Source organism: Cryptomeria japonica, chromosome 5 (genome assembly GCF_030272615.1).
Source record: "Cryptomeria japonica chromosome 5, Sugi_1.0, whole genome shotgun sequence".
Classification (NCBI taxonomy): Eukaryota; Viridiplantae; Streptophyta; class Pinopsida; order Cupressales; family Cupressaceae; genus Cryptomeria; species Cryptomeria japonica.
In genome coordinates, this window is record NC_081409.1 from 162,426,823 (window position 1) to 162,498,911 (window position 72,089).

At 33.4% G+C, this 72,089-nt stretch overlaps 3 protein-coding genes and 1 non-coding gene across 4 annotated transcripts; all 4 read left to right on the forward strand.

Annotated features, from left to right (window-relative positions):
- Positions 1 to 24,074: 24,074 nt before the first annotated feature.
- Positions 24,075 to 24,222, forward strand: LOC131072766 (U4 spliceosomal RNA). The gene has a single exon (XR_009112751.2). It is a non-coding gene; the product is annotated as a U4 spliceosomal RNA (small nuclear RNA).
- A 6,783-nt stretch (positions 24,223 to 31,005) lies between these two features.
- Positions 31,006 to 31,377, forward strand: LOC131072743 (36.4 kDa proline-rich protein-like). The gene has a single exon (XM_058009007.2). The coding sequence runs from the start codon at positions 31,021 to 31,023 to the stop codon at positions 31,375 to 31,377; it is 357 nt and encodes a 118-aa protein (XP_057864990.2). The 5' UTR covers positions 31,006 to 31,020.
- A 17,056-nt stretch (positions 31,378 to 48,433) lies between these two features.
- LOC131072676 (36.4 kDa proline-rich protein) lies at positions 48,434 to 49,019 on the forward strand. Its single transcript, XM_058008907.2, has one exon. The coding sequence runs from the start codon at positions 48,487 to 48,489 to the stop codon at positions 48,859 to 48,861; it is 375 nt and encodes a 124-aa protein (XP_057864890.1). The 5' UTR covers positions 48,434 to 48,486; the 3' UTR covers positions 48,862 to 49,019.
- A 13,199-nt stretch (positions 49,020 to 62,218) lies between these two features.
- LOC131072744 (36.4 kDa proline-rich protein-like) lies at positions 62,219 to 62,536 on the forward strand. The gene has a single exon (XM_058009008.2). The coding sequence runs from the start codon at positions 62,219 to 62,221 to the stop codon at positions 62,534 to 62,536; it is 318 nt and encodes a 105-aa protein (XP_057864991.2).
- Positions 62,537 to 72,089: the final 9,553 nt, after the last annotated feature.

Below are 72,089 nucleotides of genomic sequence, written 5' to 3' on the forward strand. Positions count from 1 at the left end.
CTCTTGGATGATTTCTTGTCTTGCTACCATTGTTGTTGTCACCTCTCTGATTTCTTCAAATTGATCACTTGGATTGCTTGGAAATGATAAATCCATGACTAAAGTATTTTGTTGTGCTTCTTGTCGTGGGGATTCAATAGGAATGGAGGGAGATATGGAATGCATTCCATCATCGAATCTTGTGTCATCCAGAATTTCCACTGGAACTTGATCCTTTACTCAATTTGCAATAGAATTTTCTTCTATGTCTTTTGCTCTGGATTTCTTCCTCTTTTGTAGAGGTTCATCACCACATGTGTTTTGAAGATTGTTCCTCCTTGGAGGGTCTTCATCTCCATCACTTCCTTGAGTATTCTGGTAAGAAGGAGTATCCCTAGCTGGAGTATGGGAAGAATGCAGTGACGTAGAGCTCTCAAGCTGACTTCCTTTCCTTCTTGGAGTTTCCTTTGTTGGTCTAGTAGCAATCATTTGAGCAATCTTCTTCTTAATCCAGGCTTTAGAATTCTTGATTACAAAACTTGTTCTTTCTCTGACATCTCTCATTTCTAGATCTGCCCAATTCAAATTGGGAAGTGGCTGGGACTGGACTTGCTCAAAATAGATAGGATCAATGAAATCAGATCCATCATCTTCAATGCCTTCTATGGTCCAATCCATCTTGAAATCATTCATTTGCTTCAAAGTCAACCTTGTCCAATCTCTTTTTCTAACCTCAAACTCATCTTCACAATCCTCCCAAAAGTCTTCAAGATTAGGAAAATGAAAATAGCTAGGACCTAACTTTAAGCTATTCTTGACATAATCCTTACTATCAAAAGGAAATCTCATCTGATATGGATACAAGTTGACCTTGGATTAAGCTTTTCCTGTCTCATCTGCTCTTGAACTTGACTCACATCTATAGTGCCCGAGACAAATGGGAAAGGCTACCCCTTTATTCTTTCTATCTCTACATTTCTTTTGAACTGAAACCAATTGCCGACAAAGATCAATTAAAATGAGCTTATCATCAACATATCTGGGTAGCTTGTGTGGATAACCTTCAAATCCTCCTACTCGAAGATAGGTAAATCTCGGAAACTGGATGAAGAAACTTCCATATTTCTTTATCAATTTAGCGGCTTCCTTTGATATTCTGGTGGCAATGTCTCCTTGTAATAACATTACTGCCCACATTGTGAAAGCATCATTCACCCACCTGAAATACACAAAGCTTTCCTCAAGTTGCAATTGCTTGTAATAATGGTAAACTTGAGTTTCTTTATTTAGGACACCATTAGTACTTAACCGTGGCCATGACCTCAAATTAGCAATAGCATATATCAAGTAAGAGATCATATGGAAGCATTGACTTGTTTTGAAGTGCACTAACTGGTCATGTATGCAGTTGCTGATGAGATGGCCCCAGTCAATGAATTGCTTACCGGCAGATATGACTGTTATGAAGAGGTACATCCACATTTCGAACTTAGTGGAGTCAGGACTTCCTGTCACTCTATGGAGTAACAAAATCAAGTAACAAATTTCTTTGATGAAAAGAGAAAGATGGAATGTTTTTGGAAGCTAAGACTATCCTCCTCGTGGTGTGACCATCCATTCTTTAGCTAGATTGTTGAGGCATTTGCTTCTATTATCCCTGAAGTATTTGTAAGATTTTTGCTTATCGATGTGAGTGAACTTTTCCTTATATGGCAAATGAAGAATAATATCTATTGAAATTCCATCAAGTTTGGCCATTAAGGATCCGTCTGCAGCTCTTATCTCTCTCGCATCTGGATTATATCTTTTTGAGCATTCTAGTACCAAATCTGTACATTGAATTGATATGGGAAAACATGCTGCTTCAATCAAGCCACTTCCTGCCACTCTACAAGACAATTTTGATCTGTCACCTTCCATGAAGAACTTTTTGATCTCCTGCAAATTTATGTCCCCAATCTTGGTATCATGAACCTCTGGAATCATGGTGGTGATCATCGGGGCATACTCATACTCTTGAGCCTTGTATTTCATGATGATGTGTTTTGCAGATTCTTATACTAAGAAGTTCTAAAGCATCTTTTTATTACCAATTGCAGCAAATTGGAAATTTGTAAACAATGTTTAAAAATATCTCTTGACTCCCTCTTATCCCATAGGGGTGAAAGCTTGAAAGATCATTTAAAACAACACCGTGCTACTGTTAGAATCATTGCATTACGTTTCTTTGGGATTGTTTATTAAACAAATCATATCTCTCATTCTCCATATTTCATGATATCTGACGCAACTCCTCCTTCAATCTGTATTTGGAAAGAATACTTATAACATATTTAAAGTTCCTTGTGATAGCGGGCATAGGCTTTGAAGTAAATCAACCCAGAATTCTTCAATGCATGAATGATATCGATTTGAACTGAAACTTACATAAGTTCCTCTTTAATCACAAGGAAGTCTTTAAAGCTCTTTTATAACACATTACTCTGCCAGTGCAGAAAGTAATCATGCATATCCATTCTTTACGTTTGGAGAAACCTCTGCCTATAGAAGGTATCTATAAGATGACATCTTCTCTGAAATGCTGCAAGTCGAAGGATATTTCAAACTAAAACAAATCTGACAGAAACCTTGCCTTGCGATGTGAGCCAAACGGCATCACCAAAATACAAACAGAAGCAATATCATCGATGGCTAAGGAGAAACAATATCACCTAAGGTGGCGGAATACACATTGCACTTTCCTAAACCCTTATCAACATATTTACATTGCTCAGCAATAACAATCATGTGCTGAGAATGACATCTCCTCAAGGCATGCTGTGGGAGCAAGGAGATTACTGGCAGAAAATCATGGAATTCACTTGTAGGCTGGTGGAATACTTAGTTCATTTGCTTGAGTATTTCTAACGTCTTATCAACATACCCAACATCTTTAATACCTGCGAGTGGAGTTAGAGAGCACGATAGCATGCATATCTATCGGCATGCAAAGCAAATTGTAGAAGTAGTTAGAAAACCGATTTTCGCCTTCCTTCCTTGCGATGTGGTGTATTCAGTCTGCCAAATGGACATCCGAGGGGAAGGCATTGTCTTTCAAAACACTCTCATATCGCCACTAAAAACTAAGAAGTTGAAGTATATCGGTATCTTGCTAATGTTGGCTAACTCACCGAAAGCATGAAACCATTACATGACTTTGAGTTTCCTCATATTGTGCATAAGAACGTATTGGTAACTTGATGATTTTTACCAACTTGATGATAATTTCTAATTCGCGACCCGAAGTTGGTGTTCATTGGTCCCTTTAATCATTTTACCATGTTGCCGCTAACACTTGGTCAACTGCCAGCTTAGACCGCTGATGGTGTACATTTCCCAAGTGAGTAGTTTCTAGTGTAAGAACCTTATTATCATTTAAACCATTCTTTGAAGTGCCTTATCTCCATGCCATGAAAACCCGCAATCTATATTTCAAATTTGATTATATAATACAGTTACCACATTACATATCACAATGATGGATAAGGGTGTGTTCGGCAATGAAGTCTGCCTGAGTCATTTTACTCTCTTTCAAAGCCAAAAATTAGCAGTCAACCATGGAAAGAGAAGACAATCCCTATCATAGGCATATTCACCTCTTGTGTCCTTGGTACATTTACAAGGCATTGTTGATAGTAGGTTTTTTTTTTTCGTCAAGGGGTTTCTAAATTCCTTGAATGACACGAACATTAAAACAACTTCAAGATTCTTTTCTTATGACCCATGACATAGGTTAAAATGGCTTTTAATTAATGTGTGAAAATAATTGATCGGTTAAACCTCTTGACTTTGTCAAATGAAAAGAAATCACACATATTCATGCTTTGCATATATTTATTTTTCTTTGAAAATCATTATTGACTCAAATTGTCTAACACAAGAATTCCAACAATTTTTAATTCTCAAAAAGTAGGGTTAACAACTGGCTCTGATTGGGGACAAGGATCGAAAGAGATGATGAAGGAACCTAGAATCTCTAGTTATTATTCATTGGGCAATAGAGTCAAAAAGATTAGTGCACTACATCACGTGGAACAAAGAGGGAGAAACAAGCCAAAAAGGAGAGAGAACAACACACACACATAAACTAAAGGGAACAAAGCCAAAACTCCTAGCTAAGCTATATACAAGATGAAAGGCAAATGAGCTTATGGATTATATAATTTTAAGTGTTGCCCACCATAAGGAAGCGGCATATGTGTGCCATCTAAGTATGCCAGATAGAATGAATTTGTACCAAAGACTTGCCTTATCTGGAAAGGTCCTCTCCAAAGTGAATCAAATTTGCCATGTAATCCCTTTGGTTCTCTTCGTTTATCCCATAATAGGACAAGATTGCCAACTTGAAAAGACCTTTCCCTTTCTTTCCAATCAAACAATTCTTTCACTCGCATTTGATGTTCTCTAATCCTATCCACCACTGTTTCTCTCTATTCTTCCATCTTAGTTAAGTACAATATCTGTTTTTCCAGTGCATCTCTAAACTCATGATTTTCGACTACTTCTTGCAACTTAAGAGAAGCTAACTCCAATGGAATAGGTAGTCTAGCTTCTGCACCAAAAACTAATTCGAATGGAGACATCTTGATAGCCTACTTCTTCGTTGTATGATCAGCCCATAGTGCTTCATATAGATACTTATGCCACGTTCTCTGATTTTTATCAACTAACTTGTGGAGAATAGTGATGTAATTCTTATTGCTCACTTCAGCTTGACCATTTCCCTGAGGATAATAGTCAGATGCATGTGAAATTATAACTCCATACTTGTAACAGAAAGCCGATATTTCATAAGAGGAGAAATTGGTAGCATTATCGGTGATGATTTTTTGCAGAACTCCATATCTTACAAGAATGTTTTGTTTGATGAAGTCACAAACTACATCTGATGTTGTTTGTCTAACTGGAGCTACTTCAATCCACTTGGTGAAATAGTCAGTGGCTACCAAGATGTGAGTATGACCCGCACTGGAATGAGGATGAATTGGACCGATAAAATCTAGTCCCCATTGCTGAAATGGTTCTTCAATAATCACAGGTTTCAAAGGTAGGGCAGCAAGTTGTACTCTTCCCTTAAAGTTTTGACATGAATCGCATCTCTTTACCTACTCATCTGCATCTTTGAACATTCCAGGCCAATAATAGCAATTTCTCAATATTTTGAAAGCCCTTACTGAGGAAGAAAAGTGCCCTCCACAAGCTTCATTATGAAAGAATTGAAGGAGCTTCTTTCTTTGTTCTTTGTCTACACACCTGAGAAATGTACCATCTATTCCTTTTTTATAAAGAACATCACCCCAAACAATATATTTAGTAGCCTTTAACTTGATAGTCCATTTCTCCCTAGGGGTGAGATGAGTAGGACATTCTCCGTATGTGAGAAAGTGTGCTATGTTAGAAAACCACTCATCCGTGGTGCTGACAAATAAAACCAAAGGTAGTTCAGACTCTTGAGCAACATTCTCGTTATAATTATTCTTAGCTATTAGCTTACACAACCCACGCTCGTGAACAAGCTTGGCTGGTTTGATATCGATATCATACTCTTGAACCTTTGCAATCCAAGAGGCTCACTTGCTAATACCAATTTCTTGTTGTGAGAGTATGGTCTTCAGTGCAGTATCTGGGACACACACTATAGAATGAGAATTTAGAACATAAAAGAGAAATTGGTTCATAGCCTTGACCACTGCATAAGCTTTCTTTTCAACTGAAGAATACTTCAATTCACGCTTTTTCAGTGGAATACTCATAAAAGAAATTGGTTCTTCAATGTTTTCATTATGATGTTGGGTCAATATTGCGGATAATGTAGTGTCAGAAGCATAACAATATACATTGAAATCTTTGGAGAAATCTGTATAAACCAATGTAGGTGCATTCGCAATAGCTGACTTGATCTGATTGAAAGCCCTTTTTCCTTCATCTGACCACTTGAATGTGGCATCTCCTCTCATCATCTCAACAATGGAATTTGTAATTTTTGAGAAATCAGGAATGAACCTTCTTATAAAATTAATCTGGCCAAAGAAAGAGTGAACACCAGGATTACCAGAAGGTAACGGTAACTGCTAAATCGCTTTGACTCACTTTGGATCAATATGAATACCTTCTTTCGAAACAATGTGACCTAACAATTTCCCTTCTGTCAGTCCAAAAATGGATTTCTTTGGATTCAATGAAATACCTTGTTGCCTGCAACGTTGTAGCACACACTCCAAATGATAAGCATGTTCTTCTCGTTTCTTGGAAAAGATGGTTAAATCATCTAGATATACAACAATAATTTTATTTCTTAAGTCACCAAAAGAAAGATCCATTGCACGTTGAAAGGTGGCACCAGCATTAATCAAACCGAAAGGCATATGGTTATAGGCAAAGGTTCCCCACAGAGTAGTGAAAGCTGTCTTATGTTGATCATCTTGTTCTACACCGATTTGATTATATCCAGAAAAACCATCAAGCATCGACATCATCTCAAAACCAGAGACAGTTTGAAGGAGATGGTCCATTACTGGTAAGGGATAGTTGTCTTTAAGAGATGCTTGATTGAGATTGCGAAAATCAAAACAAATTCTTATCTCACCATTCTTCTTTCTGACAGGCACTATGTTTGCAACCCATGTAGAATGATGGATTGGGTAAATGATTTTAGCCTTTAACATTTTATCTATTTCCGCAAAGATTGCATCTGCTATCTTTGGATTGAATTGCCTTTGTTTTTGCCTGAATGGGGGTGAATCAGGCTCAAGAGGAATATGATGCTTAAATTCACCATTCATAAACACTTTGAGATCATCATAGCACCATGCAAATACATCAATATAGCTATTCGACAAATCAATGATGACTTTTCTTCCCTTGTGGGACAAGCATTTTCCAATTAAAACAATCTTGGGATCATTTTCAAAACCAATATTTACTTTTTCTGTATCTGGAGAACTTGAGGGCTTCTTTACATCATTCTTTTCAAACTGATCATTCTTATCAAAGAGGCTCTCAAGAGTGACTAATCCCTTAGGAATAGTATTTCCCTTTAGTTGCAAAATCTCTAATTCTTTATCTTCTTCTTTTATATTTTGTTGGCTTATCAAAGAATGATTACCATCAAAGAACAAATTTGAGAAGGTTCTGGTGCCCTCTAAAAATGAGATGATGTGCTTATCATCATCAAAAACTTGCCAATTTTGATTATTATCTTGTACACTGAGTTGGTAGATCATTTCCACTATATACACATCTTTTTCAAACTCAGGATGAGGAAGTAACAAGGAGGCTGAAACAGCAAGAGAATCTGCCTTTGTATTTTGTTCTCTTGGGATGGCTTGTATGGAGAAAGCATCAAAACTTTCGATCTCATCCCATACTTTGTTTCGATAAGACTTGAGCCTTTTATTCTTAGTCTGATATTGACTTCTCACCTGGTTGACAACTAGTTCAGCATCTCCCATAGCTTGTAACTTCTTGATTCCTTTTTCTTTGGCAAATTCTAAGCCTAGAAGAAGAGCTTCATATTTTGCCGTATTATTGGTAGTGTCAAATGCGAGCTTGTAGGCTTTAGGAAACTTTTCCCCTTGAGGAGATATCAACACCACACCAGCACCTGAACCGGAAGATGAAGAACTTCCATCAAATTGCATTACCCAAAGTTCTGAGGATATGTTAGGAGCCAAAATTTTAGGAACATTTTCCTTCTTTGATGAGATCATATATGTACTTGGGCCAGTCTCAACATATAATATTTCAGCTCTTGGATCATCAGATTTGACAACTGTGTATTTGGCTTTAGGTTCTGGGTCTAATCCGACTTTATTGTTGCCAAGAGGTATCAAGGCATGTGACCAATCTAATTGAATCTCTCCACTAAAATCTTTACAGAAACTATGGCTTAAGAGCATACCATAGCTGGCTGGAATATCGGCAACCAAGATGTTAAGTTTCAACTTCTTTTGAGGGTGAGCAGCTAAAACAACTTGAGCATCCTTAATTTGTCCGACCAAGGGTACTTACTTTGATTCCATTGAGAACACTTTACCAGTAGGTTTATTTAAAGATAGGCCTAGTGCATGAGCAACTTTGGAAGGCGTTATGTTATCAGATGCACCAAAATCTATAATACAGTTACTCAACTTACAACCTGCAATGTATAAGGAAATATAGAAAGGATCTGGCTTATTAGAAAAGGAAGTAGCAACAAAAGATGATTCCTTTGAAATGAACCCCTCTTGCTCATCCTCATCAAAATTCTCTCCTGATTCTTGATGTACGTCTGAGTGAGGTTGCTTGAAATCCTTTTTGATACAATGCACCAATTTATCCAATTGCTGCAGATTCTTCTTAAGATACTCAAATTGAGAAATTTGCACCTTAGTCTTTTTACAATATTCAATGAAATCAAAAGAATCTTCAAAAGAGGAATCACCATGTTCAACTTCTTTTTCAGCTTTTCTTGATGATCTCAGTTCTTCTTTACCTTGTTTCCTGGAAAGAATTTGCTTAGGAACCTCATCCACCTCTTTATCTTTCGTAGCTAACTTAGCTTTCTCCCCGAGCTTTTGGCGCCAATTCTTTGTAAACACATTACATGAATGATTATTTATGTCACTATCTTTCTCGTTTTCCTCGCCAGACTCATATTCTAAAAAGTTGACTGTAGGTGGACCAAACTATTGATTAGTTTCATCTTCAACATATTCTTCAATCTTTTCACTGGTCTGGTTCATCTGCATAAACCTAGTCATCTCGGGACATGAGGCTCCATCATGGTCTGTTGTGAGATGAAAATCACACATTGCAGCAATTTGACGATTACTTGTAGATGGATGCTCAATCGCCAACCTTGGTGTTGGAGTTGGTAGCTTTGGTTGCCGGTTTTGTTGATATGGAATATAATTTCTTCTAGGAATATCTTGGTACAGAGGTGGTGGATTCAGTGTTAATTGCTTCTTCAACTAAAGTAAATCATTAGCTAGCTTTTGAATCATTGGATCGATAGGTGCAGGATTGGCTTGTTGAATTTTTCCTTTCTGTAATTCTTTATTCCACTTTCCAGCACTCAATAGGTCATCTTCAAATTCAATGGCTAACCTTTGTGCTGCAGCGAGAACAACTACTCGTCCTCTTCTTATTTGGAAACTAATGTCAGGAGGTTGTGCATTAATGAAGAAACATTTTGGATTTTCCTCCGTAGGCCTCTTATCAGCTGCTAATTTATTGACTATTTTGTTGAAACGAGCCAAAAAATCTCTCATAGGTTAATGCACTTCTTTCTTCATTTGGGTTAATTGAGCAAGAAGTAAATGACCATCATCTATAGTTTTAAATCTTTCTTTAAATTTTTGTAACAGAGTCGCCCAATTGGTAATGGAACCGGATGGTAACTGATTAAACCATTCAGCTACGGCATCAATTAGAGTTTCAACAAAAAGTCATACAGAAACATCCTCATACTGAACTCCGAGGATTGCGCATGTAGTAAAGAAAGCACTAATATGATCTTCTACAGTGACTCTTCCATCTCCTAAGAACTTCGGAAGATGCTTGCTTGAACCTATTGGCAAATCATGCAATTGATTTCCTAAAGCTAGAGGGCCTATGGTAGCACCCCATGGAACTGGTTGTGGATGAGCCATGATTGGTTGTGTAAAGTTAATAACAAGAGGAGGAAGTAAAGTTAAGGCTTGGAAAAATGAGGAATGAGCACTTGCTTTCTTTGGCGAAGAAGGTCTACTAGTAGACTTAACTTTCTTTTTATAAGTGGTAGAAGGTGTGGAAAAATCAACCTTGTATAGTTCAGCAAAATCAGGGTCAATGATACCCTTGCTTCTATCACCTCTAGTATACCTTTTTCTTGCCAACGTGCTTACTAATTACCTTGCTTGTACTGGACTTGCATACATCAAATATTTTGTCTTTTTCACCTAGGAAGCACAAAAATTCTCTTAATGACAATAAGTTCTTGTATAGGATGTACTCGCCTAAGAAAGTAATAATTCAACTTCTTCCACCAACACTTGATGCACTTGTTAGTATTTTGGATCAACTTGTCATATTCTAGGTTGTCTTTGATTTGGTTGCTGATTTAATGCAATCAAGAACACACGAGGAAATCTTTCCACTATTCTTTCATGGACCGCCACTGGATTCTGAGCTTGTCTTTCTTCTTCTACCAATATAGCACTTACTCTTTGATATTCAGCCCTACTTCTTCTATTCCTCCAAGCTAAAGTATCCAATTGCGAAATTATATCTTCTTTCTCTGCATGAATCCAATCAAGATTCGGTTGTAGCACAAGGAAGAGGTTCTCATGTGGAAGAACCATCTTGTTTCATGATAGGCAAGTAAAAACAATATCAAAGCAAGTGTCTTCTTGTTTCGATTTCAAATCCCCAGCAGAGTCACCAAAAATCTGTTGGTAAATGATTTTCTTGCTTTAAGAAACTTTCTTGAAAAACTCTGTTTTGCCTTCTATTTAGCAACAAATCGTTCACAACAGTTGAAGAATCACAAAGAAATGGTAATTCTTCTCTGCATTTGAGAGGGGCAGCTCCCTCGTATAATGAGGGTATTTGGATTTTAAAATTTTTTAAAGAACGAACAATAAAGAAAGATTGAACACCGTACAAGCTATGAATCTAGATTAAAATAAATTCCATATAATCAAGTTTGAGATACCACAAGTTGAAATAAAACTTCTTCACATTCAATGTTAAAGGGAAAGCATCAAGTAATCATCAATTAAACATAAGATCATTGATAATAACCCATGAGAATAAGTTGAACACACATCCAAATTGATCTCTATTGCTTAATTGCTTGAATAACACTATCCAAGTTTCTTATACAAAGCTTGTGAAAAGGTGGAATCTCCCACATTGAATAATAATGAGGTATATATAGGTGAAGTGGTAACCACCTGAGGTAACTACCCTAACCACCTTTATAACTACTTTATAACTTCCTCAACTACTTGAAATAACTTCCTCAACTTTGGGAAAAATAACTACTTAGAATAACTACCCAAAATGAGAACTTAGGATAACTACCTCATATGAAAAGAGCCAAGATTATCTTTTATTACAATACAGAAATAGAGATGAGAGAAAGGAAACTCGATAATGAGAGTTATTTACAAAGAAAGACAAAAACATGATGCAAGTAACACAACAAAAATGAAGACTATACAAAATGCATCTCTCCAGTTATTTTAAGCTAACTCCTTGCGCTGACGATGAGGTTGTCGCTTCTGTAGGCACATTATGTTGTCCAGGTCCTTTGTCTCTGAAGATTTTGAAAAGTCGGATGGCTGAAGTGACAGATTTTCCTTTGTGAATTAGGATGTTGGCTATTATCATTTTCCATGTCTTCAAGTTTCTATGAATGCCACTTAGTTCTGTCACCATGCTGAGTGTCTGAGGCATAGAAGTTCTCAAAGAATAGTAAATATCAATCAACCTTTCGATGGTATTCTCACTTAATTTTGTCCTATGAAAAAGTTGTTGATCTACCATGTTCTGGAAGCTATTCTTTAACACCTGCAAGTCTTCCATCATTGTCACATTTGGGAGAAGAGCAGTGAGTTTTCCTTGGAGTTTGACACACACTTGATCACATGAAAGCATGAGCTTTTCTAACTCTGATGAAACTTGATCTATGATCACTAGTTTCCAGTTAATGCTTTCTGTCCATGTCTCTGGGTAATCTTTTTCATTACTAGGCAAGATTTTCTCGGTTGCAAGGGTGTCCATTCCAATTTCTATCATTTGTTTAAAATCATTCACAATTTCTTTCCAAGCTGCCTCCTCTTTCTTGACATTCTTCAAGTCTTTCTTAATAGTATTTTTCTTTATTAAGGCCTCATCATGGATAGATTTTGCTTGGACTAGGAATTCACATGCGAGAGTTTTGACCTTTTCTACCCAACCTTCAGTTACCTTTCCATAGGCTTGATATTTTTGAAGATTATCCATAACATTCTTTTCAATTTCTCCTTTTGGTATCAATATAGTTGGCTAGCGATCTACACTGAGTGGCATAGTGGAGGTATCAACTACGGATCTCAAGTAAGAAGACAAAGTGTGCACTTGTTGTTTCAATTGATCTTTGGATTGCTTATCCTTTTCACCTCTCTCCACCATTCTGGCTGCCATCACATTAAAGTTCTGTATATCAGACTCATGAGAAGAAGGTCCCATATCAATCTTCGTCATGACAAAGTCCGCAGAGGTGGCCTCATTTGTATCCTTCTTAGATATGGGTTGAGCAATCTCTAAGCACATATTCTTTGAATTTGGATCAGTCTTTATTCTTGAGGATACTTTGAGTTTCTCTGGTTTTTCAGCTCTTTCAAAGAGATCAGATATGCTACTAAATTCAGGTACCACTAGCTTTTCTACCTTCCTCTTCTTCAATAGACTTTGTTCTAACCATGGGAAAGAAGAATTTTCTGTAGACTCTTGGATGATTTCTTGTCTTGCTACCATTGTTGTTGTCACCTCTCTGATTTCTTCAAATTGATCACTTGGATTGCTTGGAAATGATAAATCCATGACTAAAGTATTTTGTTGTGCTTCTTGCCGTGAGGATTCAATAGGAATGGAGGGAGATATGGAATGCATTCCATCATCGAATCTTGTGTCATCCAGAATTTCCACTGGAACTTGATCCTTTACTCAATTTGCAATAGAATTTTCTTCTATGTCTTTTGCTCTGGATTTCTTCCTCTTTTGTAGAGGTTCATCACCACATGTGTTCTGAAGATTGTTCCTCCTTGGAGGGTCTTCATCTCCATCACTTCCTTGAGTATTCTAGTAAGAAGGAGTATCCCTACCTGGAGTATGGGAAGAATGCAGTGACGTAGAGCTCTCAAGCTGACTTCCTTTCCTTCTTGGAGTTTCCTTTGTTGGTCTAGTAGCAATCATTTGAGCAATCTTCTTCTTAATCCAGGCTTCAGAATTCTTGATTACAAAACTTGTTCTTTCTCTGACATCTCTCATTTCTAGATCTGCCCAATTCAAATTGGGAAGTGGCTAGGACTGGACTTGCTCAAAATAGATAGGATCAATCAAATCAGATCCATCATCTTCAATTCCTTCTATGGTCCAATCCATCTTGAAATCATTCATTTGCTTCAAAGTCAACCTTGTCCAATCTCTTTTTCTAACCTCAAACTCATCTTCACAATCCTCCCAAAAGTCTTCAAGATTAGGAAAATGAAAATAGCCAGGACCTAACTTTAAGCTATTCTTGACATAATCCTTACTATCAAAAGGAAATCTCATCTGATATGGATACAAGTTGACCTTGGATTAAGCTTTTCCTGTCTCATCTGCTCTTGAACTTGACTCACATCTATAGTGCCCGAGACAAATGGGAAAGGCTACCCCTTTATTCTTTCTATCTCTACATTTCTTTTGAACTGAAACCAATTGCCAACAAAGCTCAACTAAAATGAGCTTATCATCAACATATCTGGGTAGCTTGTGTGGATAACCTTCAAATCCTCCTACTCGAAGATAGGTAAATCTCGGAAACTGGATGAAGAAACTTCCATATTTCTTTATCAATTTAGCGGCTTCCTTTGATATTCTGGTGGCAATGTCTCCTTGTAATAAACTTACTACCCACATTGTGAAAGCATCATTCACCCGCCTGAAATACACAAAGCTTTCCTCAAGTTGCAATTGCTTTTAATAATGGTAAACTTGAGTTTCTTGATTTAGGACACCATTACTACTTAACCCTGGCCATGACCTCAAATTAGCAATAGCATATATCAAGTAAGAGATCATATGGAAGCGTTGACTTGTTTTGAAGTGCACTAACTGGTCATGTATGCAGTTGCTGATGAGATGGCCCTAGTCAATGAATTGCTTACCGGCAGATATGACTATTACGAATAGGTACATCCACATTTCGAACTCAGTGGAGTCAGGACTTCCTGTCACTCTATGGAGTAACAAAATCAAGTAACAAATTTCTTTGATGAAAAGAGAAAGATGGAGTGTTTTTGGAAGCTGAGACTGTCCTCCTCATGGTGTGACCATCCATTCTTTAGCCAGATTGTTGAGGCATTTGCTTCTATTATCCCTGAAGTATTTGTAAGCTTTTTGCTTATCGATGTGAGTGAACTTTTCCTTATATGGCAAACGAAGAATAATAGCTATTGAAATTCCATCAAGTTTGGCCATTAAGGATCCGTCTGCAGCTCTTATCTCTTTCGCATCTGGATTATATCTTTTTGAGCATTCTAGTACCAAATCTGTACATTGAATTGATATGGGAAAACATGCTGCTTCAATCAAGCCACTTCCTGCTACTCTACAAGACAATTTTGATCTGTCACCTTCCATGAAGAACTTTTTGATCTCCTGCAAATTTATGTGCCCAATCTTGGTATCATGAACCTCTGGAATCATGGTGGTGATCATCGAGGCATACTCATACTCTTGAGCCTTGTATTTCATGATGATGTGTTTTGCAGATTCTTATACTAAGAAGTTCTAAAGCATCTTTTTATTACCAATTGCAGCAAATTGGAAATTTGTAAACAATGTTTAAAAATATCTCTTGACTCCCTCTTATCCCATAGGGTTGAAAGCTTGAAAGATCATTTAAAACAACACCGTGCTACTGTTAGAATCATTGCATTACGTTTCTTTGGGATAGTTTATTAAACAAATCATATCTCTCATTCTCCATATTTCATGATATCTGACACAACTCCTCCTTCAATCTGTATTTGGAAAGAATACTTATAACATATTTAAAGTTCCTTGTGATAGCGAGCATAGGTTTTGAAGTAAACCAACCCAGTATTCTTCAATGCATGAACGATATCGATTTGAATTGAAACTTACATAAGTTCCTCTTTAATCACAAGGAAGTCTTTAAAGCTCTTTTATTACACATTACTCTGCTAGTGCAGAAAGTAATCATGCATATCCATTCTTTACGTTTGGAGAACCCTCTTCCTATAGCAGGTATCTATAAGATGACATCTTATCAGAAATGCTGCAAGTCGAAGTTTATTTCAAACTAAAACAAATCTGACAGAAACCTTGCCTTGCGATGTGAGACAAATGGCATCACCAAAATACAAACAAAAGCAATATCATCGATGGCTAAGGGGAAACAATATCGCCTAAGGTGGCAGAATACACATTGCACTTTCTGAAACCTTTATCAACATATTCACATTGTGCAGCAATAACAATCATGTGCTGAGAATGACATCTCCTCAAGGCATGCTATGGGAGCAAGGAGATTACTGGCAGAAAATCATGGAATTCGCTTGTAGGCTGGCGGAATACTTAGTTCATTTGCTTGAGTATTTCTAACGACTTATCAACATACCCAACATCTTCAATACCTGCGAGTGGTCTTCAATACCTATGAGTGGAGTTAGAGAGCACGATAGGATGCATATCTATCGGCATGCAAAGCAAATGGCGGAAGTACTTAGAAAACTGATTTTTGCCTTCCTTCCTGGCCACGTGGTGTATTCAGTCCGCCAGATGGACATTCAAGGGGAAGGCGTTGTCTTTCAAAACACTCTCATATCGCCGCTGAAAACTAAGAAGTTGAGGTGTATCGGCATCTTGCTAATGTTGGCTAACTCACCCAAAGCATGAAACCATTACATGACTTTGAGTTTCCTCATATTATGCGTAAGAACGTATTGGTAACTTGATGATTTTTACCAACTTGATGATAATTTCTAATTCGTGACCCGAAGTTGGTGTTCATTGGTCCCTTTAATCATTTTACCATGTTGCCGCTAACACTTGGTCAACTGCCAGTTTAGACCGCCGATGGTGTACATTTCCCAAGTGAGTAGTTTCTAGTGTAAGAACCTTATTATCATTTAAACCATTCTTTGAAGTGCCTTATCTCCATGCCATGAAAACCCACAATCTATATTTCAAATTCGATTATATAATACAGTTACCACATTACATATCACAAGGATGGATAAGGGTGCGTCGGCAATGAAGTCTGCCCGAGTCATTTTACTCTCTTTCAAAGCCAAAAATTAGTAGTCAACCATGGAATGAGAAGACCATCCCTATCATAGGCATATTCACCTCTTGTGTCCTTGGTACATTTACAAGGCATTGTTGATAGTAGGTTTTTTGTTTTCCTCAAGGGGTTTCTAAATTCCTTGAATGACACGAACATTAAAACAACTTCAAGTTTCTTTTCTTATGACCCATGACATAGGCTAAAATGGCTTTTAATTAATGTGTGAAAATAATTGATCGGTTAAACCTCTTGACTTCGTCAAATGAGAAGAAATCACACATATTCATGGTTTGCATATATTTATTTTTCTTTGAAAATCGTTATTGACTCAAATTGTCTAACACAAGAATTCCAACAATTTTCAATTCTCAAGAAGTAGGGTTAATACACCTATATTTTGCAAGCCTGTTCTATTGAATTTATGAATTTGTAGGTTTGATTTGGGTTGTGATTTTGAGTGACACATACTGCTCGTTTCCCAATATTTTGAGGCCCATTTTGTTGAAATAAAAAAAAATTCCAAAAAGAAATTATTGGGTGTGTCAATTATGTATCCATTACGAAGATTTGTAGACCCATTTAAGTGAAATGATTTTTTTTGTTTTCTTTTTTTTGAGTTTTGGGTGTGTGGTAGTTCACCTATTTCAAAGGTTTAAAGATCTCTTTTGTTGAATTTTGGACTAGCAGTGATTCAAACCTTGGACCTGTTGAACTTTAGGGCATGAAGTGGTTGGTTTTAGGGATTTTAATTGCCTTCGTCTCCTTTCTCAAAAATTTCATTGAAATTATTGTAGTGATTCTCCAAATTTTTTCTTATAACAAAAAGATTCTTGGTGGATAAGTCGAGTGGTGGGATTCAATCTAATGGCAATAAAAGTGCCTTCCATAGAACTTAGACTAACAGTAAGTTGGCAAGGAAGAATAGGGATAGTCCACCCTCCACTAGTGCTAACACTATTGATCAACATATGATTTAGATGACAATGGATACAACCAAGACAACTCGCTCCCCTAAGGTATGTGTTATTTTATCTTTTAACATTGATTTAGGGCTTATGCATCATTTTGGTTAGATCTATGTCAGATTCACAAACATCATATCATGAAAATTTGATTTTTAGGTCAAGTCCTTTCATGTATAAAGGATCTTGAATCTCTCACTATTATTCAATAGGATGTCTTTTTCTATAACTTCCAAGATGGTCAAATTTGAGGCTAGGGAAGATAGGGTACCAAATTTATAACAACTTAATGTGGATGATTTTCATTTTCATAAAATACGTTGTGGTCTTTATTTGCTAAGTAAATCTCTCCAACTTTTATAGTTTTTCTGTCAAAAATTTGCCATTAGCATTTGCTTGGAAGTTTCTACGGTGTTCAGAAAAACCATTTTGTGAAAACCTAAAATCATTGCACGTCATGATACTCTATTTCTCTGAGGAATTCTGTTAAACAGTTCACATGCCTTGTCTACGCTTGCACATTTTGCATACATATCAACCAGATCATTTTAAACCATAACATTTAAGCCCTGAAATGAGGGTTATCAAAGCTACTTACAGAGCCATGGTCGAATGGATAACTTAAGGGGCCAAATCCTCACCATAGAAAGAAACAAGGCAAGAAAGTTGCAGAGTTTGTAGCTACTCTTGCAAAACAAGAAAGAGACAACGATCAACGTGACAATGATCAACGCGACTCCTTTGTAAAAAAGGAAAGAGACAACGATAAAAAATGGTGAATATATATATATATATATCCGTATATCCGTGTATGTGTGTGTGTGAGAATTTGTAAAATACATTCCAACTACAAGTCTACATTAAATCATCTACAAATGTTCTTTAGTAAATTATAATCTTCCTTACAATCATTTCATAAGAAAATTAAAACATTTTATATAGAAATATTTATTTCTGAAATAACTTATACTATGTAAATTACTTTCTAAATTAGTTTAAAAAATAAATAAATTATAGTATCTTTCTACTAAAAATAACTTGTAGAATTTATTTCATAATCTCTGAATTAATTTTACAAAAAAACTAAAAAAAAATTCAAACTCCCAACTCCCAACTCTAGTGAATATTTAAAACGTTACAAAATCCACACTATTTGGTGAATATTTAAAAAACTTATTAAAAAAGAGTTCAAAAATACACATTATGCAGAAATTTTAGGTGGATATTTAATTTTTTTTTTAAATTCTATAATTCCTAGCACCACTCAGAAACTAGTTTCTCCGGCATTGAAATGGTTTTGTTCATCGAAATGGGAAATGGTAGGGTGCCATCCCATTTCTTAATAGAGGTATGCATGGATTAATGTGTTTTTCATTAATCTTGTGTTTATAACATTAATTATTATTTTTTATTTGTTAAGAATGGGAAGGGCATGGACTTGTTACAAGCTAGTCATAAAGGCAAGTGAATCAAATCTCACAAGATGTGAAATTGAACAAAACCACCAAAAAAGGTGCCCTAGGAACTAAACAAAAAAAAAAAATCTAGTAAAGGGCCAACCAACAACTAGTTGTTAAGGAACATTAGGTTCTTAATAGCCTTTCATTATTTTTGGAGAAACTTTAGTGATATATTAGTCTATGTATTAGTGATTTGTTGATTATAAGTTACCCTTTCTATTAGTCTAAGCAATTTTCATTCACAATGTGGAAATGTCTGAATTTATCTATGCTAAAAAATAGGTGTCAAATGAAGATTACTTTCAAAACTAAAGAGGGTTTAAGTCCCTTAGCTTAATATTACTTTCAAATCATCCACCAACAAATTCAAGTTTAAAATCCAAAAAAATAATGAATCCTTAGAAGTTACAATCTATTAATTCCTTCATCTATCGTAATCCCACAAACTTAATAGTTCCCAAAATTCACATGCAATCTAACCTAAATTTCTATCCATTTCAATTTATAACACGTCCTTAATATTGTTGAACAAGCACTCAAATCTGACAACTGACACTGCTCATCCACTAATATCTATAGGTTGATACCAGGTTGATCCCTAAAATGGATAGTGAAAAATCTAAAATCTTGCTTCAGCGTCACTATAATTATCAGACCCATGTAAGTTTCATCACTTACAAGCCAATGCAAGAAAAATAAAGAGCAAAAAGAACTATCAAAAACATGAGCAAGAAAATCAATATCAAGAAAAGAAAAATGCAAAGAAATGCAATATCAAAATGCTTGGCTATGGGAACATGCAAGTAACTCCATCAGGGCTATGGATGCCCGGCTGGCAATAGAGCAATATTTGTGAGATTACAACGATAACCTTGCCGGGGCTATGGGTGCTCACTGGTAGCGAGGCTCTATCCAAGATTCTTTTGAAGTCAAGGTAACTCATGTAGATAGCCATGCTGGATTCTGAGGACTACAATGATCATATGAGCCAGAATGAACACAATTGCACACACATGGGTAATCAAAAACTAAATACCTTGATCCAGTTTGGGATTCTTCTTCCCTTTTGAGTCTACTTCCTAGTTTCTAGGTATGTTCAGTTGAATTTTTCAGAGGTTCTAAGTGTGGGTTGGGTCTCTATCTTTGAAAAGTTTTGGAACACTTATTCAAGTGGTGCTAAATACTGTGACAATCTTACATATCACCTTTTTGCAAATGGAAACCTCAATGCTTGGGGGCAAAGTTCATCCACTCTATTCTTCCTACCATATCTCCCATTATCATTCCTCTAATATCAATTACCCTTTCTAAATTCATCCAGTTCTTTCTACAATTTTTCTTCACTTTATCCATACCATCTATGCTATCTATTCATTGCTTCTATCATCTAGTGCTATCTACAATATTTCTACACCTTATCCATATCCTCTAACCCATATCCCTTATCCTATCTATTCATTGCTTCTATCATCCAGTGCTATCTACATTCTTTCTACACCTTATCCATATCCCTTATCCTATCTATTCATTGCTTCTATCATCTAGTGCTATCTATAATCTTTCTACACCTTATCCATACCCTCTAACCCATATCCCTTATCCTATCTATTCATTTCTTCTATCATCCAGTGCTATCTAAAATCTTTCTAAACCTTATCCATATCCTCTAATCTATATCCCTTATCCTATCTATTCATTACTTCCATCATCCAGTGCTATCCATATCCTATCTCTATCCATATCCCCTTTTACATCCTTGATCTTGATCAAAACTATGGACAAAAAATCCATTTCCACTTCAATGGTTTAGTCATCCATTCATAATATTCCTTGTCTTGCTATACATTGGGGAAATCAAATACACCTTTCTTCTAATCCAAATATTCAAAAATTGAAATATCCAAAAACTCAAAAAAATCGAAATATCCAAAAAAATCAAAATATCCGAAAACTAAATATCGACAAATTCAAATAAAAATTGAAACTAAAAAAACATGAAAGCATGGACCATTCATTCATTACTTGAAATTGGAATTGAACAAAATATCTACTTGCAAGATGTTTTATTGACAAGAATACATTCCAAATAGCATGCATGCTTACTTATGGTTCTTAATTTTGGCTTATCATATCTCTTGAGCACCTCCAGAATGTATTATGACTAAGAAGCAAGGAAGGAATGTGATGTTTTATTTGTCTGCTATCTGTGAGTGAAGTCTTTTATCATGCAAATTTGTCCTACAAAGCAATCAGGTGGCATATCGCTGAGGGCATTTCGGATTTGTATGGGACAAAGGTTAACTCTTGTCTGTTTACGCAAGAAACACTTAGGTCGTCTTGGTTCAATTATACCTCAACGCTTGTATCATCTTGCAATATCAAAATCCATGTAAGTTATAATCAGGTCATTATGGTTCAATTATACCATGATGCTTGTATCAACTTTCAACAAATCCAGGCTCGATGATGAAAACAAAGGACGCACCGACACTTTGATCACAATAAATGGCAACATTGAGAACGAGAATGCATATTAAGATTTGCATTAGCTGCACATCATTATCATCTTAATCTTGCATTAGGTTGCACATCATTTTTATTGCATTTAGTTTTACATCATTATCATTATCATACATCGCATTTTCAAGATACATCTCATAATCATCATCTAGTCACATTCATCATTGCATCCCTCACATGCATATCCATCACATCATCATGGAATCTTTCTTCACTTTAATATCTTCATCATTCTTCCAAACTATCTATCATGTCTTATATAGGTTGACGCTTTCTTGAAACCAGATGTTTTGATCAGCTCTTACATAGGATATATCGTTCCTGAAACCAGATGTTTTGATCAGCTCTTAAACAGGATATATCGTTCTTGAAACCAGACGTTTTGATCAGCTCTTATACAGGATATATCATTCCTGAAACCAGACACTCGATCATCCTTGTCTTATATAGGCGATATCATTTCTGAAACCAGACGCTTCGATCATCTTTGTCTTATACAAGCAGTATCATTCCTGAAACCAAACGCTCAATCATCCATGTCTTATATAGGAGGTTTCATACCTGAAACCAAACTTGATCTCAATCCAATCAATCTAATCAATCTTATCAAACCCATGCATGTCATCACTATCCACTCTTCTATCTTTCAAACAACATTCTTCTTCTTTCAAGAGACCATTCATGCCTTTTGTGCACAAACGATCTCCCGAGGGGGCATCATCATATCAAATCTTGACATCAATTTCATATTAGTTTCATATCAATTTTTCATATCAAATCAATTCTTCATATCTGGGGCATCATCAATACCCGTTCATCAAATCTGGGGCATCATATTGACTTTTCATATCAAATCAATTTTTCATATCCATGGCATCATATCGGTCAAATTTTGACATCATTTCTGACAAATTTTCTTTGAATCAACATGTGCACACACATCACTTCAAAGAGGGGGAAAATGTAGACGTATAAAAATGGCCACTTTCTTAAGTGAATATTTAATATTCATTTTAACTTCATTCCACCATTTAATTAAATTAAATTTAATTAAATTATTCACATTCATCTATTTGATTAAATAAGTTATTCAATTTATTTAATTAAATTCACCTAAGCCTTTTCTACCCCTTTAATTAAATAAATCACTTTATTTAATTAATTTCCCTTTGTCCCCTTTTAATTAAATTTACATTTAATTAAATTATTCCTTGCAAGTAAATAAATTTAATTTATTTATTTTAATCCCCCACTTGCATTTATGAAAATTGCATCTATTTTAGTTGAAACAAAAGTAATTTATTTTAATTAAAATTACCCTCCATCCACTTGCAAAATCTTACATCTCCCACTTGCCTCTCTAAACCCCCTTCTAGATTCTTCTAATCACTTCTAAATTAGCCTAACCCATCTCCTAAATATTGTCGCATCCCTAAACAAAGGGAAGTCACTTCTCAAACCCTCAAAGTCTTTGAAAACCATTAAAGGTTTTATGTCTTCAACAAGTTAACCTTGAAAGTCTTCCAAACCATTAATGGTTAACTCAACCTTCTTGCATGATTAGAGACTTTCTCTCTAACTCAACCTTCATCTAACCCAAGGGTCTCATCAAGCATTCATTGCTTTGACCATGGTTATTCCTTTAACCCTTGCACAAGAGTTTATCCTTTTGGTAAAATTTTTGTCTAATGGATAACCCTAACCTAACCTTAACCTTACCTCCTAAGGTAACCTACATGTCCTCTAAAGAATTTAAGGCTTCTTACATCTCCTCTCAATCAGTCTCTTGTTGACAATTGTCACCATTTCATTGGTGAGAATTGTAAACATGGATTGATTAACTTTCAATCCTAGCCCTTGATAAGATTATTTAATCTTGACCATCCATTGCCCTGTTTTCCCTATAAATAGAGCCCATTCCTTCTTCAAAATGATCAAGTCTTTGTGCATCAAACTTATAATCTCATAACATTAAGCATATTATCTCTCTTTGGCAGAATAGCATTTTAGATCATTTTGATAGCATTATAATCTTAGATATATCATGTTAATCTCATATCATGTTAGCTTCATCTTAGTATCATTTTCATACTAGTTTAAGCTTCATATCAATATCTTGCATCCTATCATCATCTAGTTTCATATCTAATTCATCACTAGGGTCTTGGTTGCATTCCATTTAGATCTTAGAATCATTTAAATCTCATTCTTTAGGTTGTTATCTTAAAGAATCAAATGCTCTTCCAGGCTAAGAGCCACCTTGAATCTTGAAGATCCTTGGATATAGAGGAACATGGAATGATTTTAAAGAGTTTAGATTCATTTAACTTGTTTTGTTTGGATTTCTAACCTCTAATGCAATGTTTCATGTGTGTGTTTGAATTGTTTTCTCCTCTTGTAGGTTGATACCACATTCCAGGCATACAATATCTATAATAAGAATTTTGATACTCAAATATTATTTATTTATATTGAATGATACATTTATACTCTCTATTCTATAAAACACATATACATATCCATATACATATACATCTAAGAATTTAAAATAATTATATGTTTTTAATTATGTATATTTCAAATATAATTATTTAAATATATTAATTTAAAAATATCAATGTCTAAAATTTTGCAGCTAAATCTTCTTATCATGACAATGAATTGGGATATATTTGTTCCTTGAAATTGAGGATTTATTCCTTCCACCACTCCAACATATCCTACAAATAATAGATAAACATTCATATTTAAAAAAGGAAATTTAGAAAGCAGCTGTTGGTTAGGAACAGTTCTTTCTTAACAGCCACCAGCAACAACTTAGTAACGCGGATGATAGCTCTGTGCCATTTAACAAGTTAGCAAATGCACCTGTATTAAGTTAGTAAATAGGAGGCATGTAAAGAATCCATGATTATGTAACTAAGATTGCTGAAAATGCAATGTTCCTTCATATTGCTCTTATATCAGGCACCGCCTGCTATGGTTGCGTGACAATATTACACCACATGAAAGTCTTAATACCACATTCATTGTGAAAGAATTACGCGAGTATGAATCAATATAAAGCAAAAGTGGAAGGAGTTAGCAAGTATCTTTGCGCTTGGGGCAATGACGCAGCTAGTGAGGTTATAACCAAGGCGCGTCAATTGCTGGTTGAAAACTATTTCCAAACCCCCTCTTTGGCCTTCTTCCATGGGAGGCCATTGAGAAGTTTTGGAGGGCTATCTTTGAGATGGGCCACACAAATCAAAAAATAAAATGATATGTTTTACTTTTGCAATATCAATCAAATTTAGAACTTAACACAGCTTAGATGGCTGCAGATGATTTTCACGATGGGTTATCCATTAACCGACAGTTCATTTTATTGTCTCCCATCCTTAGGTATCTATACAATGAGTGCGTATGCTTCCAGACATTATTCATAGAGCTTACAATTCTAATATTGAGTGCGTACTCTTCGAAATCTTATTCATAGAGCCAACAATTCTAACGTAGGCTGAGTTCAAGCTTAAATTCAAATTTGACAATGAAGACCAGGAGTCTTTTCTAAGTAGTTATTGCTTGCCAATGAAGATAGGAGACTTTTCTTTTCTAAGTAATTATTGCTCTATTCCCTTCAAGCTTGTCCATCAATACCAACAGACTTTTTTCTGATTAGTTATTGCTTCTATTTCCTTTATGCTTGTCAATCAAGATCAAGCAACTTTTCTAACCAGTTATTGCTTCTATTCTCTTCAAATACTATATAAATATGGGGTTTGATCTTCTGAACCTTAGTAAAATGTTTGGAAATGGTACTTACATACCCCTTTTTAGATTTATAAGCCTTGTAAAGGCTATTTGTAGCTCTCTCCACATTTGTCTATAGTTGAAGATATTAACTATCATATTGGCAAAAGTCTTGTCTTAGAGCTTGGCCTCAATGATTTCAATGCATTTGGACTAGTGTGCTGAACCTAAATGGGCTCATTTTATATGGTTCATTCTCTATCAATGTCTTTCAATCGAAAACTAGCTCCAACACATGAGCATTGTTGTCTTGTTGTCCTTTTCATGGCCATCTAGGAAGCCTCAAAAATCTTTTGTAGTTGTGCTTTTGGGTATAATGATCTTGGACTTGGATCAATAACCTTTGAAAACCATTTTGTTTTTCCTCATTAGCATATGGCTTTTATAGGGGATTTCCCTTGTTCTCTAGTCTAATTATAATGTGAGAAAAAATTATGTACACATTTAGATTAGAAAACTTTCACAAGGTAATCTTTAGAACTTCAATATTGTCTAGTAAAACAACTAATGTGGTTGAATGGAGTAATTGATAAATATGAATGTGGAGATTAAAACAAAATATAAATCAAGAATGAAAATAAATATTACACAAAATATTTATATTTAGTTTATATACTAGAAATTCATTGATATGGGTGAACCTAAATGTTAAGCATGATGTTATAAACTAGAAATTTCTAATTAGAAACATATTCAATGACCCCTTTTAATATAATTGATGACCACAAATCTCCCTCCAACTCGACCCAAACATCTCTACCTTCAATTTTCCCATTTTGTGATTAGATCCATTAAATGAATATACATCACACATAAATATTTCCATGACAATATATATATATATATATATATATATATATATATATATATATATATATATATATATATATATATATATATATATATATATATATATATATATATATATATATATTTTCATAATGTTACATTATTACCATTAATGTCTTCCTAAGAGGAAGAAAGATAAAATGAATACGTAGACATAGATCTCATGTTATTCATGTATAAATATCAACTTAAGAAAATTGATATTATAGATCTAACAACTTAAACATAAATTCCATCTACATAAACAACCTAGAACTTGAAATTAGCAATATCTAAAATTCTAACATCTATTGAATTTTACATGGCTACAAATGCATCATTTAGTCAAGATGGGGAATTATTTGTCTGATTTTTTGTGTTTGGGCATAATGCAAGGGTTGTAGATGGCATGCAAACAATTTTATATGAAATAAATTAACCACCAAAGTCTACACATTGGTCATAATGACTATCCAAAGGTAAAACATATCAGAGAGCAATTGTGCATGAGGTTGTCGGGTTGGGAAAGATGACATCCACAATAGAAGATTGTATAAGGATAGGATGTTTTTTCATTCAAACAAGGTAGCATTGGTCTAACAAAATGGCCTTGAGAAACTAAAACAAGGCATGCATAAATTAATTCTGTACACCACAGTAGAATTTTTTTAAATATCTACCTTTTATGAAACTAGAATGCATTGTGTCAATGATGCCCCTACATCAATGTAATTACGAATAATAAATAAGTGGCAAGATAACACGATAAGGTCAAGTTTATTGTAAATGAGAGCTAATTTAAATAGAAAAAGATAAAGGAGATTGTGAAAGTCAATAAATATTTAAACAATTTAAATATATATAAAGATGTATTTTATGCTAATCACAATGAGAATTTATTTACAAATAATAAAGAAATGATACTTCAATGATGTGTTAATTTAATATTTTATAATCAATCTATTATAAGTAATTAATAATTTAAGTGGTTATTATATATATATAGTTAGTTGATTAGTTTTTTAGCTCATATTTTATGATACCATTTTTTCTCCTAATATTACAAAAAATTTCTTTTCTCAAACTATAAATCAACGAATTTAATAGTTCGCATAGTTTTTTTATTATGTTAAATGGGGAAGGGCCCCATATCATTATAGTTAGACTTTGATATATTTTGACAACCATAACCCTACTAAAATTTTTTTGAAAGAGGAAGTAAAATTTGTTGTCCTCTCCTATGGAGCCAAGCACCTAGTCTTGATGGATTCCCCCCCATATTTCTTTCAAGAATATTGTGATATTGTTAAGGGAGATGTTATAGATGCTACAAAGGACTTCTTCCACTTCAAAAAAATCCTTAAATAGATAAACAACATATTCTTTAATTTGATTTCTAAAGAGAACAAGTTGCCAACTTTCTTGAATTCGGGCCGATTAACTTATATAACTCCTTTTATAAAATCCTCACTAAGTTGATAGTTAATTACCTCCAACCTATTCTCTACCATTTCATTTCCATCAATAACAAAATATTTTTAAGGAAGACATAATTAGGATGTTGTTTCAAGTACTCATGAGATCCTCCAATCAATGGAGACCAAGAAACAAATAGGTATGATTTTTGAACTTTATTTGAAAGCCTATGATAAGAACTCATAGAACTTCCCTTTAATTGCTCTCCAAAGGTTTAGACTTTATAATAAATCTATCCAAATTATTAAGGAATATGTTATTACTCTAATGTCCTTCATCCTAATGAATGGAATTGATAAAGGTTTCTTTCATAATGAAACAAGACTCCCACAAGGTGATCCCCCTATACGAGGGCTTCACTTAATGAACCTCGGTTATAGCACGCGTGTTCATGGCATACTAAAGAATCCCCCTATTTTAAAAAAAATATTGCCCTAAAATCCTTTTTTGTCACCCCCTCTTAATACATAGGCTGAATTCAAAGCCCCTTATTTTCACCAAATATTTCCTTTTCTCATAGCCCGAATTAAAAACCTCTCTTATTTTCATCAATAGGAAATACATTGTACCCTCATTTTTAGGACATTAAACCCCCCAATATAAATGCATGCGATATAATATTGCCTAGCCAGTGAAGCCTGTATGTCCCCCTTCTCCCTATCTTTTCATCCTTTATGCTGAGGTTCTTGGAAAAAACGCTACTAGATTAGTTTCTTAGAATAAGTTTTAAGGTGTGACGCCAACTTACTTCCTCCCTCCTTCCTCACCCCAACAACTTGTGCATGACACTATCCATTTTGGATTATCTTCTATTTATAAAGCTCAACAATTGAATGTGATGCTCAAAAGACACCCAAATATGAACTGAAAATATTAATTATAATAAGTTTCTTATATTTATTTAATACTAAGGAGAGGTCTAGGGAAAAATTGTTAAAACACTTGGCATAATTTTTTTTATTAAAGTAAGTGGGGAAGGCCTCAACCCATTACAAAATAGATTTAAACCCTCAAAACAATAAGCTATTGTGGGACCAAACAAAAATATTACAATGAGGTAACCTAGGATTAACATTGCAAAGTTGAATCAGACCAAAACCACTAATTAATTAAAATCAAAGTTAGAACCAAGGAGTGGGACCAACAGAAGAATATAAAGTTTTATGCATTGAAAATTAGTGACCCTTTTTCTACAGATGTCCAAGATGAAACATTATTCTCTAGAGAAACAAGGAGAGTTGTGCTAGAAAATCCATCTAAACTAGTAGATGCGTTAGATAAGAAAGCCACCAAACCTAGAAGAGGAACCTAGCAGTTCAAAGAGAGGGAGTCATGAACCATGGATGGGACAAGGCTAGTGCTCAAAAGAGCACCAAAAGGATCCAAAGGAGCTCAAGAAGAACAATTTGAAGTAGAGGGAGCTCTAGGAGCATGGACCTCTCTAATAGAAATAACACTAGCTAATGAGATAGGGGTCATGGGAGAAAAAATGATGTGAGCCATCGAAGCAAGAAGATAGTTGGAGATGGGCAAGTGAAAAGTTCATAAATGAATTATAAGTAGAGTTTGACTCCACAGGTAAGACATTAAGATGAAACTATTCAATACCTTTTTGCTAGGCAGGAGAACAGTGAAGTCAAGAACCACGAGGACAAGAAGGGAGAAATGCTCAGTTGCAAAAAAACATATATACCTAAATGAGATCCCTTTAGATTCCAGGATTTGTCTCCAATGAAACTCACTAACCTTAAGAGTGATCAAAATAGGAAGTGGTTTTGAGAGGTCTAAATCCACTAAAATCTTCAAGTAGGAGATGTGAGAAAAAATTCTAGTATGGTCAACTTTGAAGTGACCTGTCTTGTTATCAATAGATTTGTAGGAAGCAAAACACCAAAAGTGGAGGGGGGGGGGGGCAAGGGAAGGCGTTGAGGGAGCTTGATCTAGGTTACAAGAAAATCAATAGGATCCACCAAAGGGATTGAAGGAGGGTGTCCAAGGGTCAAGGGATAGTGCATGTCAACCCAATTTCTAGACACCCAACAATAGAACATCATCCCTATCATCCTTAGTGTCAAATAAAATCACAAAGAAACCATGAGCATAATGATAAATTTTTACTCTACCTAACACCAATGGGTTTTAGTGCTCAGAGATCCAAGAATGCATTGTTGGAAGATATGGCCATAAACAATCAAATCTACCAATAAGCACTAGCTTCTCAAAATATAAAATGTAGTCCAACACCTCCTTGCCTAGCACTACCTCTAAAATAGAAGAGGTACAAGGGAGACATTTCTTCATCAAGGCAGAACATCTCTTTAAGGGTTTACAGAGTAGGTCAATAAAGGAAATTTTAATGCGATAATTAAAAGAGGCATTTGTTATAGAAGGGGCAAGCTATTGTTTTTATGAAGGGGACAATTCCAAGTTTGAAATGTCAACAATCGGTTTATAGACATGAGAGCCATCAGTAGGAGATCTGTGTTGCTCCTGGTCACCATGGGTGGAAGACGGAGTTTTGAATTTAGGGAGCGGGAGGCTGAGTCAGAGGCCATTGAGCTATAATGACATACTTCTCATAATGTTAAATTAATTAATTTAAGACATTTAAAATTTCTTTTTAGATTAATGAGGTATGAATAAACTAAGATAACATTAGAATGACGTATTATAAAATAGTCATATTTGAGTTATGAGCAATAAAAGGAATATCTATCCATTCAATAATATGATTAAAAAAATTAATTACGGTTATACAAAATAAATGTCCGTGTGCAAACTACTATAGATTCATAATAAATTTTATTTGATTAGAAATAGTATTTATATGCATTACCCCCCCCCAAAAAAATATCCAAACTTCATCTCTATACATATCACTGAAAATAATATAAAACATTAAAACAAACTCGAAACTATACAGCCCAAAACCCATAATAACATCATATCAATCTACAGCCCGCTCAATCTATAAGACATATGGACAGGGAATCGTCCCTTAATATTCTTTAATTCTTTGGGTATTTGCATTTGCTGTACAACATTAGACTTGTCTAAAACGTAAGCTCAAGAAACTAGGGATCAAATGCGAGGAAACAACGTACAGAGGCTAAGATTGCCGTACACAGTTTTCAAATAATGTTTTAAATCCAGCAGTTGTAAAGGCAAATTGTATTACACTAAAACAGTCAATAGCGCTGTATTAATAGAATCAGTGTCAATAATCCATTACATGGACATACTAACTATCTGGTTTTATTCTTTGTAAGCCTTTCTTCCTAGACTGGTCAGGGTCCCATTTGTAAATGACAACTCGTTTTCAATTCAAACTTGTTGACGATGGCAATTTCTTCCCCACATAACCTAATAAAAAAATATTATTTTATGTCTTATCAGTAAACGATATCTCATTTTCAATTCAACCATGTTGACAATGGCATTTTCTTTCCCACAGAACCCAATAACAAAGATTATTTTATAACTTAAAAAAGCCTTCTCTATCCTACAATGATGAGTTCCATAGCTAGTGGATAGGAATTTTTAATATCTCAAATTCAATTCTCTTCAGAATGTGGACATAAGCTGTCAATAATTCCAATATTTGAACATGGTATTTTGAATCAATTGCAAATAATTAAAACATAAATCAAATTTTATCATTCTTGGATGAACTTTTCTATCAACTTGTTCTTAGATGTGGACTTCATTACCGACGAGAACATGAAACAGATGCATATGATTTAACAGGTACTTTATAAGGTTCACATGCATCTCTAACTATGAAACTTCTGCACGTCTCTCAATTGGCCCACTGAAAATCAAGTGGCGTCTCATGGCTATAAGTACTCACCAGATCATCCATGGTTCTGCAACTATAAAATTGTAGAGTACATTTTTACTATATAGCATTGGTTTCACACACTCTGCTTAGCAAACCACCATGAAGAGAGCTGTAGCAGTGCTTCTTATTGTTATGATTCAGGTGGCACCCACCATGCCAGTTTTAATGGCATGGAATCACCACCCTACTACAGGAAAATGCCCACTTGATGCTCTGAAGCTGGGAGCCTGTGTTGATGTGCTTAGTGGCCTTGTGCACATAGGCATTGGAGACCCAATTGTAAACCAGTGCTGCCCAGTGATTGAAGGAGTTTTGGCATTGGAGGCAGCGTTGTGTTTGTGTACAACAATCAGGGCTAAGCTTCTCAACCTTAATATACTTGTTCCACTAGCACTGCAGCTTATTGCTGCTTGTGGAATGACTCCTCCTCCGGGCTTCAAATGCCCTGCTCACTAAGCCGCTTCTTAGTGTCTGAACTATTCGATTATTTGCTCTATAAGTTGCTGCTAGGATTGAGTGTACTTAGAATAACCAGAAGTCAATGGCTGTTGCCTAGATCTGCCACAGAATGTCGAGTTCAAATAGTGTAGATCAGTCCCTGCTCTCCATCTTATATGAAGTGAGTGGATAAATATTATATGTTTTCTTAGAATTAAATAAACATGGTATCTCTATTCTAGTTCTACTAAATCTGTTGGGTATAGCCTCCATTAAAGAAGTTTTGTACAACTATAGCCTAAAGAAACCGAAATAGTGTATTGTATTCTGATTTTTTTGTTCGATGAAATTTTGTGATAGAATTTTATGTGCTGTAGTGTTTCACAAGCATTCAACATTTGTACTTATATTGAAAATACTTTCTTATCATGATTATTTGATATTTGATTCTGGATTAAGGTGCTAGGCTTGGTGAATCCACTATTGGCATAGTCAATGTTTTAACTCTATTATACTTCTCATTTTTGGAGGTTGGAGTTATAGTATACAGATCGGCATATTTATATTTAATCGAAAAAAATATATAAGAGATACTAAGAAATGTCAAATTTTAAAATATTAACATCTCTTTGTCAAATTTTAAAATACTAAGAAAAAAATATATACACATCTCTCTTACATATGAAATGTTAATTGTATATTGATCCTTCACGATCTCTTTGTCAATGACCTTGATTGTCACATCTTGATATGTCTTATCTTGATATGTCTTTGCACTTTTTGCATAATAGGCATTCCCAAATGTACCCCGTCTCAATAGTTTCCCTCATTCATACTTTCCCATCATGCAAGTTTTACAAATCTACATTTTTGCCATGACCTTAATTTTGTAGGATAAAGGCCTTAAAGATGACTTAAGAGATTATATTTAATTGCACAGAATAACTATTCCTTAGTATTTATATATGTCATAATAATAATGATATATCAATATTGTTGTATTTATAAATCTATCAAATTTATATAGATGTCTATGTTTCATGTGATTAATAATTTTTTATTATTATATATAAACAAAGAAATTAATTATAAATTTTTATAATGTAAAAAAATATTCTTTATTTTTTAATAAAATTAATATTTAGTAATAATTTTAATTAATCATTATTAATTACAATTAATAACATATTTATAATTTATAATTTTTTATCTTTATTCTTTAACTTATTTTTTTATTTCACATTTAATTTTTATGTACTTAGCTAATTTGTCTTTTTCTTTCTAAGTCCTTATTTTATTAAAGCAAGTAAACTAAAATACCTCTACATTTTCACATTAATTTAATGTTTTTGCAATGTAAACAATTGAAATTTCATTAATAAAATGGTTGATTTATTTGCATAGTGTATTCCTATAAAATAATTCCTTGGCTCACAATTGGAAAACCCAATTAAAACTAGTAATTCATGCCCATAAATTTTTAAAATAAATTAACACACCCTCTTAACCTTCTTCTTTGCCTTAAGTTGGGAAGAGTTATAATGTAGCCAACACTGTCATGGGCATGACCAATAACCTACAACTTATTTGCTCCATTTGTAGACCTACCCAATGATGGAACTATCAACACTATTGTACATGTTTTTGTTAGAATTTAAGTAAAATTGAATTTTACATGTATTGTTTATGTGTCAATAGAGTTTTAGTGGGAAGAAATAAAAAATTGGAGTGTTGTCTAGCAGTTCCAGTTTATTCTCAAGTTATATAGTTTGTTCTCAATCTTGAATAATTAGTTGTTAGTCTGTTTAATGGATTTGTAGGGAAGTGGTTCGTATTCACTACTATTAAAACATGTATCTTTTGATCAATAAGATGTATCTTCAAATTCCTCAATTTCCTCTATTTTTATTCTTTGCAATATATTTTATTTTAATTTGGTATTCGAGCCTTCATTGGAGGTACCATTTTTGTATTTTGAATAGTTTGCCTTCAATATATAACATTGTTAAATTTTCTCTCAGTTAGATTTCATCACAAAATTTAGAAGATGTGAATTTGGTGCTCTTATCTAAAGAAAAGAGTGTAGTTAAAGAAGATTTAAGAGAATATGCTTAGCTTGAACCTACATTATACTCAAATAAAAGAATGAGAAAGAGAATGTTAGGTAAAAATGAGATTGAATGCTGCTATTGCAAGAAATTAGGTCATATTGCAATTAATTATAAAATTCATGTGCATGAAAAACTTTAAGTTAAAGTTAAAGAATCTGCAAATATAGCTAGTCTTGGGAAACCACTAGATGTTGTTAGTGATGATGACATCATTGAAGATAAAGTACTTGTGCTTCTTTGAATAGGTCAATTCTTTGAAGATATGAAAAGATGTAATAGGGACTAGATGGATGCTCAATATTTTGAGGTGTGAACACATTAGAGAAACTATACCTCATTGGGATTATGCTACATGCATGTGAGGATTGATGTCCAATAGTTTAGGGGAGATCCAAAGTTGTGGAGGTTTAGAATCATACCTTTAGGAGGGTGACCAGAAACTTCATGTGCAAATGGTGTCCAATGATGTTGGGAACATGGATGATAGCTTCATGATTATACCAATAGTTGGGACAAATATTGAAAAAGTCTTACTGGTCTATTAACTATTTTCAAAGAATAGCTTCTATATAATGTACTACTTTTTTGTGTTTTGCTAGTTAGTTTAATTCCTAGTTTATAGTATGCAAATATGTTAGAAGTCCATCAAAATTCAGTTATTCCTTAAGGAGGAATGTTAGAATAAGTAAAAATAAATTTTAGCAGTTAGTTGTAAGTCAATTTAATAGATTTGTAGGGAAGTAGTTTGAATTCACTTATATTTGAAAAAGCATCACTTGATTAATAAGATATATCATCAAACTCTTCCATGTCCTCTATTTTTATTCTCTGCGGTATTTTATTTTAACTCTTGGAACTATAATTTCTCCTCATGAAACCAATTGTAGTGTTAACTAAATCTACCTTGATCCAAATAGTAACAATGTAATGGAGACAACTTGTACATGATGGAGGAGTTGTCAACTAGGTTTAGTGTTCAAAATTTGAATTCCCTAGACAAGGCAAAAAGTAAAGTTATTGAAAGTAGCAAACTTTTGGAAAACTTGTTTAACATGCATAAAGCTCACTCAAACAAGACTGAACTAGGATTTCAGCTTGATAAATGTTCAAATCAAAATCATAAAAAAGGAAAGAAAATCAAAGTTGAAGCATACAAGAAACTTGAAGATGTAAGCAAAACCTTTAATCAAATATCTACTGCAAGGAAACTACCAGTTTGTCAATTGAATGCACAAGGGTACCCATCATTTAATGGTTATTATTTTCAATGCAATAAATTTGGTTATGTTGGTTGATAGATTTGTCACCTAACTATATATTCTCACGCTCATGGTGATGACAAATGTAACCAAAGTTGAATCGGTCTAAAAAATTATCAACTGACTGATTTTCTGCTTATTTTACAAGGTGGCAAATACCTCCTAATGATTTTGAATGAATGAATAAACAACTCATATGCTTTTAACTAGAAAGCAAATAAAGAAAGAGATTTTAACCATAAAGATTTGTAAAGTCATTCACAATTCTAACTACTATTTTTAGGATTTTTTAGATTAAAAAAAATAAAGCTACTATGAAACACCACTCACAAATAATATTCAACAGCAACTAAAATTTCAATTCACCCACCATTTCAATATAAATTAACCAACTGACATCCATTTCAAAGAACAAAAAAACATGCACACACCATAATTCAAAGATTATGAATATATGAAAGCCACCAGTAGTTCTTCTCTATTAAAATAGAAGATAACCACATGCATACAAGTTTTCTCTTATGAGAAAAACAAAGTTTTCCCAAAAGATCCTTTGAAATTAACTAATCTACCTATTTATAGCTACTATCCTCCCATCTTTTTCGTTTCCAAGAAATGGTTACTAAGGTAACGGTCTTGAACATGAGCATTTCTATAGAGAAACATCAAAATATAAACCACCTCACACTAGATAAGACCGCAAGATCTCCAGGCTCAGGCTCCATTCTCAGGTACCGGGTTCATCTGTGTGATCTGTTTGTCGGTCTCATCTACCTTTTCTTCTTCTTCGATCAGCGTCAACAAGATATCCTCAAAATATTCCCAATAAAAAATAGTAGCTTGGAAAAAGTCAGACATTCTCAAAAGAATATGCCATTGCACTGGGTTGGCATCGGGCTGCATTATAGGACGTCTTCCACTAGGAGTACCATTTCACCAAAGCTAATTAACTAGATTTTGTTCTGTCAGTAGATCATCTCACAGATGTTGTTCATGATTCTTGACTTGTTCTGCAATCTTATCTAGTATGGTAGTGGTCCTCCTATATTCACTAAAGTCAGCTAGAGCTTTCCATGCAAAAGACTGTAACTGCCAGACTATATCCTCCTGCTCTTTCTTTGGCCAATTTAAATCTGGGTTATGAAAAGGCATTTCATCATGATAAGGCAAGACCATTCTAATACATGCAAGAAATGATGACAATTTTCCTCTTTAGCTATCTTAAATGTTTTCTACAAGAATGACAACAACCAATGAAGTAACGCATGCTGCCACCCTTTTTTGTAATCAGATTGCTTAAAGGCCATTAATGACGGTACTTCACAAATATTCCCTTGATTTGTTCCCTGAATATAATGCATAATATGGCAATCGATGAGGAGGAAGAAGAAATATCAAGAAGTCATTATTCTCAACAATCTGATAGTCTCATTTAATTTTGTCGGTGCTCAAGTGAGACCTATCTGTACCATCACTTGTGCTGCCACCCAAGGTACCAAACCACTTGAAATTATTTCACCAAATGTCCTTACTTAGAACCAATAGTGTCCTTTAAATTTCCTAGAGGGTTGGACATTCACCACAACACAAATAGTTTTGGAAAGTCAGAAGGTCGGGCAACTTCACAACCATCGAACTCCTTTTGAAAGAAAGCATGAGTCTGACTTTCGAAGGTGCCAACATTATGCAGATCTTCCTAAGTTGGTCAAATGATCGAGTGGTTTTAAAAGCTAAGAACCTCGCGATAGAAGTTAGGAAATTCGAAAAGGCTGCGATAAGAGTGAAAGAGAGAAAAAGAGGAGGGGAGCATCTTTTCAAAGTTTAAAATTTTTATAGGTAACATATAGGTTATGAATGGGGACAAGGACTAGCAAGAAATAGAGAACTCCATAATCCAGACTGGTGCATATAAAATGGGCAATAGAGTTAGGCATGACAGAAAGAAATGGAGCTACTTAGTAGAAGGGTGGAGGGATGACTGGGTAAAACGTAACGCCAACAAGCCAAAAATCAAGAGCAAGACAAACTACGCCTACAACAAACCAAAAAGAACCTAGATATGTACACGACCATAAGGGCCTTATGATGAAGGGGAATAATATTAGTCAAGGGAAACCATTTATAGGTTGGGAGAAATATATACCTGTTCAGAAAAGAGAGTTTGAGATGAATGACATGACATGAGACGAAAAAAGTTGGATGATGATTTCTAGACTTGAATTCTAGTTACGGCTACACAAAAGTTGGTAGATGTATCCATACCAAAATATCCATTCTTCATGATAGGCTTCTAGGACCGGAAGTTTCACCTTCTCATGACTTTATTAAGATAACTGATAATAATCCTTTTGAGAAGATCTAACCAGTGCATCCTATCCCTGATCATAGATTTCATAACTTGGTAAAATAGCATAGCCATCATGGATTTATATTTGGACTTAACATGATGATAATTAAAAGCCTTCAATAGTTGAGGATTTATCCATTCCATCATAAAAAAAATATTCAAGGACAATTTTCTCAGGCTCATCGGGGATACAGAAGAAAGGCAACTGTTCTGTCGACTGAGGGTTCAACACTTCAAAAAAGGGATTATCTCTTGTCTTGGAACCCTTAAAGGATTCTATGGGGTAATATAGGTGATTCAAAGGGTTCCATTTAATCTCCATCCCTTCTGTAAGGGACTGCTTTCTTGAAAGAGAAAGGGCATTTTATTTGAATGCTTCATTTCATATAGAGCTGATTAGGTTGATAGAAGGAGTTTTAGACAGAGGATCCTTTCCTAGCCTATCAACAAGCATAATATGACTCATACGAGCAGTACATGATGACATCTTATTATCATATTTCACAAGCATAGCATCAAACTTGGGAAGGATTTCATCCTCTCATGCATATAGGAGCCCATCTGGGAGAGTAACTTGAGGCAATTCTTCCTTCTTTCTAGTCCTACCAAAAATACTTATGAACCTTTCCACTTCAATCTTAGTGATGTGACCCTTATCATCAACTACACCACATTGGAAATCATTCTCAAAACTTTGACAAAACCAACTTGAAACATAAGCCCTTTTAAATTCTCATAACACCACTTCTTTTTCATAGGAATCTGATAATAGTTCTTTAAGTTTTACTTTACACTTTCCCTCAGATGTACTTTTCTTTGGGTTTGCCTTTGCCAGTCCCATAACATGGGCATTTCATGCGACAACATTTCAGCAACTCTTCCTTCTTTTCAAAGATTGACCATGTGTTGAATTGAAAACCTTTCTCTGGGTGGGGGACCAATAGAGTCATCAACCTTCTTATCAATTTAGATATATAAAATATTTTCCAAGACACACTAAAAATTTCCCCAATAGAGTCACCAAAAGGTCATAAGGCTACAAATTGTAGAAGCATTCAATGTTACAATTGCAAGAAGTTTGATCACAAAGAAAATCATTGTAGAAATCATGCTATGAGTGAGAATCATAATCCAGTTGGAATGAATAAGATAGATAGTAACTTTCATGGATATTGTCATATATGCAGTGGTTATGGTCACAAAGATAATTAGTGCAGATCTAGAACACATTCATCAAATTCACTTCAAAGGAACATCAATTATTACAAGTGCAAGAAATTCAAACATTGTGCTAATAAGTGCAGAAATGAAATTGGTATGGAGAAGTCTACAAAGAAGAATGCGGTGAAGTCTAATGAATCAAAGAAAAAGGAAGTCATTATTTGAAGAAAGAAGGAGGTGAATAATGAGAGCAAGCCTAATGTACTAGACTATGGTGTAGGCACTTCTTCCTTCGGTAACTAAGCTTATTGCTTTGTCTAAGGGGGAGTTTATTAGGGAAAATATTTTGGTCCCCTCTTCTGAGTTAGTTGATGTTATCAATCTACCATGACTATGTTTGAGATGTAATCTAGTAACTCAATATTTGTGCTGACATCATTGACAAGACACTTTTTGGCAGCAAAACACTAAGAGAAATTGGTAAGATAAATTTGGGAATTTGAGACTATTTTCATCATTATGTAAAAGAATGGTTTGAAGAGTAGAGCAACAATTACAGAGCGAAGAGAAAAGAAGCAGAGAAAGCATGAAATAAAAAATGATTGTTGGAGAATCAAGCAATAGAAGTTTTTATAATTTGGGAAAGGTAAGGTTAGATGAGTTTGTCACAAAGAAGATCAAAAAAATGGAAATGAGTCTAAGTGAAGTAGATTTGAAAAAGGTCAAAGAGTTAAGTCATAAATAAATGGATTTCTTGAGTGAGTTACCTTTGTTTGACAATAAGAATGTGATCAGGTTAATCTTGAGTCGTGTACAGAATGACTCTATGATGTTGGATAAACCCTATTTGATCATGAAGGACATTATTTTCACTATGTAACAGTGAGAGTGACTGGTTAAAAAGATGGTAAAGAAAAAGGAGGGTGAAACCCTAACCAGTGTGATGGAAGATCAGAGAGCATTGTTGATCGATAAACTCATTAATCCCTTTGTGAGGTATGTTGCATATTGTATATCCTATAAGATTTATTTCAAAAAAAGGGAAGGTTCCACCTCGACTATTCTTGTGTATGTTGAACACATGATTTCTATGAAAGATTTTGTGTTGAATACATGATTGCTATGAAAGATCAAGGTTATCCCTAAGTTCGGTTTGGATCATTACTTATATGTTTGGCTATGTATTGTTTGAGATCTTTATTGGTGAAGGAGAATGTGTTGTTGGAATCTCATGTCCTGGTTGCTAGATAAATCTTTCAATATATTAATGGATTGGATAAGGGAGAAGATGCATGTGATTCTTATTTCAAATCATTACAGGATATGTGGTGTATTGGTCCAGTATCCCTTGCTATGGGTTTGATTAAGGATGGTTTGGCCTCTAGAAAGAGAAAGATGAAAGAGATTGAGTCTTGTGATTCTTCAAAACCTAAGAAGAAGTAGAAAGAGAAAAAACAACAAGTAATTGAGCTGGATGATCCAGAGTCCCCTATGGTTAGAGAAAAATTGGAAATTGCAGAGCAATAGAAAGATGAATCAAAAGATGAAGATAATATGTAGAATATGCTAGAGAAATGTGATGACGCCAAAAGAAATTTATCAGAGTGTATAAATGAGATGAGATATTGTATCGATAGTGCTATAAAATTTTATAAGTATTGTATTTCATAATCGGCTTCTATGGTGAAGCATAAAGAAAAAATTGAAACTGTTGAAGAAGAATTGAGTTCTATGGGTAAGTCAATTGATTTTCTAAGCAACAAAGACAGAGATAAAATGAAAAAGGTAAAATCCCTGTAGGTTGCATTATTATTCTTATAAAGGAAAAGGGAAGATTATGTGAGTTTTTTTTGGAAAGTTAAGGAGATTGATGAAGTGAAATTAGAACAGTTTTGAGTATTGCTTGGTGATGCAGTTGAGAATGAGAAGAATCCCATAGTTCTAGAAATTTTCTCTCATGTTGTTGATGGGTTGGTGGAGTGTAGAATTTTATCTCTTAGTATTAATTTAGTTGTTCATTCATGGAAGGTTCTCCTTTTCGAGCTTAAGGATAAATACAAGTGGATATTCAGAAGAAAAGCAATTGAGAATCCTTTTTGGTTGACACACAATTTTGACATTCTTTTTGTTATTGAATACATTATTTTTTTTTCTTTCTTTTTCATCAAAGGGACCCTTTCTCCATGATGTCAAAGGGGGAGAGAGGTAAATGAAGAAATGTGAATGCAGAAATAAGGAGAAAGGTAGAGTAATTGAGATATATGAGTAAGGGGGGAGTTATATGCAGATCTGATTTGGAGTTTATTCTTTTTGAGATGTTTTGCCATCAATGACAATGGAGGAGATTGTTAGATTTGTGTTAATGTTGTCATTGATGTTAAACCTAGTAATCTAGTTAGGACCAAATGTGGAATATGGTAGTTTGAGAAATAGTAGAAGATAGGTAAATGTGATATAAAGCAGTAAGGTATATATGATCTACTGGAGTCATTTTTGGAAGATCCTCCTCCCCGAAATCTTGTATTTTTCTTCTTATGGTTTGTATCCACTTTCGGTATTAGCTATGTAAATTTCAATATGAGTTATATCAGTCATATCAGTGGTATCATTTGTATCCATACATATGTATTATATTACATCATGTTATGTTTCAGAATTTGTGGCATCTGTATCTTGAAGTTAGGAGTTGTGCGTGGAGTTTGTACTTATGGGTATGTATCCTTTGGTCTGATAGATCCTTGTTTTGTTCCGATAATTGGGGTACATGTTTCAAAAAATTAAGTGTTTGAAGGAAGTGTGTAGAAGATTGGTGAAGGCTGGCTTGATTATCCTATTTCTGGTCAAGGCATGTTTTGGATAACATGTTGATTTGAGCAATGTATTATTGTATAAATCACTTGTGCTTGGGCAACATAGTATCTTGGTGTATTTTCTTATTCGTATATATAAAGGATGTCAGGATGTGTGTATGTAGTATTGTGTTGAATGAAGAAGTGCAGTATGTGTAGCAGAGATTATATATGTGTGTGATAGTAGAGTATGAAGTGAAATAGTTGGTTCAACAAAGTGCATTCATAGTGTTGTAGTAATCATTTACTGGATTTGTTGTAGGTAGGTGTAGATAGTTTGAGAGATCCTTTACTGGATCTACTCCAAGTTTATGTGAGTTGATATTTGAGCTTATATTGGAACCGACTTTATGTATTTGGAGATGCAACTTTCCTGAGTTCATTTATATCTATTGAGGTGAGCATTCCAATAGTGACTTTCTTTGTAATCTGGTAGTGAGCCATTCGGCAATGAGCCACCCATTTTGTAAAAACCATAATATAAATAGTTATATTATCTTGAGACTTAACCCTCTCCATGGTTTTTCCTTTTTGGGTTTTCTATGTACAAAATCCAGTGTTCAATTTGTGGTTGTGTTACTTGTTTATTTAATAATTGTTGTTTCATGTTGATGAGATTAATTGCTGAGATTAATATAGTACTAAATTTTTTAGAAATGTGGGAATACCGATTCACCCCCCTCTTAGTATTCCAGTCCATTTAACCAACTCAACAAATGTGGGTGAGAAATTTAGCTCCATGTCAGCCTGCTCCAACAATTCAAATATTTTATGAATGTTTAGGTAGAAAAGGAAGCCTACCCCCTAATTTGGTAACTAGGAAACCCTAAGCGAACTCTTAATTATAAAATCAACTCAAGTCTATGTGAGAATGAATTCAAACATTCATCAACCATTGAAGGAGAAGATGAAGTCATGATCAAGCATTCAAATTTAAGTATCCATGATCAACCTTGTATGAAGACATTCTACATTGCATCATAAACCTTTGCATGAGGATCCAATAAAACCTTATCAAGTTATCAAGTTCAAGTGTTTTTCAGATTAGATCTAAGCCTTTCCCTCAATAGGAAAGCATTCTATTTTAGTTTAATTCAATTTTAATTATAAATTCAATTCAAGGTCAATTCCTAAACCAAGGTTTGACCTAAGGAAAATCCCCATGAACCAAATTTATTTCCTTTTTTCTATGTGCAGGGAATTGTCCCAAGATATATGAGCGATGAATCTAGAAATGTAGATGATGATAATTAGGCTCATATTTTGAAGGCACAAAAAGTGGAGGACCAAGAAGATTGGATCCCCTCAATCCCAATATTTTTTTACGATGTTCTAACAACAGATTGTATGAGTCATCTAATTCAAAAAAGATCTAGTCTATCTACCCCTAACATTCATAGGCCTAGGGTAATCTTCTCCCCTTGGTCCAAACAATTTTGCCTAAATCTTCCATCATAGGTTTTGATCTATTTTGTCTTCTCAAATCAAGGTTTATAGATCTACATGGTATCTAGAGAACTCACTTACTATCTTCTCAAATTGAGGTTTATAGATCTACATGTTATCTATTACAATTCAATTTCAACTCTAACATGGCAAGACTTAACCTGGTCTAAATTCAATCCTTTTATGATTGGATCAATCAATTTTATTCTCCTTCCCTTAATGTTAGGTGATCTCATGGAAATTAGTGAGCTAACTACTAATTAATGTGTTGAAGCTCTAATTTGTTAACACCTAACTAAACTCATATTTTATCTTATAACTAATACCCATATACAACAGATCATCAACATACAAACTTATGATAAGAATATGGCTAAGTTATTATTTGCAGTAAAGGGTAGGTTCACTCTTACTTCTCTTGAAGCCATTCTCTTGAAAATACCTATCAATCCTAACATACCACACTTTGGTTCTTGCTTGAGGCCATATAGAGCCTTATTCAACTTGTATACATGATGCTCTTTTCTGTCCACTTCAAAACTTTGGGGTTGTTCCACATATACTTCCTCTTCTAAGTACCCATTCAAGAAGGCACATTTCATGTTTATATGACATATGCTCCAATTATTTTGAGTTACTAATGAAACAAAAATCCTAATGGTCTCTTTTCTTGCCAATTTCTCTTCATAATAAATTCCACATTTTCATGTGAATCCCTTAGAACTAACCTTTCCTTATGCCTTTCAACAGTGCCCTCACTATTATACTTAGTCTTGTAGACCTTTTGTTGCCAATCTTATTTTTGTTATGTGGAAGCTCTATAAGACCCCAAGTGTTGTTCTTGTGAATGCACATCTCTTATTCCATTACCTGCATCTAAACCTCATTAGTTAATGCTTCTCCAAAACATGATGGTTCAAAATCAAGCTTAGTAAATAAAGTAAAATTAATTTTCTTACCTATTTGATTTCTTCATGTTCTTGGTTTTCACCCCTTTGATAAATATCACACAATTTGTTACTCTCCTTATGGAACTTAGATTTGAATCTCAACTTTCACTTGGAATTAAAGAACTAGATGATGGTTTGCTTGGTGTATTTGTAGCACTTGAAATAGAAATACTAGTGGGTTTATCATGAGCAAGATCATCAATAATAACTTCATTCAAAATAGATTTTGGCTTCTCAATATATCCTTTTTGATAACCATAGACCCCCCTTCATAAAAAATGACATCTCGTGACATAATAAGCCTATTATGGAGAGGATTTTACAATCTATAAGCCCTACTTTTCTCACTATATGCAACAAAAATGCATGACTCACTTTTTGGATCTATTTTTTTTCTTATTTGATTAGGTACATGAACATAGACCACACAACGGAAAACTTTGAGGTGATTAACATTAAACATTTTCTCATACTAGGCTTCGTAAGGAGTCATCTTGTTGAGTGCACTAGTGGTTCTTTGATTGAGGATGTAAACTTTTGTAGAAACTACATCTCTCCAAAAAAATTACTTAATCCCTTGGTTTCTAACATGCTCCTTTCCATTTCAAGCATTGTATGGTTTTTCCTTTCAACTACTCTATTTTATTGAGAGGCGTAAGTGATGGTGAGTTGCCTCTTGATGTAATTCATACCACAATATATTTTAAAAGCCCTTGAACAAAATTCTACTCCATGATTAGTCCTCAAACATTTGATTTTGCACCCTTTCTAATTTTATACATAGGATTAAAACCATTGGAATATATCAAGGTCTTCATCTAGGGCCTTCAAAAAACACACCCAACATTTTCATGAATAATAGTCAATAAAATTGATAAAGTATATGAAGAATTAGTTAAACTCTTTGTTTGCATAGGACCACAAATATCGGAATGAACAAGCTGAAGTGGGTGATGAACCTTCCATGCATTGCCCTTCTAATTTTTTTCCTTACATTCTTGCCTTTAGCACATCCTTCACAAACTTTCTTGTGCTCCTCAACCTTGGAAAAACCAAAAACTAATGCTTGTGAGTTCAAAAACATCAAACTCTAAAAAACTAAATATCCATACCTAAGATGCCACAACCAACTTGTATCCTCATATTCCTGATTGGAAAGGCTATCAATCTGTTTGCCAAAATCCAATGAGAACATTATTTTATTTGTCATATGCACAATTGTAACCACTTTATTTCCTTGATTCTTATCATAAATTGTACATTTCTTATTTTCAAAGATAACTTTATAATTCTTCTATCATAATTGCCTAACACTTAACAAATCATGTTTTAACCATGGAGTGTAATAAAAGTCTTGGACACTCTTCATACTTTTTTTTGTGTGGAGCTCCATAGCTCCTTTTACAACAACCTCCAATGATTTGTCATCACCAAGCTAGATCATAGATTCAAAACTTTAATCCTTTGTTGAAAGAAGCTTCTTATTTCCTATCCCATGGTTAGAGCATCTATAAGCTAAATACTAAACATATTTACTATTGTTTTCACATTTTGTATAAAATAAAATAAATCATCTAGAGGATTCTCATCACCTTGTTGAGCATAATTAGCACTTTTACATTCTTTTAATGTACAATCTATTTCAATGTACCCATACCTATTACCATGGTGACATTGAACATTTCTCTTATCAAATTTGCCTCTATTTCTCTGGAATCACCTCTTCCTCTTGAGTTCCTCAACTTCTATTTCCACTTGAATTATTATGATTTTGACCTTTACCTTGGTCTTGATTGTTTTTTTAATTGTTGTACACATCTTGTTCTTTGTGATTTATAATTTGAGGGAAAAAGGCTTTCACATCACTTTCTCCAAATGAATATCTCAATCTCTCTTTATGAGACATCAAAGATCGAGCTAGGTGATCAAACTAAAGGGCTACCAAATCTTTGATTTCTTCTATTATTATGACAACATCATTCTATTTTGGTGTTAAAGTCCTCAACACCTTTTTTCATCAAAATCTCATTGATCATAGTTTTCCCAAGTGCAAGACCACATCTTTAACTCTGACACAATAGTCAGTCACATTCTTAGTTTCTCGCATCATCAAAATGTTGAATTCTCATTTCAATGACTATAACTTGAAAACTTTGGCATGGTCACTTCACTGGTAAGCTTCTTTTAGAGTCTTCCAAGTATCTTTAGTTGTCTTTGCATCTAAACTTCTTGGAAATAATCTTTTATCAAGAGCTATTTGAATGTAAAACAAGGGTTGAATGTTCTTCTTCTTGGCATCCTTATTTGCTATTTTATCATTAGCAAAGAGGGCATTCTAATCAACTGGCTCTTGGTAACCTGATTCAACAATTTCTAACATATATTTTCCTATAAGAAAAGTAATCATTACAGACACCAATAATCATACTCATTTTCATCAAATTCTAGAATGGGCAAGTTGTGAAAATTTGACATGATAAACTTTGGCAAAACACCAACCACTCAAACTTTAACACCCAAAAATAACCTAGTCTAATATGAAATGTAGTTTTTGAAAATCAACACTTACCTCTGAACCAATTGATAAAACTGACAACAATAGAGTGAAAAATTAAATGGAAGTTCGGACTTAAAAATTTAAACCAATATGAATAGATAAAAAATAAACAAAACACACATTGAAATTGACAAAAGATAGAGTACTCTATTTTTTATGGTTGAATGCTCTATTTTTATTGCAGACCCTATTTTTTAGTTGCGACTTACATATAACAGCACAAAGGTTTGATTTTTATAGAATGTGTAAACGCTAAACAAGAAGTAGATTGCTACGAAGGAATAATAGAAGTTTACCTCACTAATAATAGCTAATCCATATTGAAGTCTTTTACATTATTCGCTAATAGAATAAAGGAGCCTCTAAATGAACTCAAATTAGAACCAAACTAAACTTGCATACTAAAAATGGCCAACAAAAAATCCTACGTATGTGAAAAGACATGCACTATTTTAATGCATATAACCAAAGCTAACTAAAGTAGATTACAAAAAAATTGGCTGACGAAAGAAGAAGTGCGATGGAGTGCATGATAGAAATAACATGGTGGATCTCTAAGGTTTTTTTCTCACTTTTAGATAGTATATGATAGCTTAAAAATTATTGGACTGTATTCATTGGCATGTTATTTTTTTAAATATTATAAATGATAAATATTATTTTAGAATGTTTATTATTAAAATACAAATTTATTTGGAATAATTTCAAATTAATAATAAACCATTAAAAAAATATTTAGTAGGTAATGTACATTATATATTATTATATAATAGTTACAAATATTGTTTTAGAATGTTTATTATTAAAATACAAATTTATTTTGAATTTTGAAATAGTAAGATATAATTGTTTCTAATTTTATATGCATTTAAGATTAATTTTTGTTTTAAATTGTAAAGAATATTTTTTTGGTAGAAATTTAAAATCTTACCTAAAGATATTTGCATATATTACCATTTATCATTATTTAGGCATAGGTAAAGTGTAAGGTATATAATTTGTTGTTCATACAATTATGTTCTTTTTTGTATTTATCAATTGTACTTTGTTGATACAAGTTAGAAACTAACTTTAAAATTACCATTGTTTGTAAAGTTGTTTGTGAGAGACAATAATATATTCAATACTTTGTCTAAAACATTGAATTTAATTCCTTTCATATGCGAATAATTGTACTTTCATTTTTTACACAACATATACTTTTCTAATCTATATTTCCTTGAATTACTCTATTAGAGTATTAGACTCTCCTCTCTCATTCCTTTATTTCATTTTAGATTATTATATGTTCTAATTCCTTTATTTCATTTTAGATTATTATATGTTCTAATTTTTAGTGGTATTTTTAAAAATTATTATCTCTATTAAAAATAATTAGTTAATTTTAATAATATATACTAACATATTTTAAAATAATAATTAAATTGTTTGCATATTACTTTATTTAAAAAAAAAATACTTGATATATTTAATATGTATTACTCATTAAAATGATAAAAATATTTAAATATAAATTTTTTTAATAAAATTATTTATAAATTAAATATTTTTTGAAAATTAATATTTTGACGGTTTCCAATGACCAAACCGTCATAAAAGCTTCATATGACAGGCAGGGGTGAACTGCATTTCCATTATTGGGATTTTCGGTACTAATAGCTCGGTACTATCTACAAGATAAATATTTTATACTTCTAGAAACAAAACGCACAGAGAGGCTAAGCTTGGCCTACACAGTTTTGAAATAATTTTGGAATTTGAGCAGTTGTAAAGGCAATTTGTATTCATTACACTGAAACTGTCAATAACACGTTATTCATTGTCTGTTATCCATATCCTCACAATCCGGCTTTATTTCATTGCAAGCCTTGTTTTTTCTAGTAAATGAAAACTAATTTTCAATTCAAGAATATTGACAATGGAGATTTCTTCCCTAAAGAATCTGATAAAAAAATATTATTCTATGTCTTATTAGTTAACGATATCTCATTTTCGATTGAACCAGTTGACAATGACATTTTATTCCCCACAAAATCCGATACGAAAAATTATTTTATAACTTAAGAAATCAGCCTTCTCTATCCTATAATGATGAGCTTCATTACTGATAGGAATTTTTAATATCTCAAATTCAATTCTTGTCATAATAACGACATAAATTTTCAATAATTCTAAGCTTTGAACGCAGTATTTTGAATCAGTTGCAAATAATTGAAACAGATCAAATTTTATTTTTTATCAACTTGTTTGTCAATGTGGAATTCATATATTTTAATAGGTACTTTGTAATGGTCACATTAATCTCTAACTATGCCACTTCTACACGTCAGTGGTCTGTCATGGCTATAAGTACTCACTAAATCATCCATTGTTCTGCAACCCAGAAAGTGTAGAGTACATTTTTACTATATAGCATTTGTTTCAGAGAGTCTGCTTAGGGAAGCACAATGAAGAAAGCTGTAGCAGTGGTACTTATTGTTATGATTGAGGTGGCAACCAGCATGCCAGTGTCAATGGCATGGAATCCGATTCCTCAACCTCCTCCAGCTCCAGTTCCAGCAAAATGCCCACTTGATGCTCTGAAGGTGGGGGCCTGTGTTGAAGTGCTTAGTGGCGTTGTGCACATAGGCATTGGAGACCCAATTGTAAACCAGTGCTGCCCAGTGATTGAAGGAGTTTTGGCATTGGAGGCAGCGCTGTGTTTGTGTACAGCAATCAGGGCTAGGCTTCTCAACCTCAATATACTTGTTCCACTAGCACTGCAGCTTATTGCTTCTTGTGGAATGACTCCTCCTCCGGGCTTCACATGCCCTGCTTCTTAGTCCCTGAACTATTCAATGATTTCCTCTATAAGTGCTACTTATTATAACTATGTTTGAGTAAATAAGCAGAAGTTAATGGCTGTTGCCTACATCTGCCACAGAATGTTGACTTCATAAAGCGGAGATCAGTCCCTGCTTTCCATCTAATATGAAGTTAGCTGGATAAATATATATATGTTTTCTTACAATTAAATAAACATATTATTTTTTTTCTAGTTTCACTAATATGTTGAGTATTTATTTAATTTTGTTTCCTTAAATTTGCACTGATATTGAAAATACTGCCTTATCATGGTTGGTTTTGGATTCAGGTACTAGGCTTGGTGAATACATTACAAATTTTCTTATTGGCATAGTCCAAGTTTTAATTCCATTACAAACCTCTCTTTGTACATCCTAGGTCGTTGAAGTTGAATGGTACATATAGACTAGCTTATATATATAAGATATCTCAAATAAATATTAAATTTTAATATATTTAACATTTATAAGTATGAATAAATATCATATATATCTTTTATAAATGGAAAATTAAATGTATATAGATCCTTCATTAATATCTCTTTGTCAATGGTCTTGATTTCCACAACTTTAGTTGTCTTCCCACTTTTTGTATAATAGACCTTTGTAAACATGTTGTGTCCTAATAATTCGACTTAATTATACTTGCCCATCAAAATGCTAGCTCCACGCATTTGCATTTTTGCCATGACCTTAATTTTGCATGATGTAATGCTTTGAAGATGACTTAATGAGCATATCAATTGCACAAAATAGCTATTATTTAATATTTATATATGTCATAATATTTTCGGTGTATCGATAGTATTTTATTTATACATCTGTCAAATTCATATAGATTTATATTTCATATGATAAATAGTTGAGGATTATTAAAGATAAGTGAATAAACTAAATAGCTTTTCATAATGTAAAAGAACAATTCCTAATTTTTATATTAATTTAAATTTACTAAAATTCTTAATTAATCAAAATCAACTATAATTTCTAATATATTTAAAAAAGTACCAATACTTAACTTTGGTTCTTCTTTATTAATCACCTAGTTTTCTATTTTACCTTTAATTGATATGTACTTTAGCTAAAAAAAAATTATTTCCAAATAAGCCCTTTAACACAAAACACACAATATGGGAGAGAGGAGAAGACAAGTACATAGTAACTATATTCAACTTGAGTGTTGAGATTACAACCTTGTGCATTACATTTATAGATAAATCCAAAATAGATTATGAACAAAATGTAGTAGAGAGTTAGCTTGGGAATTTATAATGAGTAGGTGAGTCAAGCAACATGAGATGGCATGTGCAACTAAAGTCTACACTTGGTCGCTAAAGATGGTGATTGGGGTCCTCTTGGTTTATGCCAATAGTTAGGCTGGTAAAAAAATAATTTATTCTTCCAACACACCCCCACAAACTAATTATACCAATTAGTCTAAATGTACCCCCATAACATATAAAACATGTGTCCTAGCCTAAAGCCTTGTTAGGTAGCCATGTGCAATTATTTATTTATTAATATAATGGTTGGGATTCATAATGATCTCATCACAATTTCAATCACAATATGCAAATTCTATCTTTGAAAACACTCTCCTTGTGAATGCCTTTCTCAACTTGCTAGTCACCTGATCTTTTGATATGTAGAACTCGAATATGGAAGTAGTCTTCCAATAAACACACTATCCATAGTTTTCCATTCCACGTGATGTAGATTACATGACAATGATATCTCTCATCTTTCTCAAACACTCAAACATTTCCTGATTCTTTTCCAACACATGAATTCTTATTTTTGTACAAATCTTTGAACATAACTATAATATTTTGCCAACTCAATCTATAGCTCCATCCACAATCTATTTCCATACATCATCTCATTGAGTAATTCTTCCATGGTCTGTTCTAAAAATAGTTTTAGAATGGTTACTCATTCTAGATATATTACAAGGATGTGAATTCCAATACATGTATTTTACGTGTCCTTCTCTATTACAATGAGAACATACAACACAATGCCTTCATTGACTTGATTTTATTGAATTCATAGTAATATTTTCTTTATTTGTGACATATTCAAGGCCCTTATACTTTGTCCTCATTATTGATTTAGTAAGTTGTTCGATTCCTTGCCCATAATTTCACAATCCTTTAATGCCATAACTCATTTTCTTGAAGATATTGAAACCAACATTATTAAAACAACCATTTTAAATCTCATGACATCTAACAAGATTTGTAAATAAAAAATTATTATTATCTTCAACCTTACATTATTTATCACAAACAACTTCTATTAAATCATATTTACCAATTGATTGATCAAAGAAACAACACAAATCTTTAGTGCTGTATGAAGCATCACAAATTGATGGCTTCAATTTTAAGCATTCATTTTTTTCTTTCAAACGTTTTACCTATTCTTCCAAATTTTAATTTCTCGTCTACCTTTCATCAACTAACATCACTTTTTCTTCTAACTCTTCATTTCTATTTTTATCTTTCTCTATTTATTTTCCAAAATTAACAATTTTGCATAAATATTCATACCTTTTCTTTTAAATCTCTTTTATATTCATTATCAATTTTGAGTTGTATTCTTTAGCATTTATCACTTCTTCCTTGAAATTATCTTTTTCCTTTTTTATTCTTTATCAAATTTTCCAATTGAAACAAATATCTTAAACCTACCATGATTAGAAACTTGATTCAGTCTTCACTCTTCCAAGATTTCCTTTATTAACTCTTTCTATTTGCATTGGTTATCTCGTCCGACTTTTGTTGCACATATACCAGATGTTGAGAGGAGAGGGATTGAATTAGAATAAGCTAAATTCCAAACCTCAATTTGACAACTTTATTCTAGACAAGCACATTATGAAGTACTGAACAAAAACATCATAAATACTCACACAAGAACACCAATACTTTTATACATGGAAAACCTAAACTAGGAACAGTCACATTGAGTGATAGCTCACAAAAATGATCCACTATATTAAAATGATTTACAAAATATAGAGCTCACTACTTCGGACTTGCAAACCAAGGCTAACTGCTCTTGCGGTAAAATACAAAAGGGGAATTGGAAACTTGAAGCTAACTACAATAGGGCAAGATATAGATTTACAAATTTTAGAAAAGAAACTATATGAATAGAAGCATCTCAATATGTTGATTACAATCACTATTATAGCACAATATTTGATCTTACTGAGATATTTGGACCACCGAATCTTCTAGATCTCTACATCTACATCAACTGTCACTTCTACATTCGAATTTATCTGACACAGTAACACAAATCACATTGTCATCCTTACATCAAGTTGCTTACACATTCATTACTAAATTTCTCATGCACACATACTACACTATCGAATATCAAAATGTACTACTTTATTCTTATCAACAAATCATCATATACATATACCAAACTAAAAGTAAAACTTCCTCACCAAGTTGTCCAAAATAAATATTGTAAGGTATATACACATTTTCAACCAACGATATACAATCAAATGAAAATATGAAATGCATAGAACATAGTTTGGACCTAAACTAACATCCAACGTGCAACACTAGAACAAAATAATACTTCACATGCAATCACTGGACCAAAAATATATGTTACATCCAACTCCAATATCACAACCTAACAAACATATTGATCATGTTATTTCATAGATGAAAAAGTTTGAACCAAAACAAGCAACATGTGGACCACAAAGACAAAGCTTCCAATTGTCTTCACCATAAAAGAAAAATGATATCAATTGGTTCAACTACCTATGCAACCTATCTACATCCGAACCATAGAACCAATTATATCAACTTCTGGTCGAATAATATAACTGCAAATACTTCAACACTTCATCCAACTCAGTAGCTATCTTGACTAGAACCTTTCTGGACCACATTATTCGACATCAATGACAACAAAGAATGCATCATAACAATCTCACTCTTTTTCATTGATGGCATACAACAACAAAAAATTTCACTCTCAATAAACCTTTGAATAACAACCAATATCAACTTGCCCTAACGACAACATCTTGAAAATAGGTTAAAAAACTTTTTTCAGTATCTTTATTCCCCTTTGCAATCAAAGGCAAAGGCCAAAACATAAAACATTATAAACAACGAAATCATTCAAAACTACCTAGCCAATTATCTTAGAACTATTTCTTTAAATCAATTATCGAAGCATTCCAAGTACAAGTAGGAGTAGCTAGAATCTCGCTCTAGTATTCACAATAAATATATTTGTTTACCGCATCATCAAAAGAGTTTATTTTTTAACATCCTTCTCAAAACTCTTTGTATCAACCAACATCCTTGATTAGGAGGGAAACATTAATTCTATGTCAGCTCTCAGTTCTCCAAACATCCTTATGTACTCCTCTTTTTCACATATTCACAATGGTACCCAAGCATGTAATTCTCAAGCCTTATCTATTTCCTTGCTATAAACATCTTCATAGATTTTGTAATTCTTTTCCATTTCTACTAATTGAGACTCAATTCCATCAATTTCATCTTTGAACTTTTGTGTGGCAGTAGGCCACCTCAAATAGAATTTGTATAAAATTTCAACTACTTCTATAGACTTCCTAAAATTTATTAAATTAAGAATCAACACTTGATGTGCTCTTTTGCATTTCTCTAACATATTTTCTTACAATTTTGTTTATGTGAAATCTTCCTTAGTACCACTACCTTCTCCTTCATCCATTCTCCCTAAATTATATCAACAAGCTCCGTCAAAAGATGATCAACAAGATCAGTAGCAACCAAATTATTCTGAACTAGTATTTCACAAATTCATTCTTAATGACATCTTTCTCACAACAAACATGATTATGCTACGAATTACAAACAAAACAAACACTACTAGGCTTCTTGATCATCTCAAGTACCGTTTCTTCTTTAAGCTCATTCATCATCAGTTACCTCATCATCACCTTTTTGCAATTTTTCTACTAAGTCTTCATTTCTCTTTTTAACTCTCTCTATTTCTTTTCCAAGATTATAAATTTTGCATAAATATTCATAAGTTTTCTTTTAAAGCTCTTTTACATTTGTTATCAATATTGATTTGCATTCTTTAAAACTTTTCACTTCTTCCTCGAAATTATCTTTTTCCTTTTGTATTCTTTACCAATTTTTTGAATTAAAACAAATATTTCAAGCCTACCATGACTAAACACTTGATTGTGTTTATGCTACAATGATTTACCTTTGTTCAACAACTTCATGCACCTTCATTCTTCCAAGATTCCCTTTTTGAACTCTTTTTGTTTGCATTGATCAACTCCTCTGGCTTTTGTTGGACACACACTGGATGATAAGAAGAGGACGTTTGAATCAACATAAAATAAATTCTGAACCTCAATCTAACAACTTTATTCCAGACAAGCACATTATGAAATATTGAATAGAAACACCATAAATACTCACAAATAAACACCAATATTTTAATTTATCAATAAAATTTAATTATACAATTAAACTTTATTTATTTAATAAATTATTTTATAAAATAATGTTTTCTATATTAATAATATATTTAATTTTGTTTAAGTATTTCAATAATATTTCTTTAAAGAAACAAAAATAATTTACCATTTTAAAATTCTATAGCACAAATGCATAGATGGGCTAGGAAGAAGGGTTCTAATAATTCATCAACTAAATATTTTTTGACGATTTATATTTTTTTTTTAAATATCAAATAAAAGACATTGAAAAGATCATCATAAATTTTTCATATGACAGGAAGGGGTGACCGTTAAATTTTTATCGACTTGTCTATGAATGTGGACTTGATTATCGACGAGAACAGGAAATAGATGAATAGTGGCGATCAGTCTGCACTCTCCATCTTAATATGAAGTTAGCTGGATAAATAATATAGGTTTTCTTTGTATTAAATAAACATGTTATCTCTACTCTAGTTCCACTAATCTGTTGAGTATCACCTCCATTATCGTAGTTTTTGTACAACTATAGCTTAAAGAAACCCAAAATATTGCATTGTTTATAAGCTTATTGAATATTCTGATTTTTGAGTTTGATGAATATTTGTGCTGGAATTTTGGGTGTACTGGTGGTTCACAAGAATATTTCTTTAATTTTGTTTCCTTCGATATTTGCACTGTTATCATTGTTATTTGATGTTTGGGTTTTCCATTCAGGCACTAGGCTTTGTGAATACTTTACAAATATTCTTATTGGCATAGGCAATGCTTTAATTCCATTATAAATCTCTCTTTGTACACCTTAGTTTTCGTTATGGGTAGTCGAGGTTGAACAAACTAGTATATCTATATTTAAAAATATATAAGGTATCTCAAACAAATATCAAATTTTAAAAAATTTATTTATAAATATGAATAAATATTATATACATCTTTCTTAAATGTGTCATGTTCCAATAATTTATTAATTCATACTTTTCTATCAACATGCTAGCTCCATGAATCTACATTTTTATCATGACCTTAATTTTGTAGGATGTAATGCCTTGAAGATGACTTAACCATTATATCCAAGTGCACAAAATAATTATTCTTTAGTATTTCTATAAGTCATAATATTCTATTTATAAATCTATCAAATTAATATTGATTTCTATGTGCCATATGATTAATAGTTGATTATTATCTTAGATAAGAAAATGAATTAATAAACTTTTCATAATGTAACCAAACAATTTCTAGTATTTTTTATTAAGTTCATATTTATTAATTCTCTCAATTAATCATAATCAACTATAATTTCTAATATATATTAGAAAAATATCAATACCTACTTTTTCCCTCTTTATTAATTAACTAGATTTTTGTTTCAACTTTAGCTCATATGTAATTTACTTAAAAAAAATATTGCTTTCTAAATGGCCCCTTCAAGATAAAACACACAGTAGGGGAGATATAAGAAGACAAGAAATAAAAAAAACTCTATTAAACCTGAGTTCTAAGATTATAACCTTGTGCATTACAATTATAGTTAAATCCACAATAAATTATGAAGAAACTAATGTAGAGAGACAAGCAATGTGAGATGGCATGGGCATCTAAAGTCTACACTTGGTCAACTAAAGACGACACTTGGGGTCCTCCTAGTGTATGCCAACAATTAGGTTGGTAAATATTTAATTTACCTCTTCCAACACCCCGTCTTATACCAATTACTTTCAATATCCACCCATAATTTATAAAAGATGGGACTCTTCCTAAAGCCTTGTTAAGTACCCATGTACAATCATTTATTTACTAATATAATGGTAGGTATTCATAATGACCTCTGTAAAGGATGGGATTCGTCACTCTCAAGGTGATGAACCTCAAGTGACAAACCTACCTTCGCTCTACCTCACTTATATTGACACTAAAGGTGAGCAAGGGGATTCTAAGCACGGAATGAGATAAATTTGTTGTAGCATTTAGAAAACTCTTGAGGGCTTCTAGCATGAATTCAACATACACAACCACTCTTGCTAGAGGTGAGTATTTCTACTTTGGCAACTTCTCTTCATATTGCAATAGTTTTTAGACAACAATTTCCTCCACCAAATGCTAATAGCTAGTTGATGCTTTTATTAGGTGCTCTATCAGTCTCATTGCAATGCTTTGATGATAGCCTTCTCTAATTTCAAAAATTTTGCAAAGTTTGTAGCTTCTTCAATCAACTTTTGTGAATCTTCTTTTTCATCTCTAATCTGCTACCTCACTAATCAACTCCAATAAATGGATTGAAATTCATACTTCTCTTTAAGAGCTAAAGCCTCATATCTCCTTGAATCATCCCACTTTGATAAAAAAATCAAAGATAAAACATGCAATAGGGGATAGAGGAGAACACAAGAAATAGAGAAACTCAATTAAATTTGGGCATTGAGATTACAAACTTTTTTATTACATTTATAGATAAATCAACAATAAATTTTAAAGAAACTATAGTATAGAGGTATCTTGGAAATTTCTAAGGAGTAGGTGACTTAAGAAATGTTAGATGGCATGGGTAGCTAAAGTCTACACTTGATCAGCTAAAGATGATGCTTGGGGTCCTCCTAGTCCATGCTAACAATTAGGTTGGTAAATAATTAATTTACCTCTTCCAACACCCCTTTTCAAGTCCTTATTTTAGAAAATAAATAAATTGGAATACCAATACATTTGGGGATTAAGATTAAAAACTTTTACATTACATTTATAAATAAATCAACAATAAATTTTGAAGAAACCATAGTGTAAAGTTAGCTTGGAAAGTTAAAGGGAGGAGGTCACTCAAGCAAGGTTAGATGGAATGGGTAACCAAATTTTGCACTTGATCAGTTAAAGATGATTCTTGGGGTCCTCTTGGTCCATGCTAACAATTAGGTTGGTCAATAATTAATTTACCTCTTCCAACACCCCTTTTAAAGCCCTTATTTTATAAAATACATAAATTTGAATACCAATACATTTTGGCATTTATTTATTTGTAAATGTGACAAAACAAAATTTATTAATAAAAGGGTTGATTTATTTGCACAATGTATCGACCCTATAATATAATTTCTTGGCTCATGATTGGGAACCTAATTAAGACAAATAATTCTTGCCCAGAAAAATTTCCATCTTTATATGAACATAGAAAATCTATACATACATCGATACATGTGAAAATCTATAGGATGCTAGCTATTGGGAGTTAATAATGATCAGGTACTAACTTGTCAGCCTTCCTTATCCTTCCCATTACTAGGGTGCCATTCTTCTAGTCGTTATCTCTTTCCTACCAAATATGTTTTAATTAAGGCCAAAATGTAGACATCTAAAATTATCCTTTAATTAAAAAATAGTTATATTTATTTAATTATTTTATCATAATGCCTTCTATTAATTAAATAAATAATTTCATTTATTTAATTAATTAATTAGCCTCTTTAATTATTAATTGAATAAATAGTTTAGTTTATTTAATTACTTCAATAAACATCTTCTTTATAATTTAAAAAATTATTTTATTTATTTAGCCCTTCCTCTAATAATTAAATAAATACTTTTTTTTAATTAATTCATTACATGTTCTCCCTTTTAACATTAGCCCTCTGCACTTGTTCACACAGATCATAATTGAAATTCATAGGCATGTGACAAGTGACAATCGTCTCTTCATTCACTTTGTGTGTTCTCCAATGTCAATACACCTCTTAATCTCCTCCCCCCATTTCAAATTTAACCTCTTAATCCTATTTTCTCTCATCCACCTATTTATTTCCTCCATTCGTCTCTACCTACCCTTCAATTCTATTGATTCTCATTCATCTATTAGATCCTAGCCATTCATATAATTTAACCTCTTAATATTAGCCCTTCATTCTTAGGATGATCTCTATAAAAAAGTGCCTCCTCCTCTCATTATCCATAATCAAGAAATCATACTTACATTATGTCAGATCATTCTAGCATACTTAATCACAATCATGCATCATAAAAAAAAATCCATTAATCCCTGAGCTCTTGTCCAAGTGCAAGACAAATTTGAGAGCACCCATATCAAATACAAGATCAAGGAGGATAGTTGAACAATGAAGCAAGCCTTTCTTCCATGAGAAGGTAAAGCTTTTCTTATTTTATGTTATTTGCATGTATTTGTAGATCTCTACTAATGTTGTGTTGAACTAGTTTGTAGATATAGGGTTAGTGGTTAGATCTTAGTTAGGGTTTACAAATAAGATAAAATTCAACATAAACATTTTGGCATCCCCAGTGGGACTCTGATCCGTATTTATTTTCCAATCATTTTATTGATTTTTGTAGTTTTTTAGAAGTTGCAGGTTGGATCTATAATGAATTTCCATTTTCAAGAAATTTTGTTGTGTTTGTGGGTTTTTTTAATCTCATTTCTATATTTATCAGTAGGATCTTCTATTTTTGAGTATATGATCTCTTTTGACATGTTTTCTCAAATTTTGAAGGGTCTCTATTTCTGGTAATTATCCCTCCTTTTTTGGTAATTATTTTTACCTTTTTGGTAGTTCCTTCATATTATTAGTTTATGTCTGCATTTCTGGTAAGACTTTCCACATTTTCGGCTTCTTTCTACATCTCTTTTAATTCTTTTGGTGTTTCTATTCCTTGATGTGTTTTTGGTCTTGACACATATTTGGTCATTATTGATGCATATTTGGTCATTCTTGACACATATTTAGTCATTCTTGACGTGTATATGGTCATTCTCGATGTTTATTTGGGCATTATTGATGTATTTTTGGTCTAGTGACACACATTTTTTTAATCTTGATGTGTATCTCTAGGGTCATTCTTGAAGTGCTTTTGGTCATCCTTGAAGTTTTTTTGGCTTTCTATTCCTCCAAAATTTAATAGTTTTTACAAAAATAAGCATAACTTTTTCATATAATCTACCTCCTCTTGCACAAATAAGCCTTTCTTTGGAGTCTAAAGATACCCAATCTATCCCAAATGTGTCTGCAGATGTTTCTGATGAACAACAAGATCAAACATTTGTTGATATGGTCAAACATGTTCCTGCTGATGTCGTTGATAATCAAGCAGTGGACAACTCTGGTGATGCTATTCAGGATCCTCCTGAGATAGAAATTTTTGTAGAAATGATAGCAAAGGTGTTAGGAGAAGTGGAGAAGACCAAAGATGATGGCCAAGAGGGTGAAAAGGATAAGAGTGTCACCTTTTCCTTATTTCTATAATTTCTCGCCCCTAAGCTGCAATTTCTTCCCATAAAATATTTTGGGGAAGTAAAGATTGTACTTAGGAAGTTACCTTTGTAAGCAAAAGAAGAGACTTAGTCAGACACTTTACCCCACAAGATCTATACAATAAATGTCACACTCCCCATTCCATGTTTCTAATTTTAGTAACATTTTAAAAAGCCATTTTTTTATGGACACATGTTGTCCAAAAGGAATGTTTTGGCCTTGGTTAGGCCCTTAACCCGTAGGTACATAGCTTGGGGTCCTAAAAATTGAAAAAATACACAAACCAAGGTTCTTTTGACTCCTCCAAGATCTTCTTAAAAATTACCTATGGATCAACATGACAAGGGCATGCCATAAACTTATCTACCCAAGTCATACCTCAATTTCGAAGATTATATTGCCTATTTTAATAATTTAAAAATTAAATTTATAAAATTTCTATACAGATTTGTTATTCACAAGACTCACACTTGACTTTAACATGGCACATAATAACATATACTTAAACACTTTGGCAGCCTCAATGAGACATCTCACAAAAATACAAGGAACGTGACTGACTTATTTACAACACCTTTTACATGTGACATTTAATAACACTCATGAAAGTATCACATTATGAACACATTTCACTTCGGGAATGAGGCATTACCCTTCCAAATGGGCAACACCTTTGCCTCATTGTGTTCACCTAGGGTTCTTGGGTAGCCTCTAAAATTTCCCTAGCTTTTCGAATTAGGTACTTGCACACTTGCACCTAAACATTCATATATCCAAAAAAATAATACACATATAACCATTGCATTCACATTAAGACCAAACATTGCACAATCCTTTCCTCAAATATACAATTCAGGCACCTAAATCATGATGAAAATAATCGAACATGCACAAGATCATTCAACATAATTTAATAAAAAAATCAAAACAATACTTGATAATCCACATTGTATTAGAAACATGCATGAAATCAAATCAACATAATTTGATCGAGAAAACATAACAATTATAATAATCCACATGGTGTTGGGAACATGCATGTAATTAGTATATTATTAATGAAAAGGTTGAAGTCTTTCATGCCATTTTTCAAGGCAACTACCCTTCGACAAGCATTAAGACAATCAAGAAGTCTAAGGTGGGGGATGTAGGTACATGTAAGATTCTTAGAGTGTCATTGGACAACATGGATGCAAACTTGGATGAGCTCATGTTGCCCCAGCCAAGCCTGGGGACGAGGCTTCGCAACAAGGATAAGGGTATGTGGATAATATTAGTAAGAAAGTTTTGTTGATTAATGAAGAGGTCATTCAGAAAAATGATAAAGTAGGCAATCTTCTGTAGTTTTGTTAGGGTATTATGTTTTCTCTCTCGGTTTGGGCTTTGTTGTTCTATTTTTTGAGGACCGGTTGGCATCTATTTTGCTGCTGGGTCCTGGATAACTATGTTCTATCTTTTATTTTCTTGACTCTGATTTCTGTAAAACCAGTTTTCCCCTTTAATCAATACTTCTTTTTTAAATTTAGAGAAATTAAAAAAAAACTTATAAAGTCTATCATTACTAAAAAATTGTTCCTATAATACCAAATTTTTTTTTGGACCAATCATAATACAAATAAAATATTTCTACAATATATTAAGTTTAGAAATATAAATATTAATTTTATAAAAACCAAATTTAATTTAAAACAAAACTATTACTTGATTAGTATTGCCAAGTGAAGTACTAATAACTCCATACAATATACACACCCTAGACCCCATAATAACATCATATGAATCTACAAGATATATGGCAAGGGAATCCTCGCTCAACTAAAAATTTATGCTTCTTTGGCTACTTGCAAATGCTTTTCTAAACACGTAACCTCGAGAAACAGAAAGGCGAAGCTTTGCCTAGACAGTTTTGAAATAATTTTCGAATTCGAGCAGTTGTAAAGGCAAATTCTATTTATTACACTCAAACCATCAATAGCACATTATTCATTCATTCGATGTCAGTTATCCATAACCTTACACACCTCACAATCCGGCTTTATTTCTTTGCAAGCCTTTTCTAAATTCAAGAATAATGTTGACAATAGCAATTTCTTCCCCAAAGAATCTTATTAAAAAACATTATTTTATGTCTCATTAATAAACGATATCTCATTTTCAATTGAACCAGTTGACAATGGCATTTTGTTCCCCATAGAATTCGATACAACAGATTATTTTATAACTTAAGAAATCAGCCTTCTCTATCCTATAATGATGTGCTCCTATAATTCCAAACTTTGAACGTGGTATTTGGAATCAATTGCAAATAATTGAAACAGAAATCAAATTTTGTTATTCTTGAATGAACATTTTCTTTTTATCGACTTCCCTATGAATGTGGACTTTATTGCCGATGACAACAGGAAATAGATGAATATGTTTAATGGTCACATGCATCTCTAACTATGCCACTTCTACACGTCACTCAATTGCCCCACTGAAAATCAAGTGGCCTCTCATTGCTATAAGCATTCCCTAAATCATCCATTGTTGTGCAACCAAAAAATTGTAGAGTACATTTTTACTATATAGCATTTGTTTCACACACTCTGCTTAGGGAAGCACAATGAAGAAAGTTGTAGCAGTGGTACTTATTGTTATGATTGAGGTGGCAACTAGCATGCCAGTGTTAATGGCATGGAATCCTGTTCCTCAACCTCCTCCAGCTCCAGCTCCAGCAAAATTCCCACTTGATGCTCTGAAGGTGGGGGCCTGTGTTGAAGTGCTTAGTGGCCTTGTGCACATAGGCATTGGAGACCCAATTGTAAACCAGTGTTGCCCTGTGATTGAAGGAGTTTTGGCATTGGAGGCAGCGCTGTGTTTGTGTACAGCAATAAGGGCTAAGCTTCTCAACCTCGATATACTTGTTCCAGTAGCACTGTAGCTTATTGCTTCTTGTGGAATGACTCCTCCTCCGGGCTTCAAATGCCCTGATTAGTAAGCTGCTTATTATGAGCAGATGTCAATGGCTGTTGCCTACATCTGCCCCTGCTCTCTATCTTAATTGAAGTTATCTAGATAAATAATATGTGCTTTCTTAGACTTAAATAGACATATTATATATACACTAGTTCCACTAATATGTTGAGTATTTCTTCAGTTTTGATTCCTTCCACATTTGCACTGATATTGAAAATACTGCCTTATCGTGGTTATTTGATTTTGGGTTTTTGAATTCAAGCACTAGGCTTTGTGAATACATTACAAATATTCTTATTTGACTAGGCAATGTTTTAATTTTATTACACAACTCTCTCTCTCTACACATTAGTTTCTTTTTTTCTGGTGGTTGAGGTTGAATGGCAAGGGAGAGGGGTCAGTAGTTGTACAGGGTCTAATAGTCGTTATAGAAATTGTGTTTATAATATCTAGTCTTGTCATATATTATACTGTAAATTGTAAATAAATAATCTACATGTAAGTAAAAAGTTATCAAATGTTGGTCAAAATAGACCAATACTTGAACACAAGATAACCTATAAATGTTTTATAAAAAAGGCATAACTATATTCATTAACAAGAGAAATAATTCATTTTTTGTTTCAAATAAATATCATAGCTATCCACTATAAGTGTGTCATTTATAAAATTAAGATGCTCACTTAAACAAGTATTGTTATCATAGTGAAAAAATATTATTTGTATCTGTACAACTATTAGGGTAGCAATGCATATGCATTGGAGTATTTCATATTAAAAAGTTGTCTTATCACAAATATAAAAGGTGAGCACAATAAATACCTTGTTTTTTTCCATGAAATGTGAGAGATTTTCCAAAAGTTTTAATGTTCAACAATTGGTCTCTTTGTGTTCAATATAAGTTGTATTCTATATAGTAATATGTTGTTTATATAAAATGATTTTTTATTTTGTGTTTAACTATTGGTCCTTTGGTGTTAGATATAAAAGTTAGAGATAACACACACCTATGATTACTAATAGGCATTTCGTCCATTTAAGTTGCATATAAGTTATATATTACATAAAATACGATATTGTACTAATTACAAATAATATTTTTGTATTCAACTATTAGGGATTTTTAGATTGAGTTTTGGTAGAATATGTTAAAAGTCATTTTTTGGACACTTCATGCTAGGCTTGTTATTTTGACAAGTTACAGGATGAGTAACATCTTCAAACTTTAGTTGTACATAGTTAAGTGTCCATTTTATATTTTTTTTTTAAAAACAAAGGTGGTACAATATTCCATGTGATGGCTACATGTTGACGAATTTATCCCTCACAACTACTGGTCCCTCTCCCCTATACATACTCGTATATCTATATTTAAAAATATATAAGATATCTAAAAAATATATCAATTTTTTATCATTTATAAATATGAATAAATATTATATACATCTTTCATAGATGGAATATTAATTATATAAAGATCCTTCACTAATATCTCTTTGTAAGTGGCCCTGATGATAGACCTTCCTAAATGTGTCATGTCCCACTAATTCACTAATTCATACTTCCCCATGAACATGCAAGTTCCATGAATCTACATTTTTGTCATGACCACAATTTTGTATGATGCAACGCCTTCAAGACAACTTAATCTTTGTATCCAATTGCATAAAATAGCTATTCTTTAGTATTTACATATGCCATAATATTTATGATATATGAATAGTATTCTATTTATAAATCTATCAAATTCATATAGATTTCTATGTGCCATATAATTAATAGTTGATTATTATCTTAGATAAGCGAATGAATTAATTAACTTTTCCTAATCTAAGAAAATAATTTCAATTTTTTTTATTAAATTAATATTTACTAATACTCTTAATCAATCATAGTCAGCTATAATTTCTAATATATTTTAAGAAAACACCAATTCTTTTTTTTATTAGATAAAAGGCATAAAGCCTAAAATATATTAATTTAAATAAAACCATACATAGAGATAGTGTTAAAGTATCAGAACATAAAACAAGGAAATAAGAATACAAATTGCCCTTAAATCCAAATACTAAAAGCAAAAAAAACCTATGACATAGATAGGGACAATCAGCCCTTTTGAACCTAAGAGACAAAAAAACTTGAGCCAAGGACTAACACCAAGGATTTGTAGAGGACCAAAAAATAGATATATAGAGGAGCCAAAAAACAAATATAATGCTTAAAGATATCATTTTGGTGAATTTTCATCCTCCTACTCCTTATCCAAACCCTGCATAGAAGACAAATTCTCCAAAAATTGATACCGAACAAAGATATTTTTTTCGTTCAGAAAGGATTAGAGCCTTAGAATTCCTTTGTCTAGCTATCCCTACAACATCTTGAAAATGCCTAACTTCCCCACAAGGATAGAGAAGGGGGGTCCTTCTTTGGAAAATTTAGACTCAAACCAGCGTCCATGAGATGCAATCCTTCCACTTGATAAGCCTAAAGAGGAATATCAGACTTATATCTCTTCGAACGATGTCTGCCAAGACCTCGAGCAACATTATAATCAGTTTTATGAACATGAACTTCATAATTAACCAAGAGGAGAAGGACATGAAATAGGTTTGAAAACTGTACACCTTCAGATGGGGAAACAAACACCATAAAGGCCATAAGCTCTTTGTCAAAAAATTTACAATTACTTGCCTATAAATTGAGCTTGACAACCTTGTACATCTTGACATATTTTATGCACGACTTTAGAAATTTTATGGGAAAGATCCCATAATCCTTCCTCATAGTTCCTCACAAATTTCTCTAAATCTCCAGAAGGAATTAAATCTTCCTTCACAAAATTAAGAACAAATTGCAACAAAAGACCATAATTCTACAACATATCAAAGCTATTCTAAAGAAAATAAGACAACACCTGAGAGGTACAAAGAATTCATAGAGCTCATGGATATATAACATCCTCCCCAACAATCGTGATAATTGCATTGGTATTAACCAGTGACTGAGAGGGGGGGTGAATCAGTAAAAATAGTTTATAAATAATAAAATCTTAAACTGACCAATCTGCAACTACCCTTTTTAAATTAAATTAAAAAATTGTATTAATCATGAAGGCAAGAACATTGAAGGAAATAGATTTGCATGCATCAAATAAACATCACATAACACCAGCAATTTTTTGTGGAAACCCTCAATTAGAGGGAGAAAATCATGGTGGGGATAACCCACAATCTCTTTTACTGTAGTAAAAAGAGTGCCTAGTTAAGAGCTTGGAATCCTGTTCCTTCTGAGAACATCACCCTGTTAAAGATGATAAGTATCCTGTTAAGAATACCTTAGAATCCATTAGAATTCACCTTGAAAAAGGATTTTACACTTCTATCATGGAGCAACCCTGTTAGGGGATTTTACAAATAGAACTAGTTAAGGTTCACCCTGTTAAGGGATTCAATCTGCTGCAATGATTAGAGAGCAACAAATCCTTGATTAGATGATGACACTTTTATGTCGAATAGATCCGCTCTTTATCTGCTTCAATCTTAGCTCGGTGATGACTTCACCGATTCACAAGGAACCCTTTTGCAGTTAGCTCGTTCTTCACCTTACTCTAATTTTCAATCTCAATTCAATCACCCCTTCCACAACAATAAAAAATAATCAAGATGAAAACAATGTATATAGCTTACTTCAATCTTGGCGCAAACTTTACCTCCGAAATTTGAACTCAAAAATCATTATGTGCACCAATCCATTCGTTCCAGAAATTTCGCCGATTATATCGGTGACAGTTCATGCCAAATTCTTGCCGGTTCTCTAGCAAGCACTTCGGCTTCAACTAGATCTTTCTAAATTTATCGGTTCTACATGTTAGCAAGCCAAAAATGCTGATGACTATGCATTCTTAACCTTTTCACTTTGCAATGCTTATCAATCACTGTTATGATCTACTACTGGTTTCTTCTTTTATATCTATGAACTTGCTTCACTCAGCTCAACTACCGGTTGCTTCCTATAAACCATTCTCTACTCACCAGTGAAAGTCTTTAGTCCCCTGTTCCTCACCAATCTACTATAACCCTTTTTTGATTGGTTGTGATAACATTAGAGCCGGTATTTTCCATCAATGACAACCTCTAAGTACCTCAAACTTCATCATACTCACCATGATGCAAACAATCTCCCCCTTTGGCATTGGTGGCAAAACATCTAGCTGGATTGAACTAGAATTCTCGCCCTGTTTCGATTCCCCCCTTGTTCTCTACCTTCTCTGCCTCTACCGGTACTACTCTTCCTCTATTGGTGGTGTTCTAACTATTTACATTCTTTTTCTTTGTACACATAGTCCTTCCTCCTCATATGTACATTCCACATTCATTTATTCTCCCCCTTTTTTCAACAATGACAAGGGATAAAAGAATCAAAGATAAAAGAATCAAAGTATATAAAAGAATTCATAAGGGTGAGAGTAAATCAAAAATATCTTTGAAATCGACCTTAGCAACCTTCAAAGTAGATTCCCATGTAGGCTTCACCTGTTTCATAGTGTGTATTTGTCCATGCAGATCTATGACAAAATCCTCCATATCATCTATTGTCTTACAATCAGGTTAACTGATGAGTCTTTCTGCTTCTTCACATTCCCTTTCATTAAATCAATGATGGGTGCAAGGTAACACTATAGCTCTAATAGCTTGAGAGCTCATTTGTCTTGTTCCTCTTCCAGCTTGTTGATTTCATGAGTCAACTGTTTGAGTTTTCCACTGAAGGTCGCTATAGATCTTGGATTTCCTTTTGAGTCTATACTCTTTTATCTTCAAGATCTTTGATGAAATCGATGAAGTTTGATAATTTGACCAATAATTGGCCAACTTCCTTTAAGATATATTTCACCTCTTTAGTGTTTTTAGAGAGAGAAACCTTGTCAACTGATATTGTTCCATTAGTTTCTCACCTCTCCTAGTTTCATACTACCTTGTTGTAACCTTCTCTAGATCGGTTTCCTTTGAACCGATTGCTTTGACAAGAGTACCCAATTGATCAATGATGGATGCATTCTCATCAACATCAATGTCAGGAATGAGATTAGATATAATTGTCTTTGTTGTATTAAGAATCCTTGCCTTCCTTTTCTTTGCTCTAACTTTGGCCTTTTCAGCTTGAATTCTCAATCTTTCTAAAACTTTCATTAACTATTTGGGGGTCATCTTCTTTGTATCTATTACTGAGTCTTCCTCTTCTTCCTCCTCTTTCTCTTCTTTTTGTTCTTCAGTCTCTACCTCAAAGCTAGCTGAGATGGTGAGTTTATCTTTCTTCTTCTCTCATTACTTTTCTAAATCTAACTTCCTTTTCACCGGAGGAGTGTCCACCACTATTTTCTTACTGCATTCAGGTTAACTGGATGAGGAATCCTCTTTCTTCTTGTCCTGTTTTGGTTCCTTGGTCTCTTTTGGACCAGTATTGATTGTTTCTATTTCCTTCCTTTTTATTTTATTTTCCTTTGTTTCCTTCTTCTCTTCTTCCTTATTTTCTACTTCACCAATAGATGGTATTGATGAATCTATCAGCTTTGGGGTTTCTTCCTCTGCACCTTTTTCTAGCAAAAGAGGTTTGTTGCTAGTAGGATTTTCTATGGGAGAATTTATTCTCACCAGATTCCTTTGAGGTATTTCCTCATAAGGGATCTCCTCAATTATGACTTCATTTTTGCTGAGATGTTTAGTTTGATCGGTTCCCTTTATCGATGTATCATCAATATCAATAGTTTCAATAGTTGATTTTTATTCAACTGGTGGCTTTGCATCCTTTGTCAGATTAGGAATATTTGACACAACATCACCTATGATATCTTGAACTGTAAATACATCAAACTCATCAGTGGTGTCCTTGTCTTTTCTTTTGCCCTTTTCTTGAGCAACTATATCTTGTCCTTGTTTTACTTCTTTTTCTATTTCCTCAACTTCCTTTTGTTGGCTCAAAATTTTTTTCCAAATGGCAATTCCCTCATCATGCACACCTTTAATATCTCCTATGGCCACTCTCCCTATTCTGTTCCTTATTTTGAAATGTTGTACATATGCTTCAGCCACTACAGATACTTGATTATAATCTAATTTATATTGTGCTTCCATGAGTGCCTTTATTCTTTGTTACTTCTCAATTGCTAGGGTAGTTTTCCATCTCCCTTAAATGAGATTTTGTAAATCTGATGGAATAATTTCATGTAGTTCACTGTGAGTTCTGCAGAAATTATGTAAGTTCCAGATAAGTGCATCTTCGATTTTTCTTTTGTCTTCCTCGTTGCAGAGGGGATAATTTCTCCCAACACTAGCTAAACCTCCATACTCTTTGATCCCATGGACCAATTCATCAACGGTTTGAGATACATGCCTACCACTTCTTCTAATTTTTTTTACTATCTTATTAGATTGGGTGTCAGAGGTATCACCCTCCTTTTCATCCTTCTTGGGCTTCTTTTTGGCCTTTGTGTCAACTGTTTTTTCATTTTTTTTTTTCTTTCTTGCATATGTGACTCCTACCAGTCTACCTTTACATTGGGAAGATGTAGGAGTCTTTGATTCCTTTTCTTTCATGTATGCTACCGGTTAGCTGGATGTAGCACCCTTGGGTTTTGTCTTGGACATTTTCTTCTTTTCTTATGTTTGTTCTCCATCTTTGCTTGATTTAGCCCCTGTTTGTTCACTTGTACTGGTGGAAGCAGTGGCACCAGATGTTTTACCTCCATACTTCTTATTTAAGGTGTCAATCATTTTCCTTACTTTCTTTTGTATGATAGGCTCCTTGAGTTACCTCTTTATATTGGAGATTGCCTCCTTATAAGTTCTAAATCTCTTTGCATTTTTGCCTAGCAGTTTAGATAGTAACATATTTGTGAATAATTTGGCAGTTTCTGCTCCAAACTCATAACCCATAGTGGGTACCCAGAAGCTTCTAGGTTGAACTTCTTGAATAATGCAACAATCAGTATCAACAAGAAAACAAATGGTGTCCTTGAACTTTTAGACTATATTGTTTGGGATTTTCTCTTGTTGATGCATTCTAGTTTGGAAATCTTTAAAATAACCCCACATTGTCTCTCCAAACTTATCATCTAAGTCCCTAATCATTTCACCTATCTGAACTGTGATAGGTTTCTCTATAGACCACACTACATTGCCCTTACTGGGAAAGAAATTTTGAACATAGAAGAAGATACATACTAGTATTAAACTATAATTGAATGATTGCCTTTTTTCCTTCTTGATTCGACCCATGTTCACTAGTAATTGACTTCTTATCATCTCACAAATGTCATATGTTGCATCCTACTTTACGATCTGGTAAGATGCATGGATAGCATCGCTCAACAGACTGTTCATGTGGATTGATTGATAAACCCTATAGGCTATCACTACAGATGCAAACCTTACTTTTTCATCCTTAATTTGAGTGACTGCCATTTCTCTTTTGTCAAATCAAGATTGAGTCAACCGAGTGACATCACCAGATGATATTGTCCTTAGGGTTTATTGCTTCACCTGTTGTGCACCTCCTTTGTGATTTTGATTGGTGCTTCATCTTCAAACCATAGAAATTGGTCATGCACTTTACTTAGCACATACCTGATCCAATTGACTTGGAACTAGTTAGGAATATCAACAACATACGACAAACCCTTGGTCTTCAGATGCATATGCTCTGCCTTCAACAAACCATTATCGCAAAACCTTTTGAATTCATCTTGAATGAATTTTCTCCAAGTTATTCAAGCCTAAAGTGGATGAAATAATGGATATCTTCAACCAATAACACATCTGAGGGCATAGATGATAGGGCACCATTCATATCAATCTCTTCAACATTCATAGGATGCAACTTGAGCTTGGGTTGTGGTTCCTTAACTACCTCAACCAACACAGGAGTCGACATGGAAGCTTCCATGATGAATTTGAACTAAATTCATAGATTGACTTCTTCTACCATTTTTGCTATGGCTTCTGATCACCAAAACTTCATCACTTGATCTCCAAACTTACTTTGCACGTAAGGCACTTAATAGATTTAGAAATTCTTTGATTGCACTAGGAGCTCACAAATGCACAAATGAAAGCAAGGTAAACAAACTGAGCTTTCATTTCATTATTTATTTGTTAAGTTGTTCGGTGCACTTTTACAATGGTCAAGTTGTATGACCTCAAACGGTAATATCTTATAATTTACCGATGTTACTTCCTTATCGGTAAAAATAAAACCTTTAACACTTATACTCTTAATAATTCACCGATAGAATTACAAACAATATACCAACTTTTTTGCATCTAAGTAATGAAAATAAGAGTTACCTCACTTTGGTTTTGGGGAATCAACCATGATTTTCCTTTTTGTTTTAAAAGGATCCCCCTGAGCATCGGTATGTTTAGTTTGAAGAAGAACTGTCATCACTGGTGGGTGATGACTTAGTTTTAGAATGCTTCTCTCCTTATTTTCTTGATTCCTTCTTAGTCCACGTCTATTTCATTTCATTCTTCACCTCTTTAATTGTATTCTTTCCTTTCAAATCATTTGGCCCTTTCTTCTTGCCAAACTGGTTCCTATCTTCAGACCAGTTATAGGATCGGTTCATGCACTCTCTGGATAAATGATTGATCTTATGGATAATGAAACATGTCATACCAGTTATTTTCCATGGTCCTACATTGTTTCTCTGACCCATTCTCATTCTACAATTCATTGTAACATGACCAAAATTTCCACAAGTGGAACAAGTGGCATCGAGTTGATTACTCTTTCTATTAGGGATAACCGGTTTGGGTGGGGATCTTGATGCATTTGTCTTTAACATGCATTCTTCATCTTTGTGTCCATATTTATTGCATGTAACGCAATATCCTTTAAAGCTTCTTCTATTAGACATGCTACTTGATTGAGATTTACACTCATAAGTAGTGTGTCCATACTTGTGACAGTTATAGCAATAACAATCAAAGGTGAATGACTTCTTGTGACTAACCGGTTGATATCTATAGGCATCAAACTTATGACCTAGTTTACCACAATAATTGCAAGAAGATTTAGAAAACTTCATACCTTTTTTTCCTGATTTGTTCCTTTTATCATCCTTCATCCTATTGGGATTAGATGATTCTCCTATTTCCAGTGGACCTATATCGAAGTAACCAAGACCAGTTGTCACCTTTGTTCTCATCTGAGATTTTAATTGTTGATCTATCTTCTCAGAGCTTTAATTAAATTTTCTCATCTTTTCATTTCTCTCATTTGTCGCTTTCAACTTATTTTTGAATTGTTCAATCTCCTTCATCATCTTCTCCTTTTCCTCTGCTAAGTCATGCAGATGCTCTTGCATGACTATGTTCTCTTGAGTAAGAATCCAAATTTCTTCGTCCTTTTCAATGATGATTGCATCATTCTCTCATAGGGATTCTTCAGTAAGCCTTTTGGCTCTTTCATCTTTTGATAGTGCTTCTTCTACATTTCTCTTTCTTTGCTCTACTATCCTATTG

Bases quoted from the DNA above. Each gene is read 5' to 3' on its own strand.
- LOC131072743 (XM_058009007.2), top strand. From the start codon at position 31,021: ATGAAGAGAGCTGTAGCAGTGCTTCTTATTGTTATGATTCAGGTGGCA.
- LOC131072744 (XM_058009008.2), top strand. From the start codon at position 62,219: ATGAAGAAAGTTGTAGCAGTGGTACTTATTGTTATGATTGAGGTGGCA.
- LOC131072676 (XM_058008907.2), top strand. From the start codon at position 48,487: ATGAAGAAAGCTGTAGCAGTGGTACTTATTGTTATGATTGAGGTGGCA.